Here is a 72,089-nt window from a genome sequence, read left to right as displayed (position 1 = left end):
AGTGACGTGTAGCCTCACCCCGCACGTATACATGCACGCACGCAAGACACGCATGCATGTAGGCATGCAACACTGACACGTACACACGCACGCATGCTGGCGTGCAACACTGACACGTACACATGCACTCACGAACACATGCACGTACGCACCCATGCATGCAACACTGAAACGTACCCTTGCATGCATGCAACACTCGCACGCCTGCATGCACACAGCACACGACGCAAGACACACGTTCAACCTATACGTGCATGCACCCATTGTTAAGGACATGGATTGTTACGGGTATTAATCAATCTTATCTGTGATAAGCAGAACATTGATGTTTGCAGCGGTCTTTATGAATCACAACGTATCGAATGGGCTATCAACATAGTAGGCTTATCTACATGAAAAAGATGATGTCACACTCAATGAACAATCATCGATTTATGAAATGCCCGCTTCTGACCACCCTGGCCCACCAAAGGTTCCCCTGCTGTGCACTGCCTGTGTTGGGTCACTGACATGCATGCCATGAACCCAAAGAGCCCACATGTTAGTGGAAGAATGGCGCGGTGTCCTAGGTCAGAGTCGAGGGCGCCACTCGCGGCACGCCCGGCTGAACACGCCTCCGTGCCGCATTCAAACGCCTCCATGAAACCCGCCCGTGTGGAAGCCGAGAAACCCACTCTGGACACACGTCCGTTCATGATCGGGCCAGCGTTAAACGCAACGCCGGCCGAGCTCCTCCCATCCGCCATCTATTTAATCTCCTATTTAAATGAGGCCAAATGCCGGCCAAGAATCGCACACCTCCGCCGCTCCCCTATCTCCTCCACCATTTTGTCCACTCTTACAATGGCTTACGGAGAGTAGTTATTCCGCATCCAAGCTGGCTGGGTAGCCCGCCAGATACGAGCTATGCAACTCGCTGATCCACCTCCCTCCCCTCGCCCGACGGAGCCAGTTGCCGCCCCTAGCCGGCGCGCGGTTCAGCAACTCACCGCTCCAGGCCAGCTCGACGAGGAGCGGCGCACGGGCGTCGTTGCTGTCGTCCACGCTGCCGCCTCGTACCGCGTCTCCCATTTCTGTGGCCGAGACTCCCATGCCGGCGGCCGTGCCATCCAAGCAGCGACAGAAGCCGGGTGCGCGGAGAGCGACGAGTCGGTGGCCAGCGCCTCCGCGTCTGCCGCCATCATCAAGGAGAAGTAGAACACGGGAGGCCACCGCCGCTTGGGTCCCATGAAGGCCACCGTGGAGGCGACGCCAGCGTACACAGCAGGTGTCTTGCCGGATCCTTTTTTGCGAGGACCTTCGTCGACCCCGCATGGGCTCCACAGAAGAGGGGAATGTTAGGATGAACTCGAGCCGGTGCCGGCCATGGCGAAGTAGTGGTCGGTGATGAACTTGAACCGGTGCCGGCCACCATCATCTTCGGCACCAGCCAATGATATCAGTTGGGCAGTGGGGAAGCGAGCCATCCTTTGCGCTAAAGCATATACCTCCGGGGCTCCCGGCAGTCCGGTGATCGTGTTGCCAGACATGAGGAACACAAATCGATCGGCGGGCGACCATTTAGGCCAGGTATTATATACATGTGCTATCCAGAACTAGCACCGCGTAGTTCATTTGAATGTAATGAAATCCGTCATGTTTGTATGAAAATCCGGTATTTTATATGATTTCCGTCGTTGTTTACATGAAATATCAGTTTGTCTACGTGTTTGCGTGAATTTCGTCTGGTTGGTTGAGTTGCTGTCATAATGTGTGCGGCTACGGTTGGATGGCGTAATTTGCGGGTCGCCGGTCGGTCTGCGGGCGGCTCGGGCGGCGTTGTGGGACAAAAAACACAGCTCGTGCGAGCTCGTCTCCAACGTGCGCGCTGGAGGATGCATGACAGCATGAGCACCCGAGCCATTCCTCGTTCATCGATGGCAAAGGCGCCGGTGGACAAAAGCGTCGCCAATATTTTGGCTACCCCGGGCAAGATCCAAACAGCCCCTCCCAATAGATTCAAATCCCTTGTTCTCCGTGGAATTTTGCCATGTGTTGTTTTCGTGGACTAGCAAGATGCCCGTGCATTGCCCGGAACATCAAGATGCATTTTTTTACAAACTCTCGCATGCATGCAAGGGATAAGTAATGTCCTGCTTTGCTAGTACCACAAGGCAAACACCATTAATATTGAATCGATTAGTGTTAGTGGCCTTGTATATCTGCAAATTGTAATTTTGATAGTGGCCCCTTGTATATAAAAATGGAGGGAGAAATATGAGAGATAAGGTGAGGAGGAGTGGGGCGTGGTGGTGACTGGTTGTCGGACTGGGCGGAGGCATGGGGATGGACAGCGCATTATGTCTAGGTTTGTATCTCTCTCACACACACCCACGTAGGTGGGGGACGTGCACGAAGAGAAGAGGTGCACGCATGGCGCACGTACTCTCGTATCTTTCCCAACCACACCCGCGCGGGTACACGGTGGAGCTCATTTCTGTACGAAAAAGGCAGCCCACGTGGTAATTTGGCACGTGTGCTGGTTGTCCACTTGGTGGAGGGAGGATCGTCTACTGCGGGTGAACAAACAAATTATGACTTGACGCGTTATGTTAAATTAAAAAAAAAGAAGCAAACCATGTGGGGCCTACCTTAGAGGCAAGGCTCTATACACTGGAGTACTTTTGATGTGTCCCGTCAAATCGCAGAACGAGGAGAAGCTTGCTTAGTATGCCATCTCCACCGTCCACGGGCGTGGTGGCTCGCAGGATGAGGTGAAGCTTGCTTACTACGCCTTACGCCCGCTCCCTCGCCCACGCGCGCGGTGGCTCGTAGCACGAGGAGAAAATTTTACTACTCCCTCCGTTTACTCCTCGTCCCTACTACGTACTTTGGTTAGTACTCCCTCCATTTACTTATACAAGGCCACTATAAAAAAATACATTTTGCATCTATACAAGGCCACAAATAGTAATCGAGACAAAAGTTACTACTCCCTCCTTTCCAGTTTATGGCTCAATTTCAAAATCTCTCCAACCAAGGTAGACAGTGAGTGGTCGAATTAATTTCGTAGTTTGCACAAGTAATTAGTACGCTCGTTTTTCTCAAGAAGTTATGTTTACCGAGGCATTAATTAGAACGAATGCATGAATGACCACTAAATTTCCATGAACTTGTACATGCATTGGTTAGTTTCCTCTTGACACTGCTTGCGTCGGGTGATCTAACGCACCTCGAAATCCAACATGTAATGGTACTACTACTAGTATAGTAGAATTGAGACTTATCAAATGGAAAAACGAATGTTTTTTAGATGAGCCCTATAAACCCTAGTGGGTACGTACTCCGTAAAAACAGATTTTTCCAACACTAAGTCGCTCCCTTTCATGAATTCTGTAGTATACTCCTCTGTCGACGCTCCCTTTCATGAATTATGTACTTCCTGTCGCCGACATGTGGGACATATAGCAACCGGGTCGACGTGTCAAGCACCAAATAACAGTGCAAAACAGCAGGGGGGACGCACCCCACTCGTACCGGCCCAGTAGTAGTAATGAGCAATGAGACGTCAAATCACAATGCCGCACTTTCCCAGACGGACGAAGCAACCATTATTTCACACTTCGGTTCGCCATCATCTCAAACCACGTACTAGTATTGCTTCTGCCTCAAGAGGGACACGTGCATCGCCTTGGTACATCATGACACGTGGGACTGCATGACAGGCCATGCTCCCCCGCCGATCGCTCGGTAAAATTACCTCATTTTTACTATACTTCCTCCGTATCGGTTTACTAAATGGCATGCACGTCGTTCTAGGTTGAGAATTTAACTGGCTATATATGTGATGAACAGTACTCTAGCCTTTTAAAAAATGTATACTTTTGTACAGTAGTACTATTGATGGATTGCGCCATGGAGTAAAAATGGAAATTAAAAAAAAGGTGGTACATATAGAGAGCGCTCGTTGCCAAATTATGCATATAGTACTATTAAAAAAGCTAGTACGTGCTTAATTGGGGTGCTAAATTCTATTAAAGTAATACTAGTAGTATGTACATACTGAAGAGTTAAAGTAACGAGAAGAAACATAACATAGTTCTGCTAGGGGCTCAGCACAACACACCCCTCAAATTAAACTAAGCACACCTGAAATTAAACTATGCAACTAATCCGGTAGACACTGCATTAGAAGTTTAGAACCACCATGAGCAACGACACTGCCACCTTACTCGGATTCCTCGTCCACGTCCTTGACTTCGTCCTTGTCCCTATTCCTCTTGGCCGATACTTCTTTGCTTGAACCGCACACTTGGTTGTTGCTCTTCATCCAACCCTTGTAGATATTGAAACAAAGGTAGCCATCCATTGCAGCGTAGTGGATGTGGTCTATATCTAGTACATTCCGCTGCCATGCATGACGATGATATGTGTATGGAGGTTTCTCCAGTTTACCATACGAAGGATGAACCATGGCTCCTGCCAGGGTCAGCATTGAAGGCTGACGAGAGGGCACCAGCCGATTCTTCTGGAGGTTGAAGGGGTTGCCTACAACAAGGCCTATCCGACCCAGGACTTCTTCGTCGTTCGTAAAGTCTACAGTAACGAATTTCACTGTTTTTTCCTTGAGGAAGTTCTTAAAATCCTGGCACTCAACGTCGGCATGGCATATGTGGTAGACCAAGCAAACGTTATGTACGCAAACCTGGATCACGGCGGGCTTCTTCTTCTCTTTGTACTTTAGATCCTTCTCTCATCCCAGGACTGTGGTGTACTCAACATCTAGCCCAGCGACCCACTCATCATCTAAGTTTTCGAACATGCGTCTGAAGCGAGAAAGGCATCCTTTCACCGTCGCGGAAGAACGGATGTAGATGACGTCGAACTCATCGCCGGTGATGGTTCTAACCTTGTACTCACCGCCGATCGTGGAGATTTGGGACGCCATGGATTTGGGAGGAGGGTTAGGATTAGTGGAACTGCCGTAATGTGAATGGACGGGACGACTAGGAGCGAACCGCTGTAGTATTAAAGGATGTGCAGGGACGAGTAGGAGCGAACTGCCAGCGTGCGAACGGCAGGATAGTGGCTTTCCATTCTCCCATGATACGGGCTTCCGAGAGCCCTTGGATCTAAGATCGAACGGTTGCATGGCGTGATTCTAGACCTATGGGTGAATATCCTATCCTGGAGGGTTATTCTGCAAATTTTTAGCAACTTAGCATGCGACCGTTTGATCTCAGATCCAAGGGCTGCCAGCAGCCCATATCATGGTCGCGCCTACCATGAGCGTCGCGTCGCTCGCGCGGTCGCGCCCTTGGAGATTTAATATGGTGCGTTAGGATATCTGATGTTGGCATGTCATACATACTCATCACTTAGTCACTCATACTACAACAAGGTTGGCTATAAGTGTATTTTTTTACTCCTCTCTATCTCTTTCTTCATACTCAAGGAAGAAATGGTGCTAAGCGCGTGTATTTATTGCATTTGCCAAGGAGTGACCTCTTCCAATGAAATGGTGTTGCTAAGTTTGCTTCATTTAATTAGCTATAGACTCAAAATTGTCTTTTCACCTAGGTACATGCGCTTAGCACCATTTCTTCCTTGGGTCACCAAACTAGTCTCTCTCTTCTTGATTAACTTGCCACATCAGACTTTATGCCTATGTGGCAAGCTTAAGCACATGTAGGAGCAAGTAAAAGTAAGTACAATAGTGCGCTTTACATGGCATTTTTGCATATGTGGAGGAAAGAGAGGCAAGGAAAAAGTGGAGAAGTGGGCTCTCATGCAAGAGCCAGCCTTTACTACATGGTGGAGCATTGGGAGAGGCACCTGTATGGAGGTGGTCAGGAATCTAGGAGACTCACGCCGGTCGTAGCGCCGCAGTTAAAATGATAATGGCAAGTCAAATCACGGGGCCCCACCTGTCCAGCAGTAACTCGCTGTCAAATCACACAGCCCTACGTTTGCAGCAGCCTACTCCCTCATCTTCTCGCGTCTCTGTCGAACCGACTAGGCGGAACTGCCCCGCCGCCTACCGTGCAGGAAAAGCCCCGCCCTCGACTTTTAAATACAACTACATCCGCTTAAGAATCCAATGATATACTTTTTGTGACATAGTAACTCATATTTAGTTAGTCAAATGGATGACCTAGAACTACGTGCAGGCCCTATAAACCGAGACGCCTAAAAATAAAAAACCGAGATGGAGAGGGTAGTTCGGCATGTATCTTTTTAGATAAATATAGTCGGGATTCACCAAGGAGCAAAACCAAGTGGTAGGCTGCTCCTGTCGTGTTGGCGTAGCAACTCAAGCAGGGCCAGTCTGCACACGAAATGGCGACACACTTAGCAGGACTCCTTTGGCCGACATGTGGCTCATCCACCGTCTTGTTCCACGTGCGATGCACCAAATTATAGTTCGGAGCAGCGGTTGGAATTGGAGGCACCCCGGTCGTAGCGTCGCAGTAGTAGAAAATGAGCGACGAGGGGTCAAATCACAAAGCCCCACCTTTCCCGCATTAAGCTGGACGGACGAAGCAACCATCATTTCACTCTAGGGCGCAAGAGCATAAAGAAAAGAGAAAACAATGATGCGTGCGGCAGCTACCTAGGGCACCCTAGGGTAGGGTCTCCACTACAGATCCTTTTTTTGAAAGCGCCTCCACTACAAATCGGCTTCTCCCTCGTCCTCTTGAAGAAAACCGATGATGAGTGCGGCGGTAGGGTTTGTACGAGTACTACGGTGTGCGGGGCCACGTCGTAGTAAACGGGTTCGAGCCGATGCCTTAAATATGTGTGGGCCGCTTGGTTTTACGGGAACGAGACAACATTTTGGGTTCGGGGACCAGTGGAGATATAGTACGTACAAAAATTGTGGACGTAGGTTCGACCAAAAGGCAATGATGCATGGGCCCTGCATTTTGATATACCCGGGGCCGCGTGAAATTTGCTACTCTACTCAAAACTAGTAAGGTACACATGTATTGAACGGCATGAGATTTCGAAACCAAATTATGAATAAATACACACTATAGCATGTAAAGCTTTGGGTCATATATGCATGATGTAGATGTTCGTTTAGTTCTTATAGTTCATCTCATTCAAAATCAATAAGTTTTATAAAAATGTTAAGATTCATGGGGTTGTGCATTGTACTCCCTCCGTTCCAAAATAGATGACCCAACTTTGCACTAACTTTGTACAAAGTTAGTGCAAAGTTGGGTCATCTATTTTGGAACGGAGTGAGTAAATCATAAAGTAAAAAACAAATAATGGCAATTCATTTAGAAAAAAATAATCAATTATGATGCAGAAGATTCTAGAACAAAGGAGAAGTGCTTGTGTTTTGAGGTTTGTGCACTATGCTTAAGTTCAACCATGGAGTCTTCTAAATTGTACATGTGGCAGATCTGGTGGAATGTTGATGATATCCAACGGCCAGTAGTGCTCGGATTTGCCTATCTCTGCACTGTCGGGTTAGCTTCATCCAGCGACCATCTTCCAAAGTTATTGTCACACTATATAGTTCTTGTGCCATAGTTGCATGTTTTGGAAAAAAGCTACTAGTGGGTTGTACTATCTATTTAGGAATAGAAGATGTATACATGGAAGTTGTAGGGAAAGAGATGACATGGAGCATCTCAATTCCTATGAGTAGGGATTGGAAAAAAGATGCCATTTGGTTCACATCATAGGAACTTTTCTATTGAATCTAGAGATGACATGTTTCTCAATTCCTATGAGGAGGGATTAGAAAAGATATGTAATTTGGTTCATATCATAGGAACTTTTCTATTCAATATACGCTAATGTTTATTTTCCTTTGAAATTAAGGGAGTATAGGAATCCATTCATATGAACCAAGTGGCTCTAAAGCTATAGAAATGATATCATGTTTATTTCCTTTGAAATGTGGAGTATATGAATCTATTCCTATGAACCAATTGGCTCTAAAGGAAAAATCCTATGAAAATCATATCATATAGAGTTCCTATGATATTCCTCGACACTAAAGGATGCTTGAAATTGCTGCGGGTGATACGATGGTCTTTCTTTGTAGACTCCTCACCCAACTTTATAGTTACCTCTCGAAGATGAATAAAATGATATATACATGGTATTCTACATGTGCAATTTGGTACACGAAAACTCGGTAAAAGTTTGCGAGGTTTGAATTTTCAATAAAGCTAGATGCACTGCATTTCGGAACGGAGGGAGCATACGGCAGTTGCTAACACTCACGTGGAAGATTTTTGTGTAGGAGGAGTGGTTGTTCTGTTAAATGACATGGCAAAACTGACACTGTCGGATGCCGATCTAACGGTCCTTACGGTGTTCGTCAGGAAAAGGCTTGTGGTGAACGTTTGTCGGATAATGATTTACGGACACATGCATTGCATTGATACGTGCCCCCCTCTCTCTCATGCACACGCACCCTCACGAGTCACGACTCTCCCGAGTCCTCTCACAGACTCGCACGTCACACCCACCGTCTATCTGTAGGTAGATGTCACGCACATATGTGCTCTTCACACCCTACCCTCAGAACTTCTAAAAAACAAAAGACGGCACGCACATTTTATGTTAGCTCACACGTCACACAATTGTACTATTACTCTTGCGGCGAACGTTCTTTGGGCATAGTATATTGTACTCTCACGAAGAGAAGCGGTGCACGCACGCACTAGTTCTCTCACACCCACTCGCGGGTACACGTAGGAGCGCATTTTTTTGAAGCTGGTACAACAAAATCACTCCACTATATATAAAAGCAGGAGCGTTAGCGCTTGCCTTACTAGGGTTCCTCTCGTTCACTCTCTCATGCCCTCCAGATCTAAGCAACACATAGGTGGCCACAATCTCTCTCAGCTCATGGCTGGTCACAAATCCGGCCGGACAACCTCGACTGGGGCAGGGGTGTAGGTGCATCATTCACGTTGTCGACGGCAGCGAGGGAGGAGACCAACGGCTGCCCGCGCGTCCTGATCGGCGGACATGCCGTTCTCTCTGAGAGAGCGCCGTCTCGGGAGGGCCTCCGACCCCTTCTTCCTCCCTGCGGTATTGTGGCCAAGATGCGGCCTCCCGACGCCGTCTTTGCGACATGCCGACGACCCTCAGGTATATATTCCTTCGAAACCTGCCTTGCTCTACTGCCCCAACTCCCTTCGTGTGGATCCTTTTCTACTTCCGTCCGCTGTTCCAAAGCCACCTAGACTTCTAATAAGGCACGTGCTTTGCACGTATGTTTTGTATGATAGATACTCATATACCTTCTTTTTAGAGAGAGAAATGGGTACTCGTATCTTGAGTAGACATCATAGTGTGTTTGTTTGCATGATCTAAGGACTATTCTGAAATAAGAAGAAAATCACTTGCACAAATCAAACTGAGTTCCAAGTAAGAATTTGATTACAAGATAAAAGTTGTAGTTTTATTATATGTTGTTTCCTGGGTTCCACTGATGTATAGTTCCAGATTTGTTTGACGGTTTACATGCATGTTTATGGACTATTTTGTGCAACTAAATAAGGCATTTAGGTCTGACAGACACTCATGTCCTGTATTAGCTTTAGGTATAGCTTATGTATGACTGAAATAAAATATTACACTTTTTCTGCGAATAATAAAAATATTACATTTCTCGATGAAGCAGAATAAAACTTTAGCTAGCATCGGCCATGCAATGTTATGTTATGTGAACAGTGTAAACTTTGCAGTATAGCGGCATCTAAAAAATCCATTTTTACAGTAATCTAAAAAATAAGTTAGTAGTAGAGTGTTTATTTCCCAGGTATTAAACCTTCGACTCCCATTTCTCAAGAAACTTTCACTTGTGTGGGTTCGTATATCGGAGGCCTCATTGCACAGCATCATCCACTCCAGTTGCCCTACGCTGGAGTGCTTGGTGCTTGTTTTCACAGTTAGAATCGATTGTCTCCAAATAAAGTCGCCTAACCTTGTAAGAATTGAAATTTCTTTTGACGGAAGGCAGCTCATCATCCAAGATGCCCCTTCACTTCAAAGGTTGATCCTTGATTCTAGTTATTCACCGTTGCAAATAACCGTCCTCTCTGCGCCTAAACTGGAGACCTTGGGTATAATACATGATCTCTGTGCTCATTTCAATATGGTGTTTGGCTCCATAGTTCTTCAGGTACTTTATATTATCATCTACACTTGTAACCATAAGCTGCATTTTAAATTTCTGCACATAATTTATATATCATCTTGGAGTGCACATTTTGTACTAATATTATGTTCTATGCTCAATGAAGAGTTTCTCCATGGATGGCCTATCAATGGTGTTGGATTCTGTCAAGATCTTATATATCCAAATGAATAGTTTTGATCTGAACAAGATTATTGGCTTGCTGCAATGCTTTCCATGTCTGGAGAAGTTGTATATAAAGGTGATAATTTCACGCACATTGGAAGCCCACATATAGTGTACTAGAATTAACCGTTTAGTTGTTGCTCTTTCGACACTCTTCTTTTAGACCTTAACTGTTTTCAATCTTCATGTCTATTTAGGCAACAGGACGGGGTAAGAAAGTTATAACCAATCGGTGGATTCGTAAGCACCGGGATTTTCTCACTTCTCATGAGATTCGACTGAAGACAATAATGCTAGAACGATATGTAGCCAACCGTGCAAACACAAGATTTGTCACATTCTTCCTGGTGAATGCGAGGTTACTATTGTCCATCAGGCTTAAGTTTATCAGCAGCATGGTTTTGACGGATGGGTATATCAAAGAGCAAAAAAGGAGTTTCAGGTGGGCAAAAGAGCTTCTGAACGTGCCGGGCTTCTATTTACAACATATTGTGGTCATAATCCAGTAAATTTTACGACCCAGGATGTTCATTCTATGGACCTGACCGGTCCATTTGACTGTGACTGCCGAAAATAGTGCTGGAGTTAGATGTTGTTGCCCTTTTCAATCTGGTTTTTTTGTAAACCTGATGAACAATTAACCCTCATGCTTTTGTACAGTTTGTAAGCTGGAGTTAGATGTTCCTGCCCTTTTCAACTCGGCTGTGACTGTCATATTTTCTTTGAAACAAGGCAAATGGCTTGCCATTCGTTTAATTTAGAGTGAAATATTGTAACAAATCCAAACCCAGGGAAATAACATCACTCTCGCCGGCTGCTTGAGCTCACTGTGCATTACAGAAGCCAAGTGATTAGCCCCCACCAGCACCCACAAACTTATTTCGAACTAGCACATCAAATGGGTTGTAAATTTTCATAGGAAAGGCTGCATGACCGTGACAGATTTGGATTCTGACACTTGGGACCCGCAAGGAAATAGCCTATCCAAGGTGGTGTCGACCTACTAGCCAGTCAACAAACGATTCTGCCTACCAGCCGTTGGATTGACATCCAACATCTGTCATGTATCTTCTATCTCTTGTCTTCTTCTTCCTCCAATTGCCCAAACCAACCCACCCCGTCGGCTCCGCCTGCTCCCGCCTCCCATGGCTGGATGCGCCTCCGCCGCCCTATCGTACGTACCCTACACGTCATGTTATTCTCCGGCGACGTCAGCCCCAACACGCACCCGCGCCCGAACCAGTCAACCCTTGTACTCCCCTCCGCCTGCAACTGGACCAGCGCATCTTCAATGGCTCCTGTTCGTTCCGTCCGAGGCCTCGCCGTCGTCCTCCGCCTTGCGGCCTTGGTTCGCTCGTCGTGCACGGTGCGCCGCCCTCTTGCGTTGTCAACGTCGTCAACAACCGAGAGGAACAAGGAGATGACTGTACGTGGAGAGGATGACAGTAGGGACCCACTAGCGTCATGGCAGTACGCAAGCCAGTGCCTCTATAGTACAAGCCCAAAAATATGGTTCCTCCTAATGGTTGGACATCTGGGGCTCACACCATTGTCAACGTAGTCAATAAACGAGAGAATTACACTACGAGCGGCTGACACCAGGGACCCAGCAAGTCGCGCAGTTTTTTTAGGAACAAGTAGTTGTTATTTATACTAGTTTTAGCGACGGGTCAGGGTAACAATGGGGTTGTGCGGGGGCTGTGGCCTGTCTAGCCAGGGTTTTATTTATGTTTACCACATCATGAGCCCAGTTGTGTTTTTTTCTTGCTGAAAATGACTAGCCCAGTTCTATTTTTTAAAAGAAATACCCAAACAAGGCCTACTTGCTTTATCGGCCCTGCTGGGCTGCAAATCCTTCAAGACGAGGAGAGTTTCATTCGGTTTGCCCAGAAATGGGTTGTACATTTTTAAAACACATCAAACCGGGAATTAGTTTCAATTTTTTTTCATTACAAGATCTTAAATTCCATTGATTTTTATGCGTGGACAATTATTTGGACTTTATATTTATATAAATTATTTTTCAAAATAGTTTGAATGTGAATCGATATTTCTGGATTAAAAAAAGTTGACCGCACCAAAATATGCAAAATTTCGTATACTTTTTAACCGTGGCCACAGTATGGGGTGTGATGCTAACAAAAAGAAGATGGGCTCCAAAAAATTCTTAAGAATTAGCAAATGGGTTGTACATTATTAGAAATAATGGAAGATGGGATGTATGCTGCTTTCCACAGATTTGAGGCTGACTTGTGCGCCTACTATAGGTTGACGCGTATGCTTTCATAAAAAAAAGGTTGACGCACACGCAACGCCCTGTCAACTTAGTCAACACACGAGAGCAATAACTGTTGGATGTCCATCAAACGGCTGTCATGCTTCTTCAATCTCTGCTCTTCATGCTCAAGCCGCTCAAACAAGCGTCGGCGGGACTGCCCTCTCCCTCCTCCCGCGGCCGGCTATGCTGCCGCGCAGGCCTCACAACCCCACCGTACTCCCATCGCTGGCCTAGCCATCCCTCTACTCACCCACACATGTTGTTATTCTCTGGCGACAGCAGACGAACCAGTAAACCCTCGTACTCCTCCGCGTGGGAAACAACTGTCGAGTATTCCCTGGCTCCGTGTCGTTCCCTTCCTAGGCCTCGCCGTCCTCGACCGCCCTGGTGCTCTTGGAGCGGCCTGGTCAACGTGGTCAATGAACGACATCCATCGGAAGTGGACTGTACATGGAGCGGCTGACAGCTGGGTCCACGGCCGCACGCAAGGAAATGCCTCCTTATTACGCGCAAAATAATGATTCCTCCACCTGACAGCTAGGACCCACAGGAAGGGCCTATGTATTTCGTGGAAAAGGCGTTCCCTCGCTGACAGGTCGGACCCACCAGCTATATGTTCGCACGCAAGGAAGTGCCTCCTTATTACGCCCAAAAAAATGAATACCCCCTGCTAGCTGGGACCCACCATATTGTTGGGCTGACTTGTGGGCCTACTAAGTTGACAGGGATGGAGAGCTTTGTCAACTTATTCAATACTCCAGTGACCGTATGATGTCCATCCAACGGCCATAGTGCTTCTTCAACCTCTGGTCTTCTTGCTCCAGCCACCCAAAGCAGCACCGGTCGTGCCACCTGCTCATGCCTCTCGTGGCCGGCTGTGCTACCGCGGAGGCCTCACCGCCCCCATACTACTCCCACCACTGGCCAGGCCATCCCTCCACTCACCCACACCCCCTGTTATTCTGCGGCGACGGCAGCCTCACACCGCAACCGAACCAGTGAACGATCGTACTCCTCTCTGCGTGGGCATCCACTGCCGCATCTTGAATGGCTCTGCGTCGTCCCCTTCCTAGGCCTCGCCGTCGTCCACCGCCGTGGTGCTCTCGGTGCGGCGTGGTCAATGTGGTCAACTACCGACTTCCATCGGAAGAGTACTGTACGTGGAGAGGCTGACAGCTGGGTCCACGGCAGCCGCAAGGAAGTGCCTCCTTATTATGCGGAAAATAATTATTCCTCCACCTGACAGCGGGGACCCACCGAACGGGCCACCAGTATTTTGCGAAAAAATCGTTTCACCCTGACTGCTGGGACCCACCAGACAGGGCACCGTATTTCGCGAAAAAATGTTCCCCCCGCTGTCAGCTCGGACCCATCGGAAGTGCCTCCTTATTACGCACAAAAAAATGAATACTCCCCCGGCTAGCTGGGATCCACCTTGCTGAGAGGCTGACTTGTGGGCCTACTAAGTTGATGGGGACGAAGGGCTTTGTCAACTTAGTCAATATGAACGATTCTAGCTCCAGTGACCGTACGATGTCCATCCAACGGCCGTAGTGCTTCTTCAACCTCTGGTCTTCTTGCTCCAGCCGCCCAAAGCAGCGCCGGTCGTGCCGCATGCTCCTACCTCCCGTGGCCGGCTGTGCTGCCGCAGAGGCCTCACCGCCCCCTACTATTCCCACCGCTGGCCAGGCCCTGCGGCGACGGCAGCCTCACACCGCAGCCGAACCAGTGAACCCTCGTAGTCCTCTCTGCGCGGGCTTCCAGTGCCATGTCGTCCCCTTCCTAGGCCTCGCCGTCGTCCACTGCCGTGGTGCTCTCCGCGTGGCATGGTCAACGTGGTCAAGGAATGACTTCCATCGGAAGAGTACTGTACGTGGAGAGGCTGACAGCTGGGTCCACGGCTACAGCCCAGTTTTTTTGTGATTTGCCAAGTAAGTCGCTTTGTCAGGCCTGTTGGGCTGCAAATCTTTCAAGATGAGGAGAGCTTTCATTCGACTGGCCGAGAAAATGGCCCATTAGTAATGAGAAATGGGTTGTACATTTTTAAAACACATCAAACCGGCAATTAGTTTCAAATATCTTTTTTTTCATTTCAAGATTTTAAATTACATTAATTTTTATGCATGGAGAATTTGTTGGATTTTATATTGATATAAATTTATTTCTAAAATTAGTTTGAATGTGAGTCGGAATTTCGGGATTAAAAACGGTTTGGACCGCACCGAAATATGCAAAATTTCGTATAATTTTTTAACCGTTGCCACAATATGGGCTGTAATGCTAACAAAAAGAATATGGGCTCCAAAAAAACCTTAAGAATTAGCAAATGGGCTGTAAATTATTAGAAATAATGGCAGATGGGCTGTATGTTGTTTTCCACATATTTGAGGCTTTCCTAAAAAAAGGTTGACGCACAAGTACTGACTGTTGGATGTCCATCCAACGGCCGTCGGGCTTTTTCAATCTCTGCTCTTCCTGCTACAGCCGCTCAAACAAGCGCCGATGGGACTGCCTGCTCCCTCCTCCTCGTGGCCGGCTGTGCTGCCGCGCAGGCCTCACTGCCCGACCGTACTCCCATCGCTGGCCTAGCCATCCATCTACTCACCCACACCTGTTGTTATTCTCCAGCGACGGCAGACGAACCAGTAAACCCTCGTACAGTCGTACTCCCCTCCGCGTGGGAAACAACTGCCAAGTCTTCCCTGCCTCCGTGTCGTTCCCTTCCTAGGCCTCGCCGTCGCCCACCGCCCTGGTGCTCTCGGCGCGGCCTGGTCAACATGGTCAACGACCGACATGCATCTGAAGTGGACTGTACATGGAGAGGCTGACAGCTGGGTCCAAGGCCGCACGCAAGGAAATGCCTCCTTATTACGCGCAAAATAATGATTCCTCCACCTGACATCAGGGACCCATCGAAAGGGCTTCTGCATTTCGCGAAAAAAACATTACCGCCGGTGACAGCTCAGACCCACCAGCTATATCTTCGCACGCAAGGAAGTGCCTCCTTATTACGCACAAAAAAATGAATACTCCCCCTGTTAGCTGGGACCCAGTATAGTGGCAGGCTGACTTGTGGGCCTACTAAGTTAGCGGGGACGGAGGGCTTTGTCAAGTTAGTCAATATATGCATGATTCTAGCTCCAGTGATCGTACGATGTCCATCAAACGGCCGTAGTGCTTCTTCAACGTCTGGTCTTCTTGGTCTAGCCAGTCGTGCCGCCTGCTCCTGCCTCCCGTGGCCGGCTGTGCTGCCGCGGAGGCCTCACCGCCCCCATACTACTCCCACCGCTGGTCAGGCCATCCCTCCACTCACCCACACCCCCTGTTATTTTGTGGCGATGTCAGCCTCACACCGCAGCCGAACCAGTGAACCCTCGTACTCCTCTCCGCGTGGGCTTCCGCTGCTGCGTCTTCCCCGGCTCCGCGTCGTCCCCTTCCTAGGCCTCGCCATCGTCCAGACCACCGCCCTGGTGCTCTCGGCGCGGCGTGGTCAACGTGGTCAATGACCGACTTCCATCGAAAGAGTACTGTACGTGGAGAGGCTGACAGCTGGGTCCAGGCGGCCGCAAGGAAGTGCCTCCTTATTACGCGCAAAATAATTATTCCTCCACCTTACAGCAGGGACCCACCGGACGGGCCACCTTATTTCGCGAAAAAAATGTTTCCCCCTGACTGCTCGGACCCACCGGACGGGCCAGCGTATTTCGCGAAAAAACGTTCCCCCCGCTATCAGCTCGGACCCACCGGAAGTGCCTCCTTATTACGCACAAAAAAATGAATACTCCCCCTACTAGCTGGGACCCACCATGGTGGGAGGCTAACTTGTGGGCCAACTAAGTTGACTGGGACGGGGGCCTTTGTCAACTTTAGTCAATATGAACGACTCTAGCTCCAGTGACCGTATGATGTCCATCCAACGGTCGTAGTGCTTCTTCAACCTCTGGTCTTCTTGCTCCAGCCGCCCAAAGCAGCGCCGGTCGTGCCGCATGCTCCTTCCTCCCGTGGCCGGCTGTGTTGCTGCAGAGGCCTCACCGCCCCCTACTATTCCCACCACTGGCCAGGCCCTGTGGCGACGGCAGCCTCACACCGCAGCCGAACCAGTGAACCCTCGTACTCCTCTCCGTGTGGGCTTCCACTACCGCGTCTTCCCCGGCTCCCCATCGTCCCCCTCCTAGGCCTCGCCGTCATCCACCACCCTGGTGCTCTCGGCGCGGCGTGGTCAACATGGTCAAGGAACGACTTCCATCAGATGTGGACTGTACGTGGAGAGGCTGATAGCTGGGTCCACGGCCGCAGCAAGGAAGTGCCTCCTTACATCTTCACACGCAAGGAAGTGCCTGACAGTCGGGACCCACCTGGTCGAAGCATACGTAGCGTTGTCATTCTGGTCGCGAACGTGTACGTACATATATATTGGTCGATGTAGAGGCGCGCACGTGTCGTAGTAGAGGCGCGCATGTAGCATGTACACGTACGTACAACGGTCAGGGTGCAAGAAAGAAAATACGGTCACGTATGTGTACATATGGGCGGGGTCTCGAACGCCTACTCGCACATACGTACGGCGAGGGCTCATGTACATGGCTGGGTCGGAACGGAGAAACAGCGTCGTCATCGTATTCATGGGGAGGCAACAGAATGCGTCATGTTCATGGGGAGGCAACGGAATGCGTCGTGTTCATGGGGAGGCAACGGAATGCGTCATGTTCATGGGGAGGCAACGGAATGCGCCGTGTTCATTGGGAGGGCTTGGACGGAACAGGCCATGGAAACGAGGCCTGGCGTACCGTAGAACGGAGGAAACGGCCTTGTGTTCGGCCGGCCACGTTCGAAACAGGATCCTGTTCATCGGGAGGGTGTGGCGTACCGCAAAACGGAGGAAACGGACCTCCTACGGTCGAAATGGGGGTCCTGTTCATCGGGAGGGGTGTGGCGTACCGCAAAACGGAGGAAACGAACTTGTGTTGGAGCGCTACGGTCGAAACAGGGGTCCTATTCATCGGGAGGGGTGTGGCATACCGCAAAATGGGACTCCACGGGATACTGTTCATCTCCACCGTCGACCTCCTCCAACCTCCACGGGCTCCTGTTCATCCAGCCTCCACGGGCTCCTGTTCATCCAGCCTCCACCGCTCACTACTCCACCGGCTACTGTTCAACCACCCCTCCACCGTCTACTGTTCATCCAGCCCTCCACACCACGGGGTCCTGTTCAACCACCCCTCCACCGTCTACTGTTCATCCAGCCCTCCACACCACGGGGTCCTGTTCAACCACCCCTCCATGGGCACCCCTCCATCATCTACTGTTCATCCAGCCCTCCATAGCACGGGGTCCTGTTCAACCACCCCTCCACCGTCTACTGTTCATCCAGCCCTCCACCACACCACGGGGTCCTGTTCATCCAGAGGCAACGCCACCGCTCACTGCTCATCCAAACCCCCCCCCCCCCCCGCAACACTCACTGTTCATCCCAGAGGCAGCATCGATCAGCTTCAGTTAGCAGCAGTAGCGAAGGAATCGCTCGATCGGGTTCAGTTAACATCCATCGATCGATCGCTCGGGTTCAGTAACGCGTAGCCTGCAGTGCAATCGCTCGGGTTCAGTTAGAGCCCAACGCCTCGCTCGGTTTCAGTTAGAGCCAACGCCTCGCACACACGCGCGTACGTGTACGAGAGAAACGCGCATCGCTCGGCCCCCGACCTCCCACCGTAACCGAGAACTCCCCGAAATTTTCCTCCCCCTCGCTTCTACCATGGTTTTTTCCGTCATGGATGGCCCAAAGAATGTCATGCAGCTGCGTCTCCGGCCCGCCCAGGACGAAAAGCCCATTTTCTGTCATGATTTTTTGTCATAGAAGTAGGAGCCCACCACATCTATGATGATACCGGGTTTTTTCACAATTATCGTCATAGAAGTGTCATATGTATGACAGAAAAAATTTCGTTCGGCCCAAAATGTCACGGATGTGTCTTTTTTTTGTAGTGTGCGCACCTGGTCGCCAGGTTGAACAGCTCCTGAGATGTGCACAGCTCCTCATGGATTGCCAGCTCTTCCTTCATCTTGACATCGCGGACGCCGTTAGAAAACACGGAGATGATGGCCTTGTCCGAGACCTTGGGAATCTTGAGGCGGGTGTTGTTGAAGCGCTGGATGTACTTCTGGAGGGTCTCTCCTGGCTGTTGCTTGATGTGGCGTAGGTCGCCCGCGACCAGTGGGCGGTCACGAGTACCCTGGAAGTTGGCGACGAAGTAGTCGCGCATCTCGTCCTAGGAGGAGATTGAGCCGTGTTGTACGTTCAGGAGCCAGGAACGGGCCCCATCCTTGAGAGCCATGGGAAACCAGTTCGCCATGACTTTTTCGTCACCGTTGGCCGCTTTGATGCTCAACTCATAGAGCTGCAGGAACTCCGCGGGGCCGGTGGTGCCGTCGTACCGAGGAGGCAGATCTGGCTTGAACTTGCCTGGCCAGGCAACGCTGTGCAGCTTAGGGGTGAAGGCGCGGCAGCCTGCCGTGGTTGCCGGGGCCCGCTTCGAGGGCGGAGCTTGGTCTTGGCGAGGTTCGCGCTGCGCCACTGTAGACAGCGTGTGGTCTTGACGAGGTGGCGCGAGGACCGCTGGTGCAGCTTCTCGCGGCTGCGGGATTTCTTGGCAGCTCCTTTCTTCACGCGCGGGCGCCGGGCGCGGCGGATCATGTCGCGGAGGCGCGCTCCTTGGCGCCAAGGCACCGTCTTGGGGTCGAGGTGGTGGAGGCGCGCCATGAGCCCTGTTGCCCGTGGCCTGCTGAGGGGGAGGCACAGAGTGGGACGGCGCCAGAGAGCCCCTAGCGGCGCGGGCAAGCTTGGCGACGCGGTCGAGCCACTCCTCATAGACGTTGTCGATGGGCGGTAACGCAGGAGCTCGTTCATCGCGATGAGCGCGGCCCGCGCCTCCAGGGGAGCGCGGTGCGCATGGGACAAAGAGCCAGCAGGAGCGAGTGATGGAGTAGCGGTGCGGCCGTCCTGGCACACCAAAGGATGTTGCGAGGATGCCTGCTGCTTGTTTCCCACGGGGCCGGTGGCAGCGTTGGCGGCGGGGGATGGAGAACGACGAGGCGGACCGCCGATGGGAGCCGTCTGAGCGACGCGGGCGGTGAGGGCGGCCTGACGCTTAGCTCAAGCACGGCGAGCGTCCTACATGGAGACGACGGATCGATGGAGCGATGAGCTAATGGAAGGGAAGCTACGGCGCACCCCTACCTGGCGCGCCAAATGTTAGGGTATGGGGTCCCGGCAAACCCTTAAGGTTCGAACACTGGGGTGCGCGCGAAGTCTTTCCCTCCAACCGATCTACGCTCTAGCTTGCTAGGATCTCGCGGACGAACTCGACGAACTCACAACACAGAAGGACACAGGGTTTATACTGGTTTGGGGCACCATTGTGGTGTAATACCCTACTCTAGTGTGGTGGTGGTGGATTGCCTCTTGGGCTGATGATGAATAATATAAGGGCAGAACGGCCTCCTGAGGTTGAGGTGTTCTTGTGCGTATGAACTTGTGTGTCTCCCCCCTTCTCTCTACTCTGATTCCCCTCCTAATGTGGTGGCTAGTCCTATTTATAGAGGCCCTGGTCCTCTTCCCAAATATCAAGCGGGAACGGAGCCAACAATGGTGGGCTAATTTGAAGGGGGACAGCTAGTACAAGCTATCCTGACAAAAGTAGTCTTCGCCTGCACAAAGTTCTGGTGGTGACGCTGTTCAGGGCTCCACGATGACCTCCGTATTGCAGTCCTTGGTCTTGGTCTTGTTGCACCGAAATGGCAACCTTTGCCTGATGCCTCAGTACTCTGCGGCTGCGCTTGCCCCCTTTGCACCAAAGAGGAAACAAGGACGTTGTGCGCGTTGGCGCCCACCTGGTGTCGATCGTCACGGTTCACGTCACGAGATCCTCATGAGGTTCGTCTCGCCTTGATATCTCCGCTCCTCATGAGCCTGCCTGGCTAGGCCACTCCAGAGGAGGTCTTGCGTCGTCCGCCTCGCGAGGCTTGGCCCCTCGCGAGAGTCTTGGGCGCTTCGTTGGTGAGGATGGGCCGTGCGGCCTGCTGGCTTAGCCATGCGGCGGGCCGCAGGTAGGCAAGTCTGGGGACCCCCGTTCCCAGAACGCCGACAAAGTCCTCAGTGAAGCCATCTTCACGAAGATCGTCTTCAGGACAGAGTAGTGTGAGACTCTTCCAGGACCGCTGATAGGCTTCATGGGAAACAAACGAGTTCTTGGTTGCCAAATTTTGAATGCGGTTGACATCCACCAAGATACTCTGCATCTGATGCTTTAGCCAGTCATGATGCTTATCATGTTTCTGATGCAAGGCCACAAGAAGCTCTCGGTCATTGAGTACACAAGAACGCTTTCAAGGCCTCTGTGCAATCGTACTTGTTGTGGCTTCAGTGTTGGCGCGATGTGGCACTCTCATATTCCCAGCTAGAGGATAAGTAGGGGTTGCAGCATTGGGAACAAGAATTCCCTCCATTGGTTGTAAGAAGCTTTGGTGTTCAGCATTTTGAAAATGTAGAGGCTCCTTGGCAGGCTCGGTGTAGATGGCGTCAATGGACAGATCAACCTCAGGCAGGAAAACAAGATGGTTGTGTGTTGAGGGCTGATAGTCAACAGAAGAATGGAGCTTGATTAGGTGCATCACCCATGGGGCATAGAACTTTAGGCCAAACAGATCAATCCCAGAAGCAGCTAGTTGTCTGATGAAGAAATCCTGGGTATTGAATATGATGTCGTTGATGATATAGAATACTAAAGTCTTCATGGCTCCATCAAGTTTGGCTTCAGAAGAATGCCCCTTGATTGTCCATAGAGTACGCCTTAGAAAGTGGTATACTGTGCGTGTCAAGTACTCGAGGTCCTGGACGAAGAATTCCTTTGAGTATTCACCATCTTGAGGTAATGGCTTCATCATGTTGAGCATCTGACTCATATTGGGTTCGGGCCTCTGAAAGATACTCTACAGTTCATCTTGATGACACTGACAACCGGACTCATATAACTCATCTGGAGTGGGCAGGGAAGTAAGCTCGATAATATCTTGAGCTTTGGCTTCGTGATGTACATCACCTGACATCCACTCAAGGATCCATGTCTTCGGATCCCTGTTGTAGCCACGAATATGAAGAGAAGCATGGAACTACAGTAGAAGCTCTTCATTCCAGTGCTCTTTGTCTATTACAAATGGCAGAATACCAACATCCCTGAAGCAGTCAAGCGCTTCTTCAAGACATGGCAGCCCAGCAATAGCTTCACTATCCAGACGCATGTGGGTAAAGATTCGCTCTTGATTGTACAGAATGCAAGAGTCATAGCTTCGCTGTTGATGGCTCCAAAAATGATCAGATGAGATCTTTGGCTTCGTGTAGGGATTTTTGGCACTGTCAAAGAAGGTGTTGTGGGCTCTGAAGCTGTGCATGTTGAAAGAACCCGTTGTAGTTGCAGCACCTAGAAGCCTTGGCAGTCGTGGCTTGGGCTTCTGAACTTGAGGCCTCTGCTCCACATGATAGTCATATTATGGGCCTGGAGCAGTAGGAGGAACCATAATAGGCCATTTTATAGTGACCAGTTGTCCATGATCAAAGGCCTGTTCAATGGTGTGAGGCCTTGGAGGTGGAACAGTGGCTTCAGCATCCACATTGGCTTTAGGCTCCACATTGTCTTCAGCCATGACTGAGTCATTGGCTTTGGTGGCATTGTTTGTGGCAGACTCAGTGTTTGTAACCTCCGTTTGTTCAATAACAGGAGGGTCGGGCACAAGCACATTCTCCTCGAGAACGACTTGATTAGTAGCAAGGGGTGTGGCAACTCTTTCTTCATCTCTTGCTTCTTCACAATCTTCATTGGCTGATGCAGCCGGAATATCTTTAGTGACTTTAGCTTCAGACTCAGAGACATTCACAGAAGGGGTGGCTTCAGGGAACACTTGACCAGCAACTGAGCTTTTTGGTGCACTTCCCCTTCCGGAATGCTCCACATGGTGACCTGTGGCCTGGGGCCTTTGCGAAGCTTGCGAAATGTGAGCGACGCCTTTGGTGAGGGAGTGGTCTGCACCATGTAGTTGTCATCGTCAAGCACCAGAGTGGTGACTTGAGGTGGTGGAGTTATAGGTGTCTCATCATGGACGGGTGTGTCTTGCTGAGGGCGCTCAGCCCATGAGTCATCATGAGCAATTGGTGTAAAATGACGACCAATGCTGATAAGTTCACTGTTCGTAAGAATAGGCGATGATACCGTCTGGGGCTGGAGCTGAGGAAGGACTACATCATCATCAACATTGTCTTCACGACCAATTTCTTCAGCTGCGTTGGGGTCGGCAGCTGGAACTTCTTCACTTGCATGAGCCTCTGTGGAAGCAGGCTCATGGATCACAAGACGACACTCTTGGTTGGTTGAGGTAGGAGGAGCAACAAAAATGGGTTCAACATTGAGGGGCTTAGTGGCCGCATCACACTCTTTCCTTGAAAACTTCATCTTCAATTTCTTCTTGGATGGGGCTTCATAAGAAGTGTTCTTGTGCTTGCGTTTCCTGGCTTCGGCTTCAGCTTCCCTTGTTTTCTTCACATTTGAAGATGCTGAGGGGACCTTAGTCTTCGAGCCTGTCATACTAGCAGGGAAGACAATGTGAGGTTCATCCTGCCTTGGTGCTTCAGTTTGGGCCGCAGCAGGCTTCTTCTTTTGCTTGCCAGCCATCCTGGGGTCGATGCCAGGGCGTCCAAGAGCTTTGCGCTTTTCAGCTTCATTGTGTGCTTGAACACACTTCTGCGCGTAGTACTTCATGCGCTCACGAGAGCCTTTGGCTTCTTCCCTCTTCTTGTGAAACTCGTCCTTGAGGTCATGCAGCATCTTCTTGAAGATCTGCACATCAGCCGCACTGAGCTTGGCCATATTCTTCTTGAAATGAGCCTTCTCATAATCAATCTTGTTCTTGAGTTCAACAATTTTCTGAGCCAGGGCCAACTCATTAGCAATGGCTCCATGAAACGTGACGCTTATGTCCACAGGCAGCTGAAGATCATCAATATTGATGCTTTGATCATCGAACCACTCATCTATGAAGTTGTTCAAAATGTCAACATTAAAGAGGGGCAGATCGTTGAAGATCTCCGCCTCTTGCTTACTCTTGATCAGGTGCTCAAGTGCGTCATCACCAAGATCTTCATCACTGGATAGATCAATGGTGTCTTCCTCGTTGGGCAGAACGGTAGAGGAGTCAGTTCATGCCCAGAACTCTTCTTGGGATTCATGGTTTTCTTGGACTTCTCAGCCTTCTTGGAGACATGAGAAAAATCTTCAGACTGCACACTCGGTCCAGGAGGTGCAGTGGTCAACGGCTTCACAGTCGAAGCTTTTGGTGACGCGGAGGGCTTCGAAGCTTTTGAGTTCTTTTTCTTTTGCTTCGGTGGAGCAGGCGCATCTTCGGAGTCTGTTCCATCAGTTGATTGTTCCATAGTGGCCCTCTGAGCAGCAATGTGAGAGAGAAGCCCATAGAAGCTGTTGAACGGGCCGATGACATTGGGATTGGCATCGCGAGTGCCATCCTACCTAGGAGCAGATGGACCAGGATTGAAGTTGAGTCCTAGTTCCTTCTTGTTCTTTGTAGTTGACTCCTTGGCAAACTGATAGTTGCACTTAAAGAGATTGTCTTCACGACACCATAATAATGATGATGGGTCAGCATTCTCAGGCTTCGGTCCACGGACCATGCATGGATAGAGGCCTTCAGCAATGGCTTCAGGCTTTAACTTAGGCTGTAGATTCATGTACAGAATATCTCCCCATGGGCGCTTGATGGCATTCTTCTCTGCATATTCAGGGGTTACGAAGTTATACTTGAACCACTGTTCAGCCCAATATCTTCGAATCCATTGGATTCGGGTCTTGCGCTGGCCGTAGCTTTCCTCAGGATCTGACTTGTACAATTCATACAAGTCCGGAGGCAGATCTAGAGCTATGTTGCCTTTGCGCTGCCTGCCATCTTTCCTTGCTGATTTCTCTGTTGCCATTATATTCAAACTGATTGGCTTCAGAACAGTGAAAGGCTTCCTCTACTGGTCAGAGAAGAACTGGCTTCAGGGGAGTGAATATGATGCTGTAATAACTCTGCAAATGAATGCACACTATGAGAACCAAGGAATTCTCCCACGGACATGTACCAGTGATAGCATTAAAGGTGCGAGGGAAGGGGAAGAGGTCATATGCATTCTCAGAAGATTTTGAAGATAAATCAGTTTGTAGACATTGACCTCATAGTGCGAAGACATTCACTTATTTGAAGAGAGTTGGTTCTAGATTTGTACGAATCCATGAATAAGTACAAGTGAGGAATCTAACTAGTTATGAAGCATAAGTGAATACCCTTAGCATAGTATGAGATGCAGATAAAGACAGATCCAGATTTGGAAGTGTAGAAACCACTTTTGGGTGAAGTGGATGGATTTTACGTATCAAAACACTATAAAAAGAGAGGTTTATTTACCGCTGGCGAACTACTAGACGAGGCAGAGTTTTGAAGCCGAGCAGTTCAATCTCCCGTGCCCTAACTTGGCGGCGGAAGACACCTACGATGGCGGCGGAGAGGACGAGGTCCACGGCCGGCATGAGTACGGCGTTGAAGAAGTTGCGGCAGCTAAGCGCTTCGTCTCCAGCGTCAATGCAAGCTAGTGGAGGCGCTAGGGTTTGAGAGAGGTGGCCAAGTGGAAGAAGAGATAATGACCGCGCGTGGAGTGTATTTATAAGGAAAGGGACAACACAGTGTAATTACGCAGGCGCCCCTAGCAGTTCACATCTGAAGGACACGTGGCTTGCATGCAACTTATTGGAAGTTGTGGCATGTTCCCATGCACGCCTGGATTGTCAGGTGGTCATTCCGCCTTCTCGGGTATTCCGGCAGAAGGGATATATCATTAAAACAGATTTTAAATGTGTGTCTCTATGTCTTCAGCTGACAAGGATTCAGTGAAGATATTCGACAGGTTTCAACAGAACGCATAAGACTTGGATAGATAGAATTTGAGGTAGAGGCACATACGGGGGATAGGATCCGATCACATTCACTTAGATAAAAAAATTCAAGTGTGAAGACATATCTATAAATGAATGTTGTAGAGGACAGAACACGCACATATATATAGGGTGGGTCTATTATCATAACACCCCTTAAGAGTCTTATTCTAATTAACACCAGCCTTATTCTGCACATCCCCCACCAGATCGCCGCCGCCCCTCCCCTCCCGACCTTCTACCGCAGCAGCGGCCTGGGAGCGCCTCCGCCCCTCCCCTCCCGGCCTTCTTCCGCGGCAGCGGCCTGGAAGCGCCATCGCCCCTCCCCTCCCGGCCTTCTTCCGCGGCAGCGGCCTGGAAGCCATGCCGCCCCTCCCCTCCCAGCTTTCTCCCACGGCGGCGGCCTGGGAGCGCCACCGCCCCTCCCCTCCCTGCCTTATTCCACGGCAGCGGCCGGCAGCGACGCCGTCCCTCCCCTCCAGGACTTCTTCCGCGGCAGCGGCCAAGAAGTGCCGCTGCCCATCGCCGCTCGGTTTTCTTCCGCGGAAGCAACCGAGCAACGCCTCCCCCACCAGCATATCGGCCTTCTTCCATGGCAGCAGGTCGGTAGCGCCGCCGTCGAACTCCTCCGGGCCTGCAATTAGCTGTACTTCATCAGATGTGGATAGGTGCTGCCTCGACATCAAACCAATTCGAGCAAGGAGGACTATGTGCAAGGTCCCTTCATCCATGGCAGCTTCTTGGATTAAGTCTGCAATGACCTTCAGAGCAAATCCTCCATCTCCGTTCACCTTGAGCAACGTCCAGACCGCTCATGAACTTCTGAAGGGCAAGTGGACTGCACAGGCGAACGCGAAAGTTGTGCAGACGGACGAGAAGAGAACTTCCTCCTACAAACGCAAGAAATCACTGCAACACGAGGTAAGCAGTACACTTCCTCAACCATATCAGTTTAGTTATTCCAGACAAAGCAGTACACATAGTCCAGTACACCTACAAATACGATGCAGTGCGGTTGCTTTAGTTTGTTGTGGGGGAAAATGCAGTGAACTTGCTCGGTTATGCAGTACGCTTGTGTAGGTTCATTATGGACAACGATGCAGTGTGGTTACTTCAATTCACATTGTAGGGTGATGCAGTCAGCATGCATTAGTTTCGTTGTACCGTTTGTAACACATTGCAGTTCGCATGTTCAATTCATTTTTCCTAACAATGCAGCTCGGTCATTTTGTGTGCAGGAAATGACGTTCAACAGATACAAAATGCCGCGCATAATTGACAACCCAGGGAACAACAACTTTTAGAAGAGTAAAGCTTCTTTTGAAAGAGATACTGGCTGGGTTACCCCTGAGATTCCTCGAGGATTCTTCACGACAACAAACAAGGTGCACTACTCTCCGGAAGAGGATTTTTTTCTAGGGAGAAGAGGTAGTCGAGGATAACGACGATGTCACCTTCATCTGGGAGGGCACTCACTGACAGGAGGATGAAGATGACGACGATGAAGATGACCCAATAACAGTTCTCAACCCAGAGTATAAGCACGAGTTCACTACGTTTGGACAGCATGTCCGAACAGACAAGGATGATGCAGTTGAACACAATGTTGCAGCAGATGATGATGATGTTCCACCAGTCCAAAATTTTCAAACCAATCCACTGAGACATCGTCACAACACTAGATTACCACCACGTCCACATGTTGCACCCCAAAACAGAGCTCAGCGTCCACCTGCTGCACCGAAAAACAGAGCTCCAAGAAGAGCTGTTGCATCAACTTCGACAAAGCAACCACCAACGGTGCCTCAGTCAAAAGTCAACAGTATGTACAAATCCTCCTCACTGTTGCCGCCGCGAGATCCTCAACTACACAAATTTGCTATAACCCCGCCATGTCCAATACAACCCGGCGAGCTGGAAACACCATCGGGTGAACGACTCTGCACACATGTAAGTTTATGTTTTGAAAAATAATAATAATAGTTGCAGTCCATTCAGATAACATTGCAGTGCACACTGATATTTCTTGTGAGGTTTGACCTAGCATCTAATACATTGGATTCTTCTGAAAACTTAGGAACACTGCAATGCTTTTTTTAAACTCGTATGCACTCCTCGTATTTAAAAACAGAACAGAGCAAATTATCTTATAGAGAATTGCGCTTGATGCAGGATAAAAACATGTCGCTAAACCTCATACCTGCCGTTGGAATGAAGTTCACCACATACGCCAAGGCATGGAACTTTTACAACAATTATGCAAGATGTGCATGGTTTGGCATACGCCAGAGGGCACAACACAAGACAAATACCTACATTGTCTGCTCAAGAGAAGGGACGCACAAGCAGACTGTGTCAGATTATCAAAGGAAATGTCAGAAGACATCAAAAAGGATTGACTGCAAGGCAAAGATTAGAGTCAAAAAGAGGAAGGACGGCAAATTTGTGATAGAAATGGTTGAACTCAACCACAATCACAAGATGCTGGAAAGCCCCGGGATGCTTTTGCACAAGCGATCGCACAAAAAAGACGATCCTTTGATAGACCTGTTAGTGAAAGACATGCAACTAGACAACCACACACATGCTCAGATGATGACAACGCTGTCACATATGTCCGGTGGTCTGCAGTACATGGGACATACTAGCCGCGACTGGGTAAACAAGTAAGCACATCACAAAACATATCGCTTGAGCATCCTGTCGGTAATTATTTCCTGTTTGATGAGATGAGTTTGCATTGCGTTCAAAAATGCAGGAAACAAAAGTTTGCCAGAGAAGAGTCCCAAGATGATGTCAAGAAACTTCTGGATTTCTTCGAGAAGATGCAGAAGATAAAACCAGAGTTCTTCTATCATTATGACGTTGATGCAGATAACCATGTAAGAAACGTCTTTTGGGCCAACGCAAGTTGCAAAGGATCGATGATGATTTTGGAGACTGTGTTACATTTGACACGATGTATAAAACTAACAAATTTCGCATGCCACTGGGAGTCTTCGTCGGAGTGAACCATCCTCTACAGAGCACCATATTTGTTGTTGCCCTCGTGCGAGATGAGACAATACCATCGTTCGAGTGGGTTTTCAAAACATTTCTGAGGTTTATGAAGAAGAAGCCGCCAATCTGCATCCTCATAGGTACAAAAAAACCCTGCATACTTACGTTTTTTGGTGCACTTATATTTCTTCCATCTATCTTACACACACACAAACAACTTAATAAAAACACTATTTTTGCCTTCTTAGACCAGTGTTTTTCGATGAAGGCAGCATTAAAAACTATCCTCCCACATACTCTGCATAAGTTGTGTTGGTGGCATATCATGAAGAAGTACAAAGACCAGCTCGCCTTGCTGTATAAGGCGCACGAGAAACTCAAGGATGATCTCAATGCGGTGCTCAACCACCCACTAATGCCGTCAGAATTTGAACGAGCATGGAAGGACCTCATTCAGAGATACAACTTGCAAGACGACGAAGTGATGAATTCGCTGTGGGAAGACAGGCACGAGTGGATCTCGGCTTACTACAAGGAATATTTCTGTGCTCGGATGACTTCCACACAGAGAAGCGAGAGCATGAACCACATACTGAAGAAAAACTTTGTCAAAGAGAAGCATGATCTCCATCTGTTTGCTCAGCAGGTGGACAAGTGCATTCAGACCAGGAAGGCCGTCGAGCACGCAGAGACAGTAGCAAATGAGGTAAACAAAAAAGGTCCATCAAAAACTGCTAAAAATATAACTACAAAAACAAACAATTTTTTCATTTATCTAGTTCGTAACAGTGCATTTCTGATCATGCAGTCAGAAGTAAAGACAACAACATAGTTTGGGTTCGAAGTTCAGCTATCAAAAGTGTATACAAGGGCAGTGTTTGCAGATTTCAAAGAAACACTCTACCGTAGCACTGCATTCAGAGCAGAACGGTGCCCTGAGAACCCGACAAAGTATCTCGTACACCACTACAACAGATCGGATGCATTTGACTGGGCAAGGCATAATTTCCAAGTGGTCACCGATGAACAGAAAGGTGTCTACGAATTTGAATTCAAACTCTGGACACACACGGGTGAGACTCCTATCAAAGAAGTTCACTTCCTTAAAATGAACAAATAACGAAAAAAAATTGTGTTTATTAATTTCATGGAGTTCACTTACAAAACAAAGAAATCATGTGTTGTCTGCAGGGCTCTTTTGCGTCCATGTGTTATGCATGCTTTCTCATTTGAGAGTACTCAAGATTCCTGAGGTGTACACCATGAAAAGATACACCCGTAACGCAAGATCAAATGCAACGTTTGACAGAAGAGACTATGAACAAAGAGCACCAGATGGAACATCGCTTTTTTGCCATAGAAAATTGCTGATAGAAACAGCAATGGACCTTGCAAACAGAGCGACAAGGTCTGACGCTGGGTGCCACAGAGCGTTGTCTGGTATGAGGGCACTGATCGAGGAAGTAGATGTGCTCAACGAAGAAGAAGAAGAAGAAGAAGAAGAAGAAGAAGAAGAAGAAGCAAAACTAAAGCAACCAGAGAAATCCCAGCATGACAATAATGCCGAGCAAGTAGAAAATACCGAACACGGCGGAACTGGTGCTATCAGAAAATAAACAATTCTTCCACCTCCTGTTTCAAACACAAGAGGAAGGAAGAAAGGGGGCGACGCAACCCGGAAAAAGGTTGCATGCAAGGAGAAAAATGATGACAAAAACAGTAAGCCACGGCCTGAGCTGGACAGTGATGGTCACCCACTTGGAATAAGAAGGTGCAAGACATGTAATGAAATCAGAGGCCAAAATTCTAGGACATGTACAAAAAGACATGAACAAGAAAAACAAGGACATGGCGACGCACAACCAAACAGAAATTCCACTCACAACACTAAGAAATGGACGAAACCGAGACGTTGTAGCATCTGCAAAAAGAGGAAGAGACACAATTCAAGAACCTGCCTGTCGTGGGAACGATTCCTACAATAAGAGAGGGGTAGGATAAAGGAGAATGATCTATCGAGATGCATATGGGTGACACGGTAGTTTTAGCGAGTTCGGGCCTCTCACGGTGGAGATAACAACCCTACGTCTCGTGCTCCGGAGAGGCCTTTTTTTATCTTAGTATGTATCCAGAGATTACAATGAGAGGAGAACTGATCCCTGTAGTCCTGAGACTAATGGTGAAAAATAGATAGATGGAAGAAGATCCCCCTCGGCTAGTGGTGGGGGTGGCTTATATAGAGTGCGCCACCCCCCCCCACCTCCTATGTTACAAAGTGGGGCATGAATGCCATAATACTAGCCCACTACCAAGCCCTCACTATGAGAATGATGCCGACTGCTTTGCTGCCTACTGGTCTTCATATATCCGAGTGAGTCATACGATCGAGTGGTGAACTGTCATCTGAGTAGATGGTATATATGCTGCTTGGTCGAGTGGATAGTATGCCTGTATGAAATTTATCTGGACCCACATGTTGTGTGGACCCCATGCTTTATGATATTTCGACCCTTCGTGGGCCTACCTATTATGTGTATCTCCAACATTAGCCCCCGAATCGATTGCGATTTTTGCAGAACGAGTTTGTGAAAGACACAATTTGGTCCGAGTGATTACGGCAATACTCGGTACTTGTCATCGTGCTTTCAGACAACCAAGGTTTGAACAAAATCTCAATGGATTCTGACACTACGCTTCCCGACTGATCTGGGGGTAAGTGCCCGCGAGGAGCAACTTGGTGACATTTGTTCATCTCTCGGAAGAGGTTAACTCGTGATCGAAGTATGGGTGTGTCATTAAATCCGGGCAACAAGATTGAGATGCCATTCTTTATCCCGTGGGAACGTCAATATGAGTCGGTTCTGGATCCAAACGTGTGACACTTTGAGTCCTAGAAGAAGGCTCAAAACAGGTCCAATGGAGGAGCGTTAAACTCACCTTATAGGATTTTTTTTGGGAGTGATTTGGAGCTGGTGCTGCATCGAGTAACTGATTACTCGGAATTTCTTCACGCCTGGAACGTGTATTTTTTTGTTGTTTGGCCGACACTCAGACCGAGCGGACCGTTCCGAGTGGATACCATTCCAGTGGGGGCACGCTGAGTGCACCCACTGGGGGTAGTCCCCGAGACTGCCGTCGACTACGGGCAGTCGGCGGGAGTCTTAGAGCCTATCCTTTTTTGTTGTTGTTCATCACTCGGACTGGCCAGGCCGTACTGAGTGGAGATTACTCCAGTGGAGGCACGCTGAGTGCACCCACTAGGTGTAGTCCCCAAGACCGCCATCGACTGCGGGCAGTCGGCGCGGGTCTAAGAGAACTAAAAATCTTCTTAGCAGGTACTGATCGAACTTGTTCTTCTCTGACTCGGAGGTCGAGTAATTCTGGAGCTGGTTTTACATCGAGCAAAATGTTTCCTTCTGAGTTCTCTTCCAGTGGGGGCACGCTGAGTGCACCCACTGGGTGTAGTCCCCGAGCCTCTGTCGGACTAGATGAGTTTGGCAGAGGGTTTAAGTCTCCCGATAAACCTCCATGCAGTCGACACGGTAAATATCTTTGTTTGAAATTGAGTCAATCAGATGCATCTTCAGGCGCTTGACATGGTAAGCTCAGCCTAGAGCTGAGTCAGTCGGGCTGATCTTCGTGCACTTGGCATGGAAAAAATTCAGCCTGGAACTCGGTCAAGCAGCTGAATCTTCGTGCTCTCAGCACGGTGAATGAATTCAGCTTTGAAACTGACGACTGTAGAAAAAAGTTGGACACTCCATCGAGTAATCGTTCTAGTAGTACTTCTTATATTGACCGTTGGATTTTGCGTGAAAGGGGTATTTGTCTGAGTGGACGTGCTTCCCAACTGATCGGGGTATGTTGACTACAAGGAAAAACTTGGTGGCACTCGTATGCCTCCCGGAGGAGATAGACTAGTGGTCTGACATGGACATGCCATGAAACCCGAGTGGCGAGGCTAGTGTGTGGGTTGAGTCTCCGGAGAGATGCCACTCATTATCCCGGGGGAACACCAACGCATGCCATCTCTGAGTCCAAGTTTGTGAAACTGACACCTTGGAACCAAGGATAAGGGCCAAGTGTATCCGTAGAGGAGAGTTGTTTTCACCCTTTTGCAGTCCTGAAGCTGACTTCAAGAAATGATTTGGGCGCTCGTCCGAGTGGACGATACTACCCTTATAGATTTTCGGCGAAACGAGCATGTATGGTCAGAAAGATATTCCTGATGCGATCAATGGGTTGGTCGAATGGGCATAACCTCTGAGGGCAGCGTGGCCAACGGCTGTGCGTAGCCCCCGAGTGATGCTCGAAAGAGGTAAGCTTTGCTACAGAGTGTGATATGAGGTTTGATCATATGAGTAACTTAGTCGTTCCTGTGCTGGGGTGTAGAGGTAAAGACATGTCCAAATGATGGTGACGCGCGAGGTGGCCGAGGGGCGATGATGTGTACAACCGAGTGACGACGCGCGGGGTGGTCGAGTCATGATGTGCGAGGTGGCCGAGTGAAGGACTACGTGTCCAGCCAAGTGGCTGAAATGTTCTTCGAAGGAATTAGCCAGATGCTTTCGAAGCTAATGTAGCGATGAGGTTGATGTAGTGTGGTTGCGACGCAACAAGACCGGCGTGACAACTGAGTTTGCGTAGGAATGAAGATGGCGCACACAGCGTCTGGGTGATTATAAAGCTTGTCAAAGTGGCGGATCGAATGCACTTGTTGAAGTGAAGGATCTAACTGGTGATGAAGCACTCGACCACTCAGGAGAGTGTCATTCCAAATGAGTTGTAGCCCCCGAGTGTGGCGTAGCTCCCGAGCGTACTACAGGCTTCGACAACAGACATGTCGGAATACGGGAAATATAGTTTTGAATGGATAATTTGTAATTCATCGAGTCAGACTCGGGTAAAGATGAGGAGAAGCTTCCGAGTGATGCTCGAAAGAGGCAAACTCGCAAAGGAGTGAAGTGTGAAGTTTAATTGTAAAAGGAACTTATCTGTCTCATGCCTGGCGGGGTCTATATCATTGATACGATGAAGAGGATTCCATAGAGGGGTTGGCTAGATGTGTTTGAAGTCAACAGAGCGACAAGGCCGGTGTTGTGGTGCGCTAGGACTGGTACGGTGACCGAGTCCGAGCAGCGATGAAGTTGGCGCATGGGGCCATCGAGTGATTGCGTAACTTGTGTAAAAATGGCACAAGCCAACGAAATAATTTCTCGAGGAAATTTGATGTGTGCTGAAATGATTTGTGTGAATAACACCCATAGACACCCGCTGGGAGTGCAAGGGGCTTGCTGGTTAACCATCAAGAGTCTGAAAGAGCGAAGGATCCGTTTGAACTTGTCGAAGCGATGGATCTGACTGAACTCATTAGAATACTGGCTCAAATAAAATGGAAGTGTAGTGTTTCAACTGAGTTGCAGCCCCGGAAGACCGATGCAAACTCGAAATGAAGAACGACACATGGTGTTCGTGAATGATGTATGCGAAAAAATGGAAGCTGGACTCGTGAGTCACATAACCAGTACTAAGCAAGTATGTGAAAATAAGCAGCCAAGCATAGAGGTACACTCGGTGGTGTGGCCTCCGAGTGAACGTGATGTGTGAATTACAGGACACTCGGGAAGACGGAAATAACTGGATGTAAAATGACTTAGCTGACTGAAGGCGCGTGAGTGGCCGAGTGGTGACGAGGCGATGGTGACAGTCGACCTTCATCTCGGTGTCCTTGTGGATAGGGATGGAGCGCACATTATACTTGTGATGCAGCTCCTTGAGTTAGAGGTTTGCTCTTGTCTCAGTCGGATTTTGGCTACTTAGGCGAGTCCTTGGACTGCAGCTAAGCCTCCGAGTGGGAGGCTTGCTCTCCACTCGGTAGGATTTCAAACACTTAGGCGAGCACTGGACTGCAGCTAAGCCCCCGAGTGGGAGGTTTGCTCTCCACTCAGCAGTATTTTTTTCAAACTTAGGCGAGTACTGGACTTCAGCTAAGCCCCCGAGTGGGAGGTTTGCTCTCCACTCGGTAGGATTTTTTTCAAACTTAGGCGAGTACTGGACTACAACTAAGCCCCCGAGTGGGAGGTTTGCTCTCCACTCGGTAGGATTTTTTCAAACTTAGGCGAGTACTGGACTGCAGCTAAGCCCCCGAGTGGGAGGTTTGCTCTCCACTCGGTAGGATTTTTTCAAACTTAGGCGAGTACTGGACTGCAGCTAAGCCCCCGAGTGAGAGGCTGACTCATCACTCAGTAGGATTTTTCGAACTTACGCGAAACAGATTCGCAGCTAAGCCCCCGAGTGAGAGGCTGACTCATCACTCGGTAGGATTTTTCGAACTTAGGCGAAACAGATTTGCAGCTAAGCCCCCGAGTGAGAGGCTGACTCATCACTCGGTAGGATTTCTTGAACTTAGGCGAAACAGATTCGCAGCTAAGTCACCCACTTGGGGATTTTGGTTACAAGTATAAGCAACAATAATTATTTCAGAAAAAATTGTTAAAATCTGTGTGGTGATGAGGTGACCAACCGATGGCGACGCACGGGGCGGCCGAGTGGTGATGAGGTGACCAACCGACGGCGACGCGGGGGGCAGCCGAGTGGTGATGAGGTGACCAACCGACGGCGACGCGCAGGGCGGCCGAGTGGTGATGCGGTGACCAACCGAGTGGCGACACGCGGGGCAGCCGAGTGGTTATGAGGTGACCAACCGATGGCGACGCGCGGGGCGGCCGAGTGGTAATGAGGTGACCAACCGAATGGCGACGCGCGGGGCGGCCGAGTGGTGATGAGGTGACCAACCGATGGCGACGAGCAGGGTGGCCGAGTGGTGATGAGGTGACCAACCGATGGCGACGCGCGGGGCGGAAGAGTGGTGATGAGGTGACCAACCGATGGCGACGCGCGGGGCGGCCGAGTGGTGATGAGGTGACCAACCGAGTGGCGACGCGCGGGGCTGCTGAGTGGTTATGAGGTGACCAACCGAGTGGCGACGCATGGGGCGGCCGAGTGGTTATGAGGTGACCAACCGATGGCGACGCACGGGGTGGTCGGGTGGTGATGAGGTGACCAACCGATGGCGACGCGTGGGGCGGCCGAGTGGTGATGAGGTGACGAACCGAGTGGCGACGCGCGAGGCGGCTGAGTGGTTATGAGGTGACCAACCGAGTGGCGACGCGCGGGGCGGCCGAGTGGTTATGAGGTGACCAACCGATGGCGACGCGCGGGGTGGCCGAGTGGTGATGAGGTGACCAACCGAGTGGCGACGCGCGGGGCGGCCGAGTGGTGATGAGGTGACCAACCGAGTGGCGAGGCGCGGGGCGGCCGAGTGGTGATGAGGTGACCAACCGATGGCGACACGCGGGGCGGCTGAGTGGTGATGAGGTGACCAACCGATGGCGACGCGCGGGGCGGTCGAGTGGTGATGAGGTGACCAACCGATGGCGACGCGCGGGGCGGCCGAGTGGTGATGAGGTGACCAACCGATGGCGACGCGCGGGGCGGCCGAGTGGTGATGAGGTAACCAACCGATGGCGATCCGCGGGGCGGCCAAGTGGTGATGAGGTGACCAACCGAGTGGCGACGTGCGGGGCGGCCGAGTGATGTAGACGCGTCCCGTAGAGTGGCGACGAGTGGGGCGTCCGAGTGAAGTAGACGCGTGCCGCGGAGTGACGATGCGCCGGGCGTCCGTGTGATGTAGACGCGTGGCGTGGAGTGACGATGCGCCGGGGCGTCCGAGTGATGTAGACGCGTCCCGCGGAGTGACGAGGTGCAGGGCATCCGAGTGAAGTAGACGCGTCCCGCGGAGTGACGATGCGCCGGGGCGTCCGAATGATGTAGACGCGTGGCGCGGAGTGACGATGCGTCGGGGCATCCGAGTGATGTAGACGCGTCCCACGGAGTAACGAGGTGCAGGGCGTCCGAGTGAAGTAGACGCATCCCACGGAGTGGTGACGCGCGGAGCGGCGAAGTGGATGAAGATGCGGTTGGTTCTATAGATTCATGGTCGTAGTTGCTGTCAATGATGTTCTGGATGTTAACCGGTCGAGTGAACCCATGGGCTTCACGGCAAACGAGGGCCATTCGAGTGGAGGCCTCATCTGAGTGTTCCTGCCCATCCAAGTGAACCACAGCTACTCAGCTAGGCTGCGATCTGGACGGTGTGGAGCTAGTTCGGCAGGCCGACTCGGAGTGTTGGGCTCGGAGGCATTGGCGAGGTTCGGCGTGGAAGTGCCCATGAGCGAATGAGCGCTGCTTCCTCCGCTGGAGGCGGGCGGCTGCTAGCGGCCATGGACACCATGCAGCGGAGGCAGCCAGGCGCGACGGCGCCGGAGCTGGGCGCCGGAGGGCAGACGATGAAGTTAACTTGGTACAAAGTCCAGACAGTCATGGAGCAATAAATCCTTCATAATTACGCATTGAAGGAGTTGCCCATGTCCAAGACGTGTACGCAGAATCTGCATGCAAGAGAGCACTAATTAAGCGAGAGTTAGAGCCATTCATGCATGTAATGAACGTTTCCCAGGGCCATTTATCTCCTGCATGCAGGACTTAAATGGGATGGAATTAAGATTAGAAGGAGAGTAGAGGGGCGCAGAGCTCCCTGGTCGGCCACGGCAGCGGCGGCGGCGGCTTTGATTCGGATCCAGCGCAAGGTGAGGCGGCCCGCGACAAGTCCGAGTGCGGACCACGTTCTTCTGCGAGGCTGCGCGCGGGCGGAGCTTGAGGCGGCGGCTAGTCGATCTGGTGGCTCCCATATTGTTGTGGCCAAGGACGTAGACATCCTCGCCCATGACGCCGCGTCAGGTTCATGCATCGACCGCGGAGGTCGCCGCGCCGTGGTTGACGAGGGACGCCGCTGCAGCGTGCCATGTCGGGCCGTCGCAGGGAGGCCGCTGCAGCACAAGGCCTACGCGCACGTCGCAACGGCCACGGCCGAGCGCCCGCGTCGCCAGATGGACTGCCGAGCACTTGCGATCGCTGCACCCGGATGACGGGTGAGTTGAGGTCGACTGAGAAGAGGAAGCAGGAGGCGCAGTCCAACAAGCTGGCGGCCGTGTGTGAGGGCGATGGCCACGACCCATAGCGCAGCACATCAATGCCCTTTTCTCTTCCTCGTCTCTTGTCTGATCTATCCATCGGAAGTTTTTGTTGTTTATCCCGATGGGCGCCTGCTAGTACAGGGAGGAAAACAACGGATTTGTTTAGAGCTACGATGGTTGTTAGATCATAAGAGGATAGCATAGAAAGAAATCTCTTGATCGATCCGTCTGCGAACAGTCATGTATGCCTGCAGCATCAAGTGAAGATGTATCTTATCCTCTCCTTTTGAGATGCTTTAGTTACCATTTGCATCATGGCTCGATAGATGCCATGCCCCACGGTGGGCGCCAACTGTCGTGGGAACGATTCCGACAATAAGAGAGGGGTAGGATAAAGGAGCATGATCTATCGAGATGCATATGGGTGACACGATAGTTTTAGCGAGTTCGGGCCTCTCACGGTGGAGATAACAACCCTACGTCTTGCGCTCCGGAGCTTTTTTTATCTTAGTATGTATCCGGAGATTACAATGAGAGGAGAACTGATCCCCATAGTCCTAAGACTAATGGTGAAAAAGAGATAGATGGAAGAAGAGCCCCCTCGTCTAGTGGTGGGGGTGGCTTATATAGAGTGCGCCACCCCCCCCACCTCCTATGTTACAAAGTGGGGCATGAATGCCATAATACCAGCCCACTACCAAGCCCTCACTATGAGAATGATGCTGACTGCTTTGCTGCCTACTAGTCTTCGTATATCCGAGTGAGTCGTACGGTCGAGTGGTGAACTGTCATCTGAGTAGATGGTATATATGCTGCTTGGTCGAGTGGATGGTATGCTGCTTGGTCGAGTGGATAGTATGCATGTATGAAATTTATCTGGACCCACATGTTGTGTGGACCCCATGCTTTATGATATTTGGACCCTTCGTGGGCCTACCTATTATGTGTATCCCCAACACTGCCCCAAAAGAACAAGATCCGAAAACGAGGAAGACGAGGAAGATGAAATCAAAGAAGAAGATGGCGACACAACTGAAGAAGAAATGTCTTATGAAGAAGCAGACGAAGAAGAGGAGGAAGAAGAGAGTGAAGAGGATGAAGAACATGAAGAAATTGAAGAAGCAGTGGCTTATGAAGAAACAGATGATGAAGATGAGGAAGAGCAAGAAGAGGAGGAAGAAGAGAGTGAAGATGACGACGAACATGAAGAAACAATGCCAACAAGACCACAACAAAGGAATGCTGCTGTATAGAAACAACCGAGAACGACACCACTTTCAAAAACAAGGTAGGAGCACGAAAGGATGCAGTTCACAGCACTCAAAAACAAAAGCAGCCATCAACCAGCACGCGGGGAGCAAAGAAGGATGCAGTTCACATCACTAGAAAACGAAAGCGGCCATCAACAAGCACGCGGGGAGCAACGAATGATGCAGTTCACAACACTCAAAAACAAAAGCCACCATCAACTAGCACGCGAGGGACTACAAACACAACGGTGCAGAGACAAGAACCAGCAACACCGCCACAGAAAACAAAAGAAAGTGCGACATTAGACATGCTCCAGTCACCGCGGAGAAGCAGCAGGTTAACGACCAAATAGATGAACTTCAATAAATTAATCATATGCATAGCAGTTTGCTTATCTGTATGACTTATGTATCAGTTTAAATTTCGTGTAAACACAAATTTCCCACTGACTATGAGTTATTCAACTAAACCATCTAAAGACAAATGGTGTATATAGTATACCATATATATATAGCAGTCTAGAGTAAAACTTTGACACATATTAATTTAAAAATGATGTAAAAATGCAGTTAGCTCACTGGGAGCATGAAGTTCGGAATTATAATTGAAGCGGTTCAGATCACAAAAGTGCTTATTACAAAACACATCAAAAAGATGAAGCGTTCGACACGCAAAAGTACTTATTAAAAATCTACCTCATAACCTTAACCAATCACGTCAAACATGATTCTAACAGTATGATCCTCGAGTTCAAAGAAGTTGAGGACAACAACTTGCTCAGACTTCAGGCCACTATCAATGACAAATTCCTTCCACCCTTTCTGCAAACACATCCGCCCGTCAATGCCTACACGGTACTTGGCTGGTTTAAGGTGTCCATTACCAAGAACAACTTGGAGAATTCTCTTCTTCTTGAGCCAGAGATACCTAACAGCTCGTTGGGGAATTTTCTGCAAAAAAGCAGTACAGATTAAACGCAATTTAATGTGCAGCTCGGAACTTGCAAACAAGAAGTACTCTTGCAACTATTATGAAGTTCTTGAGACTACCTGCATGTAGTACAAAACCTACAAGCGGGGAAAATTGTGGAAACTATTACTTCTCATCTACTCCCTCCATTCCTCAATATAAGGTGTATTATTTTTCCAAAAAGCCAAACTTCTCTAAGTTTGACCAAATTTGTAGACAAAAATATCAATATCTAGAATACCAAATCATTATCACTAGATTCGTCATGAACTATATTTTTACATTTTATATATTTAGTATTATAAATCTTTATATATTTTGCTGTAAAGTTGGTCAAACATAGACAACAGTTGACTTTTTGAAAAACTAATACACCTTATATTTAGGAATGGAGGGAGTATTATCTAAGCAGTTCACATATTGTAACCATGCAAAATAAAACACGAGCTCCATGCACACAAGCAAAGAAATAAAAACAAGATATAAGTACAAAGTGCAGTACACTTCAATAAAACAAAATAAGTACATTCCTAAAAAAACTAGAAGTTCAGACTAGTATGGAATTATACAAAAAAAACACAAAGAAAAAATCAGATCAAGCGAAAATTACCATCTTGTAGTGAGTCCCAACATTTGTTGGCCTAAGCTGATGGACAAAAGGACTTGTGCGGCCAAGGCCACGGCGAAGCAGGGCGGAATAGAACGCAAAAACGTTGATGTGCCCATATCCAATCCTTCTGTGAATATTGTGCCATATGCAAGCTGCTCACGTCGCCCAGCTCGGCACAATACCTTCCCCCATGACGAGCACGACGGGCCTGCGAGCAAGCTAAGCAATCGCAGTGCGTCGGCACACCACAACCATGCCCGCAGCAGGAGAGATTCGCGCAGGGGCCTGGAGCCATCGCAACAAAAACCTAGAAAAGGTAAAAAAATAAAGAGAGGCTAGAGAAAGGAGAGGAGTTGCAGCTAGAGGAGAAATGAACTGCAAAGGAAGGGTAGAAGTTGGCCTACATTTATAGGAGAGGAATGCAAAAAGGTCAAAACTGAAAATTAAAGAGGAGTTAATGAAAATTATGTTACCAAGAATGAAGGACAATCAATAAAGGTTTATGTTACCAAAACAAAAAAGTCTTACCAGGAAGTTCTACAAAGACTTTGACTGCACAAATTCATGACGAATTTGTAAACCTGAAGCACAGGACCATGACGAATGCAGTGCATAAAGGCAACAAAGTAGTGCACACCCCTACCAATGCAGTGCACAAAAATGTAGCGCAAAACCTGTGTTGTACGGAATGCGTGCACATGCAGTCCAGAAAACTGATCAATGCGGTGCATGGATGATTTGCTAAGCAGTGCACGCCCCTACATTGAAAAAAATACTTAAGATAGAAAATACAAAGAAAAAAATTTGACCACCACAGGTGCATCCGGCACCAGCCAGTCTCGTAGTAGGTCTGCGCCCATCGTAGGCGAGCCGTTCTGATCCACAATGCATGGGGCCGAGCGCACATGGGCCCACAGGTCAAAGAGCATAGAGCTTCAAGCGCCGGATATAAGCGCCCAAATAAGTAACCAGAGGAGTTCAACACGGCCGCCTCGCCAGCGCTTATAAACAGGTCGGGCGCGCCTTCTGCGGGCAAGGTGGGACTAAATATTAGGCCGCACACAACGCACCGGGAACCAGCCGTGCTCACAGGCCGACTTGGGCCCAATGCGTCTTCACTCCACGAACACAGGTCCAACAAGGCCCACTAAGAAAAAACAATAACTTCAAAAAAATGGGGGGCAACCCCCCCCCTTACCCCTCCCATACAGGGACTGCAGTAAGTACAAGCAAAAAAATTGATGCAGTACGGAGCACTAGAAAGAGGCAGTGCATTTAGCTACACGAAGCAGTACGGTTTAGCAAATCCAGTTCCGGATTACCTACATGAATAAATACACGGTATAGAACACAGCGAAAAACTCATAAAATTGCGGAATACATTGTACTTTATTCAAGGGCTCCAGCAAGGACACGCAAAAAATACTGTGAAGTAAGCACCTGTAAACAACATGCAGTTCTCCGTTGCACACGATGCAGTGCGGAACTCTAACCAATGCAGTTTCGTTATCATGCAGGATACATATAAAACATCACAAAATGCTTGTTCGCACAAAAAGTGGTGGTTAAACAAAATCTACTGATCAAAAATAAAAAAAACCACGTTAAAAAACACCACGTTCGCATACAATCACCCAATCGGAGCGGTTCCATCGCCACAAGGCCACAATCATAGACACAACACCAACCCACAATCTGCACAAACCGCATCGTCAGCGAGATCGTGCAGTTCATCTGATGCGACCATCTCACCCCGCGCCCTCCCCTTAAATTCAGACCCCTGCCATAGGCCTTCTCATCCACAACAACACAAGTATCCATTGCGCTGCCACCAAATCACTCCATCACATCCATCTCCACGCAAAACACCAAGCCCCTACTACCGGCCATGGCGTTCGCCGACGAGTACAAGGACGTGGAGGCCCACAGAAACACCAAGTTGCACGTCATCCACACCAACGACAAGAAGCAGGTGGCTATCACCCTCGCGCAGTACGAGCGCCACCTTAGCCTCCAGCGCCACAAGATCATCGACATTGATCTCGAGTACAACAACGAGCCTAAAGCGATGCAGAAACCCGCCCTCTGCCAACTCTCCATCAGAAAGAAACACCCGGTGCTGCTCTTCCAACTGAGCGCCGCTGAAAGGTGCACCGTCTTCCACAACTTCCTCGCCGACCCCAGGTACACCTTTGCAGGCTTCTCCATCGACGGCAACAAAAAAGGCTAGAGCGCGTCAATCTGGAGGTCGCCAACTTTATCGACATCCAGAAGGAGTGGAGGGTGCCCGAGGCAACCAAGGAGTTGGACTCCCTTGGAGACGTCTCTGGCATGCTCATCGACGACTACTACAACAACATGAAGAAGAAGATCACCGACGGCGAGCACAAGCGCTGGGCCTCCCTGCCTCTATTCATGAGGCACATCGAGTACGCGGCAAAGGACGCCAACGCAGTGTACAAGATATGGAACCGCATCACCCTCACCCAGGACGGGCTTCGCCGTGCAACGCTGGAGAAGGAGGAGCCCCCCAAGAAGCGCGGCAAGAGCAGCTGGGGATGGGGAGACGCTGACTGGTGAAGAAGAAGATGGTGCCGGCCAAAGAGCAACCAATGCCAGCGTCGTTTCAGAATTATTATCAAATTTGCTTTATGTTGTTTGCTTATGTATCGTTAGTTTGCTTGTGATCATTTGCTTTTGCTGAACTTAGTTTGCTTGCCATGCAGAATCGCTTGTAATGATGTAAACTTTGATTATGTTAGATTGCTTTCTATTGAAATTAGTTTGCTCATGATGAACTTGTCGTACAGAATGCCTATGATAATTTTTTTCTATTGTTTTCTTATGAATCATTAGATTCGAGCAGTGTGCAAAACAAAAAATAAGATGCAGTGTGCAAATAGGACGCATGCAGTGCAAGTTGTGTACCAATGAAGTACATACTCTGTCGAATTAAGTTTACACATACGCAATGAAGCAGTGAACGCCCCTAAATTTGATAAAAAAGAATACATAAGAGCAAAAGGGCAAAAATAAAAAATGCGACTGTATATGTAGTGCGGAAATATATGAACGTGCAGTACACAAACATAATCAATGCAGTACGGGTTATGTTTACTAAGCAGTGCACTCCCTACATTGGAAAAAAAGATTACATAAGAGCAAAAACATGAAAACAAAAAATGAGAACAGTACATCTACTACAGAATGCATGCGCATGCAGTACAGAACACTGATCAGTGCAGTGCACAGATGGTTTACAAAGCAGTGCACGCCCCTACATTGAAAAAAGATGTAGTGCGGAAATATATGAACATGTAGTACAGGGATATAATCAATGCAGTACAGGTATGTTTACTAAGCAGTGCACTCTACATTGGAAAAAAGATTACGTAAGAGCAAAAACATGAAAACAAAAAATGAGAAATGTGCATGTAGTACGGACTGCGTGCACGTGCAGTACAGAACTCTGATCAGTGCAGTGCACAGATGGTTTACAAAGCAGTGCACGCCCCACCCCCCCCCCTACATTGAAAAAAACAATAGAAAAAAAATTCACCACCCAGGTGTAGCCGGCCCCAGCCAGTCTCGTAGTAGGTCTGTGCCCACAGCAGGCGAGTCGTTCTGAGCCACAATGCGTGGGGCCGGGCACATGGGCCCACAGGTCAGAGAGCATAGAGTAGCGAGCGTCGTGTATAAGCGCCCAAATAAGTAACCAGAGGAGTTCGATACGGCTGCCTCGCCAACGCTTATAAACAGGTCGGGCGCGCCTTCCGCGGGCGAGGTGGGACTAAACATTAGGCCGCACACAACGCACCGAGAACCAGCCGTGCTCACAGGCCGACTTGGGCCCAAATGCGTCTTCACTCCCCGAACACAGCCCAACAAGGCCCACTAAGAAAAAACAATAACTTCAAAAAATAAAACATCAAAGAAAAAATAGAAAACATTTTTTAAATGAATAACAACAACAAAAGAAAAATGTGCATGGGCACTGCCAGAAACTACAGTTTGTTATTAATAAATAAAACGTAGAAAGCCCGAAGTAAAAGTACAAATGCAGTCCGCGACGCCAAACAATGCAGTTATCCACGTGAAAGCAGGAAGTATTTTTTCTGAAATGCAGTTCTCCTTCTACTGCATTGTAGTCTTGCTAAAATGAAGAATGCAGCCATGTTAGTTAAGCAAAGCAGTCCGTTATCAAATAAAGAACTGCATGAAAGAACTCCATCAAGAAACACAATCCTAATCTGATATAATTCAGTGCACGAAGAATAAATTTCACTTCCATGCAGTACACTACGTGGACGTACGCAATTATGTTCTGATATAAAAGAAGTGCACTTAATAGGAAAATTCACCGAAAACACAATCATCACATTTTCTGATAGTTGCGTGCATACCTGAACAAGTCACGAAAAAAGAGGACACCACGTTCCGGATTTCCAATGCACTAACAGAGCCTCCTCATAGCAGAACCTCTCTGTAGTTGCCACGTAACTAAAAACAGAGCCCCACCACGCTACCACCCTGCTCCACCTCTCCCACGTCCTGTCAAGGAGAGCACAGGAGAGCAGAGGAGAAAACACAACTGTTTCGTACCCCAAAAAACCCATTGCATCTTCTTCTCCAAACTTCCTTTCACCAACATCTTCTCTCCAGAACAAACACAAGAGAGCAGAGGAGAGTCATGGCAGATGCACCTCTTTACAAGCAGCGCCGCAGGTACACCAGGGAGCTCCACGACGTCGACCTCCACGGCAACCACAAGCTCCACGTCATTTGCACAAGCAAGGGTGAAGACGTGGACAAGATGATGTCCACGCTCAGGAGGAAGCTCGGTGGAATGCCCGTCAAACTAGTTGGCGTTGATGTCGAATACACGCACTACGTGAAGCCACGGCAGGCAGCAGTGCTCCAGCTATGCGTAGAAAAAGAATGCCTTGTCTACCACATCTCTGCAGCTAAAGACAGGTCAGAATATACCTATCAATCTGTACTATCGATTGTCAATATTGATTTTAAATTTTCTTCACTACAATCGCCACTATTTAAACTTTGGTTTTCATTTTTGAAAAGCATGGCATATGAATTCATTGACAGTTTTCATCTGGCTCCATGTATGTCACTCATGTGCTTGATTCTTGAATTATATGATCTAGCAATACACGCGGTTTTATTTTGTTTTACCAAATACAAACTATTTGACTGAACAATAGAAAACTGCAACATTACTATACAAAACATGTATGAAATTCAGTTCAAGAATACAATCATGCACAAAACATGCATTGTTTATGCAATATATTATCAGATTTACTAGTTATGATGAACAAAGTATTAGCAACTACTCAATGTAACAGATTCAGATATTCATATTGCAGTTCAGTTTTAGACAAAACAAAAAACATTGGTACTCCTAAGAAAATAAACTATATTCACTCTATACAAACATCTTGCACGCCAATGGAACTAGAGAAATTCCTCATGAATGGTGAGTACACCTTCGTCGGATTCGCCATTGAAGGAGACAAAAGCAAGTTGAAGCTATCTGGTTTGGAGATCAACTCTGACAACTACATTGATATTCAGGTGGAATGGAGAGACCCATACAATAAAAAGAAGTTTGACTCTTTGGTTGATGTTGCCGGCAGGATGATAGAGATTCACTACAATGACATGAAGAAAAAAATTAACCGCAAGGAGGACCATACTCTGCGGGGATTCTGCCCACTGCCAGAAAAGCCTATCAAGTATGCAGCAATAGATGCATTCGCAACATATGAGTCATGGAGAATCATCTACGATGTCATCATGGGATTGGACAGGGCAAAAAGAGACAAACAAGCAAAGCAGAAGAAGAACAAGGTTGTAATCCAATACATCAACTAGAAATAATTCAGGGCTATGTTTTAGTTTCACTTTACTTTAGTCATTGTGTTGTTCTTTGTTTCATGTATGCAAGCTTTTGATTATGTCCATTGATTCATATCGAACATTTCTTTTGTAAAAACAATGTCATTTTAGAATTATCATTAAAAATTATTTCTGTTGTTTGCTTATGTGTCACAGTTTGCTTCTGATCAATTGCTTTCGCTGAAATTAGTTTGTGTTAGAACAAGTATTCAGAAAACTTTGAAAAAATTAATGTGTGATACCAAAACGTGAATACAGTTCACATAAGAAAAATAACGCAGTCCACAGAGTGTATACATGAAGTGCAGTACATGCACAAATGTAGAACAAAGGGGCTGCAGCAACTTTCGTTCAGTGCAGTACTCAACGTTGGTGCAAGCAGTAAAAATGACATCATTTGTACTACCACGAAATATATATACTCCAAAAGAAAAAAAATGCTTCAGATAAGGAAAAAAATTGACCACCCAGCTACAACAAGGCCCCAGCCAGTCCTGTAATAGGTCTCTAAAAATGCGTGCAATTCTCCAAAGTCTTACAAGGAAGTTCAATATATGTGTGCATGAAGTGCGGTACATGCTCAAAATGAACCACAAGAGAAGCACTTTCGTGCAGTGCACAACACAGAATTAGTGCACCTAATGCAGTACTTAAATGTAAGTCATGCAGTCCGTAGTGTTGGCATAACCAGTCACAACTTTGGCACAAAGAAGGATGCACGCAGTGCAAAATGTGTACACGTGCAGCATAGGACTATGACGAATGCAGTGCATATAGAAGCAACAAAGCAGTGCACACTCATACACTAGAAAAAATGATACGTAAGAGGGAAAAACAATAAAGAAATATGATACCCATGCAGTGCACAAAAATGTAGCGCAAACATGTGTAGTACGCAACCCCAGAGCCACACCCCTAAGATAGACAGGGAGGTGACGGGGTGTGACTGACTCGCCTACGCATGCGGCACCGCGGCATGCCGCGTTGCCGCCTGCTCTGGCTCGTTCCAGGCTCGGCCTCGCAGGGGGTGGGGAGGGGGTCATGACCCCCCCACCCCCCTGCTCGGCCTCGCGCTAACGCACGCAGTGCACTTAGTTGACAGGCGCAGTGCAGACATTTTGTTTTTCCAACAATAGGACGCACGCACCCCAGAGCCACACCCCTAAGATAGACAGGGAGGCGACGGGGTGTGACGGACTCGCCTGCGCATGCGGCGCCGCGGCACGCCACGTTGCCGCCTGCTCTGGTTCGTTCCAGGCTCGGCCTCGCAGGGGGGTGCGTAGTGCAGACATTCTGTTTTTCCAACAATAGGATGCACGCAACCCCAGAGCCACACCCCTAAGATAGACAGGAAGGCGACAGGGTGTGATGGACTCGCCTGCGCATGCGGCGCTGCGGCACGCCGCGTCGCCGCCTGTTCCGGCTCGTTCCAGGGTCGGCCTCGCAGGGGGGTGGGGAGGGGGGTCACGACCCCCCTCCCACCCCCCCCCCCCCTGCTCGGCCTCGCGCTAACGCACGCAGTGCGATAAGTACAGGGAATACAAAGAGCAAATACAAATCTATAAAGAACCAAAAAATGGCGGGGCCAACCCCCCCCCCCCCATACCTTACAATACAAACAATAAAAAATAACCAACTGAAGGACGCATCTTTAGGCAAAGGCAGTGCACTTGGTTAGGCAAAAGGCAGTGCAGTATCATAAAGCAATGCAGTTCCAGGATACACACATGAATGCAGGGTCTGCGGCAAAAAAGTGCAGCAAAAAAAAGAACAGGTACAGCATAAACTTGTAAACAAATGCAGTCCTTTTTGTTGGACGAAGAAGTTCGGCATCACATGCAATGCAGTCTATGCGACACATAAGATACATATAAGCGTGACAAAAATGCCAGTTCACAGAGAACGTGTAAGTTCAACAAAAATAAAAATATACACATATATATACTGTATGAATTATTTATATAAAATACACATACAGATACATATTCATACATAAAAACACTGCTCCAAAAAAGCAGACAAAAATCACAACCACAGAAAAACAAAAGTCTTTTCATACATTATATACCTTAGACACCACACAGTACACAACATGAACCCCTAGTTCTTGTCCATACATAGGGTTTTTACCAAGTAGATTGTTACTGCGTCTGCGATTGCGACAGGGAAGTAAGCCCGAGGTCCGCAATCAGTTCTCGTAGCTCAAGCGGCATGTCTTCATAACACAACATGTTCGAAGGATTGAACAGCAGCTGGAACATGTACTCCGCATTCCAATCTTCAACAGCAGGATGAAAAAAGAAAAATTAAAAAAAATGCAGACAGTGATTAAAATAAAAGGTTGTCATAAAGAACAAAAGGTGAAAAAGAACAATAATAAAAAAAGTAACAACAAAAGAAGAAAACAGATAAGGTGTTACGTCGGTTTTGATAATTTTCTCAACTAAATGTTGGCCGTCATACAACTGCGTCACCCTCAGAACATCGATTATGCACTCGTTTGCTCCCTGCGCTGGCACGACCGGGTAAGAGGGCTTCTCTGCCAATTTAACCCAGTCAGGGTGGTTCTTAGATTTATACACTTTTTCACCATAAATCGCCTTCAGCAACTGAGTCATCCTCCTCATCTGGCTAAAAAAGGAAGCACAATGTAAAAATAACACACACCACAGATCAAATTACTATTCAGACGAACCGAAAAATACAAAATTGTTCTCAACGTCTAGACAGTCCCTCTTTTAAATGCACGTGACGTCATTTCCTTTTATCTCCTTTTTTACAAGGATTATGGGGGCTTGAGGAAAATGCAGTTCTGTCACGCACATGTTGCAGTGCAGTACATAAACAAGTGTGGTTCTATGTGTACTAACATTGCATGCGCAGTTTATAAAAAAATGCAGTAGGAGAAACACAAAAAAGCTCTGCACTTGGCAAGAAAAAATGACCTACCACTTCAGTGCAATCTGAGTGGTAATCAATCCTGCGCCACTTTGCCGTGACATCAGGATGGCCAGTGTACTTCCTAGTGTCATGGATATCAAACGTCTGGCAATGCTGGTTCATCGTGTATAAGGAATAATGATCATCCTTGGAGCGCGGCATCATAATATGTTCACATCATAAAAACAAAAAATGAAATGAAAAGTTATTTCGACACATAGCACTAGGACCACTGTTACAAAAATAACTATAAAAAGAAATGCAACAAACCAGAAAAATAAATGACAGGAAACAATGAACTTACCATTTTGCATCCAACAGGTTTAAGTCGTCACTCACAAAAACCTTGAACTGGTTAAATGCATCTTGTAAAAAAAATGTGCTATGCACAACTGGCAACACAGGGTTTCCTTCATCATCTCTCGTCGTAAAGGTTTCCATCTGAAGAACATACTGCAAAGAAAAAAGAACAAAAAAAAGGAAATGAAAAAAGGAATAAACAGTGCATTCAGGCATGGACATAAAAAACTAATACAATAGAAAAAAATGACAGCACACTTTTACCGTGATAAATAAGGGTGAAAGTAGCACACGTTCACCAGAATGATAAACTAAACCCATTTCAGGGTCTTGCTTCCAGTACTTAATGACAAAATCCATGAGATATGAATCCATTAAAGCTCCTTTGCCAAATGTATTATATATATAGTCAACATTGTCAGTATCAAGATCACCAAAAGGACTATGCACCATAAAGAACGCATTCCTGCAGTAATCATACAGATATGGGATCAATAAAAATAAAATTAAAAACAATACACACAAAAAGGATTAAGCACACACACATAAAACTTACTCGTGGTATTTGGTTACAAAATCTTTGCTCAGAACAAGATCCTTTATTTTCCTCGCCTCATCAATATATTTGAACCTCAGAGGCTTCAATTTCTCTATGGAGCATCTCAACTTAAAAGCCCTCTCAACTGCCCTCTTGTTCGAAAATATTTCAACATCATCTTCAGGAGGGCGATTAATTGCTGCACTCCTAGCCCTAGTGGCGCGAGGACACGGCGTAAAAAAAGCATCATCATCAACATCAAATACATCGCGTGGAGAGCTAGGTCGAGAAACACTTCCACCATCAGGTCCAGACGCCATAACTGTGTTCAAACCATCTCCAGCCAAAGAACCAGAATTATCTGGAGAGATTTCAATGACACAATCCTCCATAACCACCTCAGAACCTGGGACTCAAACAGTGACGTACAGCCATCATGAAGCCCCCCATCAAAACCTAAAACCGTGTAGAGAAAACATGGAAACACTCAGCACAAAATACACAACCTAAAAACATGTAATATAGCTCATTAAAATAATAAAAATGCAGTTCACTAAAGAATAGAATGCAGCATGATTGTCTACAACAATGCAGCCCACTTGTATACAACAATGCAGCCCACTTATGAAGAACAATGTAGCTCACTTGCCCAAAAAATAAAATGCATCTCACTAACACAACAAAAAAATATACACATCAATTCTAAATCACGAACTTAACTAAACAAACTAGTAAAAAAGCCCGTAAGAGCCGGAAGCAAGCAATACACAAAAAAATAAAGGAAGGATAAAGCAGTTCACTAAAACAACCTTTATCTACAAAAATTAAAAGTGATGTTAAATCAAGGGAACACTTTCTTGATGTGAGCCAACTATAGAGCATGGCCTTTCTGATGCCAATGTGCTCCACCCCAAACTGAGCAACTCGAACACCATCCCAAGTCTGCAAGAGTTGAAAATATAGAATCCACAATCATGCTAGCAATAAAAGAATAAAAAACATCAGTTTCACAAAATGAAATAAAAAAACTTGAGCAGTATGGAGAAGAGGGGCTGTATGGAACACACCCATTTGGCTGCATTGGGACAATGACATGTTTCAACACAAATCCATCAAGTGTAGGAGGATTTAGCGGCTCATCAAAACTTGAGCTTCCTTTTTCCATGCACGCTTGATATTTTTAACCATCCTCCTAAAAACCCTGATCGCATCAGCGCTGCCAGGTTTATTGAGCAAGTCAAGAAATTCAAACCGCCTTTCTTTCACATTTAACGCAACTACACAATAATGACCAACGCCATCCCTCAAATCTGGCGGATCAAAAGTTGCAAAAAGGACCTGTTCAAAGCACGAAAAAATAAACAAAAGTATTATAAGAAGAAGAAGAAACAGAACACTATAAAAACAAACACGCAAAAATATAGTATTCGACAAATAAAAACGTTACTCACCATATCCTTTTTATCAACACGCTCCTCGGCTTTTGAAGAGAACATCATTTTAACACTCCTGCCTACAGTACCACCATTCCAAATATTTGTCTGCCAATACAAAACCAAAAATAAAATAGTGCTCAAGAAAACATGTCCTCGCACGAAATCAGAAAATAAAAACAAAAAATAAAACATAAATTTCTGCATTCTTACACAAACATGGTACGGGACAACCATTGTCGGAGATCCCTTAAACTTGTCTACCAGCAAAGAAACCCCAAGATCTACAAGTCTTGTAGTGAGCATCCCTTTATCCCAAAAGGATTGACCAACTTCACCAATGGTAATATCACCCAACTCAGTTTTAAAAGCAATCATGTCCCTGAATTTTTCATGACAAACTGAAACATAAGATACTAAAAAAATAACAACAAAGAAAAAGGGCTAAAAACCAAAATTAGAAAATACATATGAACAAAACAATTTCTCAAAAAATCATACTTCTTCTTCTTGTCCTTCCCAACCCTCGTAACAGAAGCGTACAACTCATTGTATCTTTTTAGGAGAGCTGGATCAATGCTCGACGGTGTCACAACAGGAAGTTCGTCAGCTGTAATAAAAAATATGAAGTTCACTTATCCAAATAATGAAGTTCAAATATGAATCCAAGGAAATTCTTCTAGCTATTTTGAAAATCATAAACAAAAGATCAAGTTTCACTTATCATTAAACATCTAATACAGATACCATAGTAATTAAACAAAAATGAAATGAGAAAAACATCAACTTAACTATTCAAAACAAAACTCTTGCCTTCAGTGTCAGAGTCTTCATGTTGTTGTTCTTCAGAGCTGACCAATACATTTTCTTGGATAGGTTGCGACGAATCCAACACAACATCACTGGACTGCCCTTCTGCAACAACATCAGCATTATCTAGATTTACAACAGTCTGGTCAACCGCAACGTCCTTAGATACTTCAGCTACATGAGGCTCCACTCTCGATACTTCAGGAACACCGTTGGCCGACAGGCAAACACGGGAAGCAACAACACTAACAGCAGGGATGACATTCTCCAGCGGCTTTTCAATGCCAAAATCAGAATCCTCATGCCGGCTGGGGGAAACAGCATCATGGGATTGTTGAGATACATAAGGGTCTGCAAGGTCGACGGCAACCGATGCAGAAGCATCAACACTGCCACCACCATCAACAGCACAACCGCCCTGAATCAGATCAACGTGAACTTCCATGTTTTCTTCTCCAGATTGTGGAAAGATTAAAAAACACACAATAACACAAAACTGAGCGTGGGGATAATTAACACAACAAACAACTGCAACCCACGTGTATCAAAACAACTACAACTTCAACACACATATACGTAGAAAAGAACTGCAGTTCACTTTGTCGAACGTTGCAGTTCAGTTATGTTAAATACTGAAGCTCACTTATGTAAAACATTATGGACCACGCATGCAAAATTGAATGCAGTTCACTTCTGTCAAAGACTGAAGCTCACACATGTAAAACTATTGCAGCTAAATATGTAAATGAAAATGCATATGACTGAGCATAACACCGCACATCAAGTTTATAACAACAAAAAAATTAGATTACAACACACTAACAGAAGAAGTAATACAACTATAACTTATCAGCTACAACATCCGGAGGGGACGATGCATCACCCAAGACCTCATCCTTCCCAGAGCCATCGTAGGACTCCTTGTGCACATCACAAGCAGCAACACCAGTCTACGGGCATAGAACAAACCAAAAACGAAAATAAGATGGTTACGACAAAAAAAGAAAAAAATCAACTATGCACAAGCAGTACAAACTTTACAACCGTGAAGTACACAAAAATACAATAAAGATGGAAAGCAACAACTGCAAGTTTAAGAAGAGGGACACGTGGCAGAACAGACATGGCAGAAGTACTTGTACCTGACCAATTCTATCGTCCCTGGTTCCATGGACACCAGAAGATTCCACTCCAGCCTATCACAAAAAACAAAAAAAGTGAGGAGCAGTCCACATAATACACAAAAGAGGTTCAAAGCAACAAAAAAACCTAGAACATACATTATCAGCGCCAACCCCGGCGTCCTGACGGTTCATTTCATCCAAAATAAGCCCAGCATCCTTCTCATACCGACCGCATTTTTCCTCCTATGTATGTCTCAATTGAGCATAGAAGACCAAACATTCGTCACTGCAATCTTCAGGCTTTCAATCACGCCACAATCAAAATTGTGAGCAGCAACAATATCTTCATCTTGTGGGCCATGGCCAATAGGGAAAAAACCAGCAACTGTCCTCAACCTGTCACCAAAGGTTGGCAAATCTTCAGTCAACTTCAAAACCATCACAAGAAGCTCATCAATCTCCTCGTGTTTTTTGCCGCCAACAAATGTATGTTTAGAAGAGCTTCTATTATCAAACATCTATCAAGCCATGAAACCACGAGTACGCGGCACCTCATCATCACGGGCAGGAAGCTGGCTGGATATAGGCTCATAAAACCTAGCATGAGTGCTAGGTCCCGCATCTGAGCTGTCGCATACAACTGCAACAGGACGGTTGTACACAATATCATCTAACGCCTTCCACTGCAAAAAAAAGACAAGAGGCAAAGACAAGTACACATGTGAGTACTAGAAAAGTTCAGATTTATAATGGCTGCACCTTTTTAAAAAAACTGGTATTAAAAACTCGGATGCACTAACCGGCAGCTTCCCAAATTTGTAAGTTTCCAAGTAAAGCTTTCCTTCACAAGCACATCCTCATTGTATAACTTCATCAGGTCTTTGGTCGTCAGGTATGACGCACGTGGCGTCAACGTGTGCATGACTGAAAATTTGCGAAGCTTCAAGCAGTCAAGATACATAATCAGGGGGACAATGGCACAACCCTCTGCACAATTCTGCTTGCTACCTTCTGTTTGCCACCTCACCACAGCTGCCTGCAACTCATCAACAACAAGCTGGCAAAAGTCCATCTGAGCCATAGCTGCATAATCCATGTTCTCTACCATTGCAGCAACTCTACCCAAACGAACTGCAGGCCCAGGACACAGCAAATTCTGGTAGAGTATCAGGAAGAACACCTTCACAGCAAGGTCAACAGTCACATGATCATCTTCCTCCACCAACGCCTCCAACTTATCAAGCAAGTCCTTGACACCTATACTTTTTGAACGGTCAAAGCCAAGCTCATCCTTGAGGGCACTCACGAGTCATCATGGCCGCCGGCAGCAGGCATGGGTGCAGTGTGACGTCCCATGGGTAAATCAAAAATGTGATGAACTGCATCACGATTGATTCGAAGAACCCTGCCATTCCCAAAGTCCATTATCATGGTGGCAGGGTCAATCACTCCCATCAGATAGCACATAAGAATGCGCGATACATTTTCTTTACTGTCAGTTCAAAGACAACACCAAATCCAGCATCCCGAACACGACTACAGTGTGCCTCTTTCAGCAAGGAAGCAGCCTTGCAAATAGTGGGAAGCGACAAACGTACAGTTTTGTTAAATCGAGAATCATCTCCCTCAGCATCATCTTCAGCTACATTGCTCTTACTAGACTTCTTCCTCGGTGTAAAGGGAAATGCAATCCACATTACAAAACTAGCCATAAAAAACGAGACAGAGAAAACACAGATAGAATAACAATGAAGAAAACAAATGCAATCCACTTCAACAAACCTTTGGAACAACATCCACCTCCTCGTCAGAGTCACCACAAAAATCTTCATTGACATCGTCATGGGCACGCTTGGGTAGACTCTTAGATGAACCACAGTCTTTGCGTCTACCACTATGAACATCCCTCACAAAATCAGCAAGCACAAAGTCGTCATCATCAGAGTTGGGACCTTCAGTGACATGTAGTCGCTTGCACTGAGGATCATCCTTTCCACCAGCTTCAGCAGTTCTCTTGCCAAGATTCTTGTTCATGCCAGCAACACGTGGACTCCGCCGAGGTGTACCACCTTCCTCAGCAACAGTACTCAGCTTCTTCTTCTGCAAAGAAGGCTTCTTCACCTTGGCAAATTTGGCACCCTTGGCACCATCTGCAGCTCTCCTCTGATTCTCCTTCTCCTCAAACTCTTTTGAGTCACTTTCAAACCTCAACTTCTTCTTGCTTTGCTTCAACTCATATTCATGAAGCTGTTCCGAGACAATCCAATCCTGTGTAACTTCCTCTGTACCATCAACAAACTGCGACTGTGTCTCAGACAAAACGGGACGTCTCTGGTCAAAGCTCACACCAACATTACCCTCTGCAAAATAATGGTCAATCAATTGAGTAACCTCCTCAAACCCAAGCGCCCCGGCATGGAAAACAGACACTGCGTCAAAATGAAGTTTGACTATGGTCGTTAAAAAGTGCACAAAAAGAACAAATGCAGTACACTTGGACATATGAAATGCAGTTCTCCAACCATAAGCTAAAAATAAAAATTAATGCACTACACAAAAAACTTGAATAAAACAACAATGTAGTTCACACATACATATACTGGAGTTCACATATAGAAAATAAAATACAGTGCTGCATACACTAACTTCATGTTTCTTCCCAACAAAATGTCGTACTAGATACAGCAAGGCAACACCAATTGGTACAACATCAAAGTAACCAGCATACACAAAATAAACAAATCAATCACATACCAGAAGGAGGGGCCATACTTATGGGAGAAGTTTCAATCGGCGAATTCAATTGATGTCCTCCCTCCACACCATGATCCTTACCACCAGGACAACTAGACCCAATTAGCGTATCATTATGAGAACCACAATCACCTACTTGATTCAAAAAGAACCAAAAACAGAAATTACAAAACATCATGTGACAAAATAATGCAAACGAATGCTGACAACTAACAGAGCATAAACCAATATGCAGGATGATTTAGGAAACTAGATAAACATCAAACAAAATAAACAAAAAGCCTAAAATAAGCACTCCACATACCCTGAATTCCTCCTCCCACTCTGCTCGGCGAAGACATGGCGTTTGCCTGTAGCACAATGATGAAGTGACAGATTTAAGCAACAAAATTGGTGAAAATCTCACGAAACCCTAGATCCACCTTGCTACACAAGAGTATCGACTCCAAAATCGATATAAAATCGGCTGCCTACGGAAAAATTACACAAGCAAAAATAGCAACAGCAACTACAAGAATAACAAAACAAGACGAGCGGACGATCAAGACCGAGAACAAGCGAAACGTACCACAAAAAAAGGTGCAGCGTAGGCGGCAACGACGACGGGGAGGGGGGAGGGTGCGGCGACGGCAACGGACAGGAAAGGGTTGCGGGAGCGCAGCGGCAAGGGCTCGCGGAGTGGGCGACGCGGAATGCAGGAATAAGAACCTCTTGAGGGCGGCGGTTCCTCGGGCGACGGCGGTTGCTGCAGGTGATGGCGGTTTTGCTCAAGGGAGGAACTGCAAGAGAGGAGAGGGGATTGTTTTCGGTCTCTCTCCCTGTCAGCGGAGCGGTGGGATCGCCTGGAACGGACATGTAGGAGACCCGCGTGTGGCAAAAGGCAACATAAAATGGGCCGGCCCAAAAACGGCCCGGCTAAAATAAGAAAGACCACATCAAAACACACATGATGCAGTTCTCTATGAAGAACAATGAAGTTCCGTCTGTAAAACAAAAATAAGTAAACGCAATTCGTAAAAAAAGGTAAAATCAAAAAAACATGCATGTTAAGAAAACGCATCCGAAAAGAAAAAGTCTACATTCAAATAAGTGCCACACAAAACTCGAAAGATGCAGTGCATTTAGCTACATGAAGCAGTATGGTTTAGCAAATCCAGTTCTGGATTACCTACATGAATAAATACACGGTATAGAACACAGCAAAAAACTCATAAAATTGCGGAATACATTGTACTTTATTCAGGGGCTCCAGCAAGGACACGCAAAAAATACTGTGAAGTAAGCACCTGTACATAACATGCAGTTCTCCATTGCACACGATGCAGTGCGGAACTCTAACTAATGCAGTTTCGTTATCACGCAGGATACATATAAACGTCACAAAATGCCCGTTCGCACAGAAAGTGGTGGTTAAAAAATCTACTGATCAAAAATAAAAAACCACGTTAAAAAACACCACGTTCGCATACAACCACTCAATCGGAGCGGTTCCATCGCCACAAGCCCATGATCACAGACGCAACACCAACCCACGATCTGCACAAACCGCATTGTCAGTGAGATCCTGCAGTTCATCCGATGCGGCCATCCCACCCCGCGCCCTCCCCTTAAATCCAGACCCCTGCCATAGGCCTTCTCCTCCACAAAAACACAAGTATCCATTGCACTGCCAGCAAATCGCTCTATCACATCCATCTCCACGCAAAACACCAAGCCCTACTACCGTCCATGGCGCTCGCCGATGAGTACCAGGGCGTGGAGGCCCACGGCAACACCAAGTTGCACGTCATCAACACCAACGATAACAAGCAGGTGGCGACCACCCTCGCGCAGTACGACTGCCACCTCAGCCTCGAGCGCCACAAGATCGTCAGCATTGATCTCGAGTACAACAACAAGCCTGAAGCGACGCAGAAACCCGCCCTCTGCCAACTCTCCATCGGCAAGAAACACCCGGTGATGCTCTTCCAACTGAGCGCCGCTGAAAGGTGCACCATCTTCGACAACTTCCTCGCCGACCCCAGCTACACCTTTGCAGGCTTCTCCATCGACGGCGACAAAAAAAGGCTAGAGCGCGTCAATCTGGAGGTCGCCAACTTCGTCGACATCCAAAAAGAGTGGAGGGTGCCCGAGGCAACCAAGGAGTTGGACTCCCTTGGAGACGTCTCCGGCATGCTCATCGACGACTACTACAACAACATGAAGAAGAAGATCACCGACGACAAGCACAAGCGCTGGGCCATCCTGCCTCTGTCCATGAGGCAGATCGAGTACGCGGCAAAGGACACCTACGCAGCGTACAAGATATGGAACCGCATCACCCTCACCCAAGACGGGCTTCGCCGTGCAAAGCTGGAGAAGGAGGTGCCCCAAAGAAGCGCGCCAGGAGCAGCTGGGGATGGGGAGACGCTGACTGGTGAAGAAGAAGATGGTGCCGGCCAAAGAGCAACCAATGCCAGCGTCATTTTAGAATTATCATCAAATTTGCTTTATGTTGTTTGATTATGTATCGTTAGTTTGCTTATGATCATTTGCTTTTGCTGAACTTAGTTTGTTTGCCATGCAGAATCATTTGTAATGATGTGAACTTTGATTATGTTAGATTGCTTTCTACTGAAATTAGTTTGCTCATGATGAACTTGTCGTACAGAATGCCTGTGATAATTTGTTTTCTATTGTTTGCTGTAAGTGCATCTAGTGCCCCTTAGTGATTTTGGTGTATTGAAGACTTATAGGTTAAGGGACTAATGCGTTTGTGAGTGTACACAGGTATATAAGTCTATGAGGAGTTTGATATTTACAGAGAAAGTCAACCTCTAAAAATGAAGTTCTTCGACTGGAGACTTTCGATCTCTGAAGACATTTTGAAGACTTTGAAAGTGAAGAAATTGGTGTGACCTTGAAGACTTGGTATTCATTCGAGGAACATGAAGCGTGAAGACTTTTGTTTTCATAGTTTCATTTTCTCTTTCTTGAGTCATAGGAAACACCGTACTGTTAAAGGGGTTCGAGGAAATACTAAGGAAAAATTTCCATGTGATGCTTAACTCAAAATCCTACACCTACCAATCCCTTCGAGTGAAGCCATTGGAAATCTCATACAGTTCAGTCATATTCTTCAGTGACAGAGACGAAGTTCTTCTGGTCACTGAGGAATTTGTTCTGACTGAGGAGTTAGGAATTCGGCAGTGTGGATTGCCTACACAGTGAGGAACATGATAGCCCTGAGGATTTTGCTACTCAAAATTTCGACCGTTGTTGTGTTATGCGCCAGCTGTCCCAAAATATCTATCCATCTAACAGTCATATCATTGAAGGGCATTTATGTATTATCATGTCAGGCTGCTCCCTAGGCTATAAATAGCCGCCCCCTACAACCACTAGCTGGTTGGCTGCTCCGAGAGAAACTGACACCTGTCATTTGAGAGCAACCCATCCTCCGAGGACTTTGAGCGAAAATCATCAAGTGAGGAAAAACCCAAACCCAAACACCTACAAACACCAAGTGATTGAGCATCACTGAAGAGATTGATCCTGCATGGATCCGACGCTTGTTACCTTTGAAGACTGTGCTTCTTCCAGACGGTTAGGCGTCATGGTCTAGAACATCCAACAGGAATTGTGGATCGCCGAGTGACCGAGTTTGTGAAGGTTCGGAAGTCACCTGAAGACTTACCATGAGTGATTGGGCGAGGTCTGTGTGACCTTAGCTCAAGGAGAATACGGTGAGGACTTGGTGTCCTGAGCTGCGTGTTCAGGACTGGGTGTCCGGGACTATGTGTCCTCGAGTTTAAATACTCAGCCGCTCCAACCAGACGTACAACTGAGACAGCAGTTGGAACTGGTCTACCAAATCATTGTCTTCACCAAGCTTACTGGTTCTATTTCCTCAACTCTTTCATTTCCTCATAACTATGTTGTGTGCTTGTTCATATCTGTGTTCAAAGACTTTGACTGAAGACTTTCTCAATTTCCTCAGTTCATTTTCTTCAGTCTGTTTGTCTTCATCCTGTGTTATCCTGTGATTACGCTTTCAGTACTCTGTGCTTGTCTTCATTTCATCATGATGACCATGCTTTTCTTCAGTTATGTTTACTTCTGAATACTTATTCCGCTGGTAGTAGTTCTTCATTAAGGAATTTCCTCACCGGCAAATTCCTCAGTGAAGAATTCATAAAAATCGCCTATTCACCTCCCTCTAGTCGATATAATGCACTTTCAATTGGTATCAGAGCAAGGTACTCCCTTGTTATGTGTGATTTTGTTTTAACCGCCTGGATTTTTAGTTATGTCGATCGCAGGTATGATCAAGGTCTCTGCTGGGTGTCCTACCTTCGATGGGACGGACTACCCCTACTGGAAGAATAAGATGCGAATGCATCTTGAGGCAATTGATAACGATCTCTAGTATGTTGTGGAAAATGGTGTTCCCTCAGTCACACCTTCTCTGAATGCTGCTGATGTGAAGAGATTCAAGAAACTCGACTCTCAAGCGAAGAATATCATATGTGGCCATCTGAGCAAAGGACAGTATGGCAGAGTGAGTGCTTTGGAGACAGCGAAGCTTATCTGGGACGGGTTGTCCAAAGTGAATGAAGGAGTCTCAACACAGCGTGACTCTCGAGTTGATGTTCTTTGCAATCTCTTCAACCGCTTCAAAAGACTCGACAATGAAAATGTTCAACAAACCTTCGATCGCCTCACTGACATCTCAAATGAGCTTCAAGCACTTGGTGCCACTGACATCACCGACCATGAGGTGGTGAAGAAATTGCTGAGATCGCTTGATTCCTCATTTGACACTCTGGCATTGATGATACAAGAACGTGCTGATTACAAGTCACTTGATCCTGCTGATATTCTCGAGAGGCTAAATACTCATGAGTTCCAACTTGCTGAAAAAAGAGATCTCTATGGTTCGAGCTATGGCAGATCACGTGCACTGAAGGCCAAGGCAGTATCTGAGTCCGAAGATGAAGACTCTGGTAGCAGCCTTCGTGATCCTGAAGAACTAAGCCATGATCTGGCTCTGCTCGTGAAGAAGTTGCAAAAGTTCTCAAGACGTGGTCGCCTTGGAAGACCCTCAAGGAGCAATGATTCCTCATCCAGTGACTACAAGAGGAGGCTCTGTCACAAGTGCAAGAAACCTGGACATTACATTTAAGATTGTCCTCAGTGGGAAAAGGAATCAAAGAAGAAGAAATACAAGGATTACAGTTCTGATGATGCGAAGAAAAAGAAGAAGTCCACAAAATCTTCATCATCAAAATCCTCAAAGCCTTCATATCACAAGAAGAGCAGCTCCAAGAAGGCTAGGGCATTCATTGGCAAGGAAATGGACTCTGAGGCTGAATCTGAAGAGGATGAGGAAGAGGAGTCATCTGAGGAGTCCGAGTCCGGAGTGGCGAGCCTAGATCTCACTACTGTATTCGTCAGCAAGTCTATCTTCAACACTAAAGAAAATGACCTCACCAACAAGGCTGATGAAGGCGATGATGACTACGCTCCCACCTATTTCTTCATGGCAAAGGGTGCCAAGGTACTCAAATATACCTCCTCTGAATCCAGTGAGCATGAATGTGATGAAAACCTTAAGCCCAGCTATTCTAAACTTGCTAAGATTGCTGTAAAACAACAAAGGGCCCTTGAAAAGTTTCAAAACATGCTAGACAAAATATTCTAAACTTGGGTGAAGAAATGGATCGCACTAAAGCCTTGAATGAAAATCTTCAGAGATTTCAGACTAGGTTTGACAATCTTCAAGGTCATCATAACACTCTCTTATCTGATCATGAGAAGCTTTCTTATGAATTTCTTCAAAGAAAGCAAGACCTTGAAAAGCTAAGAGTGAGTTATGAAGATCTTCAGAAGGAGCGCGATTCATTACTTGCTCAACAAATCAGCGCTTCTCAGGAAGAATTTGTTCCTCCTTGTTTGAAATGCATTGAACGTGAATCTGCTAATTCTTCACCTGAATGTTCAAATGTTGCAAATGTTTCAAATTCTTCACATGCCTCTGCTATCACTAATTCCTCATCTGAGGACATTGCTAGTATCACTGACGATGCAGGGTTGAAAGAATTGTACATGACAGGCATGTACAAAAGCCTCAAAGGGCATCAGACTCTTTGTGATGTGCTTAAAAAGCAGATCCTCAACAGGAACCCTAGGAAAGAGGGTATTGCCTTTGAGAGGAAACTTAATGCTGATGGTACATATTGGAAGCCTGAGCAGTACCCTAAAACTACATGGGTTGCTGCAAAGGGACCTCCAGTTGATCCATCTAACTTATCTGGATTTGCATGTGAATCTCCTCGTTCTGATGATGAGTCATTTGACTCCAACTATAAACTGTTCAAAAATCAGAATGGTGAAGTATTTGCTAGATATGTTGGCACTAACTGCAGGAACGGTTCCCCTATGAAGAAAATCTGGGTTCCCAAAAGATGCCTTGAAAATCTTCAGGTGAATGTCATCATGACGCCACCTGTGAAGAATAGGAACCCCAGATCAAATTCTTCATATGGATCCAAGTCCTCATACGGACCAAACTCCTCACATGGATCATATTCCTCAAAAGGATCAAAGTCCTCATATGAACATCATCGTGCTAACCCATCTGTTTCGCATGGAAGATCTAAGGATTATGGATATGTGCATTATTCTTCAAATCATTATGTCCATAAGTCCTCGAAGAATTTCTCTGCTTACTCTAACCCCTCTTATGTGAAACGAAATGGACTGGCTTCTATGTCATCCTTCTCATATGGAGCTCGCAGAATGATGAACTCTTTGCCGCGCCTTCAGATGTGGGTGGTGAAGAAAAAGAACTAATCTCTTCTGCAGGGTCAGGTCTCCAGACATACGAAATCGTCTGAAGAATTTGCTGGAGACCTAAGCATGCCTGAAAGGACGCAGGCTAATCATGAAGAAATGAACTTTCATTTCTCATGTCCTCATACTGCTTTATATGTTCTGTTGCTTGATGAAATTGATCTGATGAATGGATGTCATATTCTTCACTGATGAAGTATATGAGTTTATAAGTTGCACTAATTCATCTGCAGGATGATCAACCCAAAACCACTGAGTGGGACCTTGATAACCCACAAGTATAGGGGATCGCAACAGTTTTCGATAAGTAAGAGTGTCGAACCCAACGAGGAGCTAAAGGTAGAACAAATATTCCCTCAAGTTCTATCGACCATCGATACAACTCTACGCACGCTTGACGTTCGCTTTACCTAGAACAAGTATGAAACTAGAAGTACTTTGTAGGTGTTGTTGGATAGGTTTGCAAGATAATAAAGATTACCTAAATGAAAAGTAGGGGCTGTTTAGATAAAAGAAACAATAAACTAAATATAGCGAGTGTGGAAAAGTGGTGGTAGGAGTTGCGAAATTGCCGCTAAGCAACTGACTACTTTACTAGACCGACAGCAAGTATTATGTGGGAGAGGCCACTGCTAGCATGTCATCCCTGACTTGGAATTCTATGCACTTATGATTGGAACTATTAGCAAGCATCCTCAACTACTAATGTTCATTAAGGTAAAACCCAACCATAGCATTGAGATATATTGGTCCCCCCTCAACCCCGTATGCATCAATTTCTATGCTAGGTTGAAGCTTCTGTCACTCTTGCCCTCCAATACATAGTCCTATCAACATACAACTAACCCCATGGTGTGATCCACGCGCGCAATCATATGATGGGAACCAAAGGACAGCAACATAACCACAAGCAAATTAAATCAATCATAGCAATTCATCAACCACCAATAGGACAACGAAAATCTACTCAGACATCATACGATGGCAACACATCATTGGATAGTAATATGAAGCATAAAGCACCATGTTCAAGTAGAGGGTACAGCGGGTTGCGGGAGAGTGGACCGCTGTAGATAGAGGGGGGAAGGTGACGGAGATGTTGGTGAAGATGGCGGAGGTGTTGGTGTAGATCGCGGTGATGATGATGGCCCCCGGCGGCGTTCCGGCACCACCGGAAGCGAGGGGGAGAGAGCCCCCCTCCTTCTTCTTCTTCCTTGATCTCCTCCCTAGATGGGAGAAGGGTTTCCCCTCTGGTCCATGGCATCCATGGCACGGGAGGGGCGAGATCCCCTCCGAGATTCGATCTGTCTCTCTGTCTCTCTCTGTTTCTGCGTTCTCGTCTGGCTCTGTTTCACCGTTTCGTATATATATGGAGATCTGTAACTCCGATTGGCATGAAACCTTCGCCGTGATTTTTTTCCGAATATTAGCTTTCTTGCGGCAAAAGAAGAGCGTCAACCGCCTTACGGTGGGCTCACGAGGGTAGGGGCGCGCCCCCTGCCTCGTGACCACCTCGGGCACTGGTTCGCGTTGATTTTCCTTCCGAATTTTCCATATTTTCCAAAAATAAGCTCCGTCCGTTTTTATCCCGTTTGGACTCCGTTTGATATGGATATTCTGCGAAACCAAAAACATGCAACAGATAGGAACTGGCACTGGGCACTGGATCAATATGTTAGTCCCAAAAATAATATAAAAAGTTGCCAAAAAGTATATGAAAGTTGAATAATATTGGCATGGAACAATCAAAAATTATAGATACGACGGAGACATATCAGCATCCCCAAGCTTAATTCCTGCTCATCCTCGAGTAGGTAAATGATAAAAAAGATAATTTTTGATGTGGAATTCTACCTAGCATAATCTTGATCATATGTCTAATCATGGCATGAATATTAAGACACGAGTGATTCAAAGCAATAGTCTATCCGCTGACATTAAGACAATAATACTTCAAGCATACTAATAAAGCAAGCATGTATTTTCAAAATAACATGGCCAAAGAAAGTTATCCCTACAAAATCATATAGTCTGGCTATGCTCCATCTTCACCACACAAAATATTCAAATCATGAACAACCCCGATGACAAGCCAAGCAATTGTTTCATACTTTTGACATTCTCAAACCTTTCCAACTTTCACGCAATACATGAGTGTGAGCCATGGACATAGCACTATAGGTGGAATAGAATATGATGGTGGGGGAGACAAAAAGGAGAATATAGTCTCACATCAACTAGGCGTATCAACGGGCTATGGAGATGCCCATCAATAGATATCAATGTGAGTGAGTAGGGATTGCCATGCAACGGATGCACTAGAGCTATAAGTGTATGAAATCTCTAACTGAAACTAAGTGGGTGTGCATCCAACTTGCTTGCTCATGAAGACCTCGGGCATTTGAGGAAGCCCATCATCGGAATATACAAGCCAAGTTCTATAATGAAAGTTCCCACTAGTATATGAAAGTGATAACTCAAGAGACTCTCTATATGAAGAACATGGTGCTACTTTGAAGCACAAGTGTGGAAAAAGGATAGTAGCACTGCCCCTTCTCTCTTTTTCTCTCATTTTTTCTGTTTTTTTATTTTTTTTTATTTTTTTAAAAAAAAATTTGGTGGGCTTCTTTGGCCTCTTTTATTTTTTTGTAAAGTCCGGAGTCTCATTCCGACTTATGGGGGAATCATAGTCTCCATCATCCTTTCCTCACTGGGGCAATGCTCTAATAATGATGATCATCACACTTTTATTTACTTACAACTCAATATTACAACTCAATGTCTAGAACAAAGTATGACTCTATATGGATGCCTCCGGCGGTGTACCGGGATGTGCAATGATCTAGCGTAGCAATGACATCAAAAACGGACAAGCCATGAAAACATCATGCTAGCTATCTTACGATCATGCAAAGCAATATGACAATGAATGCTCAAGTGATGTATATGATGATGATGGAAGTTGCATGGCAATATATCTTGGAATGGCTGTGGAAATGCCATGATTGGTAGGTATGGTGGCTGTTTTGAGGAAGGTATATGGTGGGTTTATGGTACCGGCGAAAGTTGCGCGATACTAGAGAGGCTAGCAATGATGGAAGGGTGAGAGTGCGTATAATCCATGGACTCAACATTAGTCATAAAGAACTCACATACTTATTGCAAAAATATATTAGTCATCGAAACAAAGTACTACATGCATGCTCCTAGGAGGATAGATTGGTATGAAAAGACCATCGCTCGTCCCCGACCGCCACTCATAAGGAAGACAATCAATAAATAAATCATGCTCCGACTTCATTACATAACGGTTCACCATACGTGGATGCTACGGGAATCACAAACCTCAACACAAGTATTTCTACTAATCCACAACTACCCACTAGCATGACTCTAATATCACTATCTTTATATCGCAAAACTATTGCAAGGAATCAAACATATCATATTCAGTGATCTACAAGTTTTATGTAGGATTTTATGACTAACCATGTGAATGACCAGTTCCTGTCATCTCTCTAAATAGATATAAGTGAAGCACGAGAGTTTACATCTTTCTACAAAAGATATGCCCACGCTCTAACAAATCTAAATGAAGAAAAAGAGCATTCTACAAATGGCGGTTGTATATGTAAAGAAAAACAGGCAATCCAAGCTTCAAATGATATAAGTGAAGCACATGAAGCATTCTATAAAGCCATACTCAAAAGATATAAGTGAAGTGCAATGAGCATTCTATAAATAAACCAAGGACTATCTCATACCAGCATGGTGCATAAAAGAAAAATGAAAACTAAATGCAAAAGACGCTCCAAGATTGCACATATCGCATGAACGAAATGAATCTGAAAACATACCGATACTTGTTGAAGAAAGAGGGGATGCCTTCCGGGGCATCCCCAAGCTTAGACGCTTGAGTATCCTTGAATATTTACTTGGGGTGCCTTGGGCATCCCCAAGCTTGAGCTCTTGCCTCTCTTCCTTCTTTTCACATCGAGACCTTCTCGATCATCAAACACTTCATCCACACAAAATTTCAACAGAAAACTCGGTAAGATCCATTAGTATAATAAAGCAAATCACTACTCTAGCTACTGTTGCAAACCAATTCACATTTTGTTTTTGCATTGTGTCTACTGTAGTATAACTTTCTCATGGCTTAATCCACTGATATAAATTGATAGTTTCATCAAAACAAGCAAACTATGCATCAAAAACAGAATCTGTCTAAAACAGAACAGTCTGTAGCAATCTGAACATTCACCATACTTTTGATACTTGAAAATTTCTGCCAAAATTAGGACAAATAAAAAATTTGTACAGAAAGACAGTGCAAAAAGAATCAGAACCATTTGATGTTCCAGTAAAAAAAATAAAATTCATGCACTACAGCAAAAGTTTCTGTCCTGCACCGCACAAACCAACAAGCATCGTAAACATCCTAAAGGCAAACCTTGGCACATTATTTTTATAATACAATGGAATTGTACAAGGGGATAATTATTTTTGTTGAAAAGTTTCTGTAATCAAGATTCACAAAGTTGCCGTGAGCATGAACAAAGTTCAAGGAGCTCTCCCACTTCAACAATGCTTGTCTTTCTCACTTTCGCTTTTCTTTTTGAAAAAGTTTTGGGTTCCCCTCTTTATTTTTGTTGTTTTTAAACTATATGAAAGCACTCAACAAAAATAAATGACTCTCTAAAACTTCCGGGTTGTCTCCCTGGCAGCGCTTTCTTTAAAGCCATTAAGCTAGGCATATAGTGCTCAAGTAGTGAATCCACCCGGATCCCAAGGTATATCAAAGCCAATTTTAATTAACAATGATTTGTAATTTAGTAGTGAGCACAAAGCAACATATATCAAGCAATGAAGAAGTCTAACTCTCTTCCTATGCATCGGCATGTCATAAAAGAACAATTCATGCACACCTAGTAAAGGCCAATGCATAGTATAAACAGTTTCTTGTAATTTTATCATGTTGGAAACATAGAGAGGTGGAGATATAGTTCCTCTCTCATAATAATTGCAAGTAGGAGCAGCAAGAACATGTATATTATATTCATCAAAATCATCATGTGTAACGGTAAAAGGCAACCCATCAATATAATCCTTAATAAGTGTAAACTTCTCCGATATAGCATAATCGGGAGAATTCAAAAAGATAATAGGACTATCATGCATGGGTGCAATAGCAACAATTTCATGTTTAACATAAGGAACTATAGCAAGTTCATCTCCATAAGAATAATTCATATTGGCATCTTGGCCATAAGCATAGCAAGCATCATCAAAAAGGGATATTTCAAAAGAATCATAGGGATCATAACAGTCATCATAGCAATCATCCTTCGGTAAGCACGAAGGGGAATTAACAATGTATGAGTTGAAGAGTTACTCTCATTAGAAGGTGGGCACGGGTGATCAATCCGCTCTTCCTCCTTTTGTTCTTCGCTCTCCTCATCATCTTTTTCATCCAATGGGCTCATAGTTTCATCAATTTCTTCTTCCATAGACTCCTGCAAAATATTAGTCCCTTCTTGGACAGCGGAGTATTCCTCAATATATGGTTTAACATAGGCATTAGAAGCATAATTATCATAGCAATATTTAAGTATGGCAAAATTTTCAGATTCATAAAGAGTAGCACCATACTTTTCAATCAAAGAAGCAATTTCGTAAGCACCCTTAAAAGCAACAAATTCTTCAATTTGTTGAACATCATAGTAATTATAAACACCCTTAGCATACGAAGATACGATTCCATTATTACTAAACTCACATTGATAGGGAAGGTGTTCCTTAGGGTTTTCAAAACAACAAGTAAAATCATATATTTCACATAAATTCCAAGCATAGCATTGCAAACGTTGAATTTGACTCCATAATAGTTTCCCTTTTTCAGATATACGGTGTCGCACATAACAAGCATGCTCATCTAAAGATTTTCCCTCAACTAAGCTAGTTGGGGTTTCGGCATGAGCACAAAGGGATCGAAGATGATCCAAGTAAAAAGCTTCAACAGTGTGATAGATTTTGAGTGGTCCTTCAACCATTGGTTCAGTAGGTACAACTAATTTTTTTGGTATTTTGCGTTTTCTACCCATAACTAAAGATAGAAAACAACTAAGAACAACAAATAAAAATTACTTAGTGATAAAGCAAACAATCACACACGAGAATATTCACCCCACGCTATTGCTCCCCGGCAATGGCGCCAGAAAAAGGTCTTGATAACCCACAAGTATAGGGGATCGCAACAGTTTTCGATAAGTAAGAGTGTCAAACCCAACGAGGAGCTAAAGGTAGAACAAATATTCCCTCAAGTTCTATCGACCACTGATACAACTCTACGCACGCTTGACGTTCGCTTTACCTAGAACAAGTATGAAACTAGAAGTACTTTGTAGGTGTTGTTGGATAGGTTTGCAAGATAATAAAGATTATGTAAATGAAAAGTAGGGGCTGTTTAGATAAAAGAAACAATAAAGTAAATATAGCGAGTGTGGAAAAGTGGTGGTAGGAGTTGCGAAATTGCCCCTAAGCAACTGACTACTTTACTAGACCGATAGCAAGTATTATGTGGCAGGGGCCACTGCTAGCATGTCATCCCTGACTTGGAATTCTATGCGCTTATGATTGGAACTATTAGCAAGCATCCGCAACTACTAATGTTCATTACGGTAAAACCAACCATAGCATTAAGATATATTGGTCCCCCTTCAACCCCGTATGCATCAATTTCTATGCTAGGTTGAAGCTTTTGTCACTCTTGCCCTCCAATACATAGTCCTATCAACATACAACTAACCCTATGGTGTGATCCACGCGCGCAATCATATGATGGGCACCAAAGGACAGCAACATAACCACAAGCAAATTAAATCAATCATAGCAATTCATCAACCACCGATAGGACAACGAAAATCTACTCAGACATCATAGGATGGCAACACATCATTGGATAATAATATGAAGCATAAAACACCATGTTCAAGTAGAGGGTACAGCGGGTTGCGGGAGAGTGGACCGCTGTAGATAGAGGGGGGAAGGTGATGGAGATGTTGGTGAAGATGGCGGAGGTGTTGGTGTAGATCGCGGTGATGATGATGGCCCCCGGCGGCGTTCTGGCACCACCGGGAGCGAGGGGGAGAGAGCCCCCCTCCTTCTTCTTCTTCCTTGACCTCCTCCCTAGATGGGGGAAGGGTTTCCCCTCTGGTCCATGGCCTCCATGGCACGGGAGGGGCGAGATCCCCTCCGAGATTGGATCTGTCTCTCTGTCTCTCTCTCTTTCTGCGTTCTCGTCTGGCTCTGTTTCACCGTTTCATATATATATGGAGATCTGTAACTCCGATTGGCATGAAACCTTCGCCGTGATTTTTTTCCGGATATTAGCTTTCTTGCGGCAAAAGAAGAGCGTCAACCGCCTTACGGTGGGCTCACGAGGGTAGGGGGCGCGCCCCCCTGCCTCGTGACCACCGCGGGCACTGGTTCGCGTTGATTTTTCCTTCCGAATTTTCCATATTTTTCAAAAATAAGCTCCGTCCGTTTTTATCCCGTTTGGACTCTGTTTGATATGGATATTCTGTGAAACCAAAAACATGCAACAGACAGGAACTGGCACTGGGCGCTGGATCAATATGTTAGTCCCAAAAATAATATAAAAAGTTGCCAAAAAGTATATGAAAGTTGAATAATATTGGCATGGAACAATCAAAAATTATAGATACGACGGAGACGTATCAGTCCTCGATAGTGGATGTACAAATCACATGATTGGTGACAAGAATCGATTGATGGATGCTCTATTATCTCCGTCGCATCTGAAGCATATCATCTTTGCCGACAAAGGCAAACGTCAGGTATTGGGTCTAGGTAAGGTTGCAATCACAAAGGATCGACATGGACAAAGTCATGCTTGTTGAGTCTTTAGGATACAACCTTATGTCTGTCTCAGTGCTTTGTGATCTTGATATGGTTGTTGTCTTTGGCAAGTACCGTTGTGTTATGGTTATGGAAGCTGACAACTCCAAAGTCTTCGAAGGCTTTAGGAGAGGAGACCTGTATATTGTTGATTTCTCTACAGGACCACAACCAGCCATGTGTCTACTTGCAAAAGCTTCAGTAGGCTGGCTCTGGCATCGATGACTTGGTCATGCAGGCATGAGGAATTTGCACACGCTTGCGAAGAAGAAGCATGTCATTGGCATCGAGAATGTCAAATTCCTCAAGGATCACCTATGCGGAGCCTGTGAAGCTGGGAAGATGACAAAGTCCAAGCATCCAGCGAAGAATATCATGACCACTACTCGCCCATTTGAATTGCTTCACATGGATCTCTTCGGTCCTAATCATTATTCTGCTATTTCAAATGAAGCATCTCAATATGGCTTTGTTATTTTTGATGATTACTCTCGTTACACATGGGTACACCTTGTTACTTACAAACATGAAGTGCAGGAAGTCTTCAAACGATTTTCCTCGAGGGCTTCAACCAACTTTGGTGTGAAGATCAAGCACATCAGAAGTGACAATGGCACTAAGTTCAAGAATTCTGGTCTCGATGACTATCTTGATGAACTTGGTATTACTCATGAGTTATCTGATTCTTACACTCCTCAGCAGAACGGCGTCGTGGAGCGCAAGAACAGGACTCTTGATGAGATGGCTCGCACTATGCTCGATGAATACAAAACGCCTCGTCGGTTCTGGATTGAGGCAATTGATACTGCATGCCACATCATCAATAGAGTATATCTTCACAAATTCTTCAAGAAGACTGCCTATGAACTCCTCACTGATAAGAAACCCAATGTAAGTTATTTCAAAGTCTTCGGTGCTAAATGTTGGATTAGAGATCCTCATCACAACTCAAAATTTGCACCGAAAGCATATGAAGGTTTTATGCTTGGTTACGGAAAGGACTCGCACACCTACAGAGTCTTCAACAA

General features: G+C 46.5%; 3 protein-coding genes and 1 pseudogene across 3 annotated transcripts; all 4 read left to right on the top strand.

Moving 5' to 3' along the window:
• The first annotated feature begins 26,383 nt into the window (after positions 1 to 26,383).
• LOC147965220 (protein FAR1-RELATED SEQUENCE 1-like) lies at positions 26,384 to 29,459 on the top strand. Its single transcript, XM_087530351.1, has 5 exons — positions 26,384 to 26,548; positions 27,800 to 28,293; positions 28,386 to 28,509; positions 28,959 to 29,333; positions 29,436 to 29,459. Exons 1-5 carry the CDS (start codon positions 26,384 to 26,386, stop codon positions 29,457 to 29,459), a joined length of 1,182 nt encoding a protein of 393 aa, XP_087386477.1.
• Positions 29,460 to 42,380: 12,921 nt separating this feature from the next.
• LOC147965219 (uncharacterized) lies at positions 42,381 to 43,072 on the top strand (annotated as a pseudogene).
• A 2,110-nt stretch (positions 43,073 to 45,182) lies between these two features.
• LOC147965218 (uncharacterized) lies at positions 45,183 to 46,384 on the top strand. The gene is made up of 2 exons (XM_087530350.1): positions 45,183 to 45,466; positions 45,877 to 46,384. The coding sequence occupies exons 1-2, from the start codon at positions 45,183 to 45,185 to the stop codon at positions 46,382 to 46,384; spliced, it is 792 nt and encodes a 263-aa protein (XP_087386476.1).
• An 11,651-nt stretch (positions 46,385 to 58,035) lies between these two features.
• Positions 58,036 to 58,809, top strand: LOC147965217 (uncharacterized). Its single transcript, XM_087530349.1, has one exon. It carries the CDS (start codon positions 58,036 to 58,038, stop codon positions 58,807 to 58,809), a length of 774 nt encoding a protein of 257 aa, XP_087386475.1.
• Positions 58,810 to 72,089: the final 13,280 nt, after the last annotated feature.

The sequence above is a fragment of the Triticum urartu genome, chromosome 6A, assembly GCF_056163025.1.
Source record: "Triticum urartu cultivar PI428250 chromosome 6A, HENAU_Tu73, whole genome shotgun sequence".
Taxonomy (NCBI): Eukaryota; Viridiplantae; Streptophyta; class Magnoliopsida; order Poales; family Poaceae; genus Triticum; species Triticum urartu.
The sequence above is the reverse complement of the archived record's forward strand: the minus strand, read 5'-3'. Positions and strand labels throughout refer to the sequence as shown.

What these genes read in the sequence shown, in the direction of transcription:
- LOC147965220 (XM_087530351.1), top strand. Translation starts at nt 26,384, where the DNA reads ATGACCTTCAGAGCAAATCCTCCATCTCCGTTCACCTTGAGCAACGTC. An exon ending in AGCCGCGACTGGGTAAACAA is followed by an intron (nt 28,294 to 28,385) that starts GTAAGCACATCA and finishes TCAAAAATGCAG; the next exon opens with GAAACAAAAGTTTGCCAGAG. An exon ending in ACGTTGATGCAGATAACCAT is followed by an intron (nt 28,510 to 28,958) that starts GTAAGAAACGTC and finishes CATATCATGAAG; the next exon opens with AAGTACAAAGACCAGCTCGC.
- LOC147965218 (XM_087530350.1), top strand. Translation starts at nt 45,183, where the DNA reads ATGGCAGATGCACCTCTTTACAAGCAGCGCCGCAGGTACACCAGGGAG. An exon ending in ATCTCTGCAGCTAAAGACAG is followed by an intron (nt 45,467 to 45,876) that starts GTCAGAATATAC and finishes TTCATATTGCAG; the next exon opens with TTCAGTTTTAGACAAAACAA.
- LOC147965217 (XM_087530349.1), top strand. Translation starts at nt 58,036, where the DNA reads ATGGCGCTCGCCGATGAGTACCAGGGCGTGGAGGCCCACGGCAACACC.